Source organism: Chelonia mydas, chromosome 3 (genome assembly GCF_015237465.2).
Source record: "Chelonia mydas isolate rCheMyd1 chromosome 3, rCheMyd1.pri.v2, whole genome shotgun sequence".
NCBI classification, from domain to species: domain Eukaryota; kingdom Metazoa; phylum Chordata; order Testudines; family Cheloniidae; genus Chelonia; species Chelonia mydas.
The window spans coordinates 29,838,903-29,908,599 of NC_057851.1; the positions used below are offsets into that span (position 1 = coordinate 29,838,903).

General features: G+C 43.6%; 1 protein-coding gene across 3 annotated transcripts; it reads left to right on the forward strand.

Annotated features, from left to right (window-relative positions):
* Positions 1-13,796: 13,796 nt before the first annotated feature.
* Positions 13,797-60,077, forward strand: YWHAQ (tyrosine 3-monooxygenase/tryptophan 5-monooxygenase activation protein theta). Of its 3 annotated transcripts, none has more exons than XM_037894087.2 (6): positions 13,797-14,080; positions 15,556-15,934; positions 51,635-51,758; positions 57,265-57,428; positions 57,862-57,957; positions 58,985-60,077. In XM_037894087.2, the coding sequence occupies exons 2-6, from the start codon at positions 15,641-15,643 to the stop codon at positions 59,042-59,044; spliced, it is 738 nt and encodes a 245-aa protein (XP_037750015.1). In that variant the 5' UTR covers positions 13,797-14,080; positions 15,556-15,640; the 3' UTR covers positions 59,045-60,077. The 3 variants fall into 3 exon arrangements, with proteins under 3 accessions (XP_037750015.1, XP_037750016.1, XP_043398208.1); XM_037894088.2 differs by having other exon boundaries at positions 13,838-14,080; positions 15,584-15,934; XM_043542273.1 differs by lacking the exon at positions 13,797-14,080 and adding an exon at positions 14,167-14,875.
* Positions 60,078-69,697: the final 9,620 nt, after the last annotated feature.

Genomic DNA, 69,697 nt, shown 5'->3' on the forward strand with positions numbered 1-69,697 from the left:
AAGTCAAAATAATAAATGAATAGGATTCATAATGACACTGAATGAAATCCAAAGTCCTTACCCAGTCTTTAAAGAATAACAACTTCAAACTTTGGCTCTTTGTCAATTATATTAATGACCTCTGTTAACCTTCCAGTACCTTAAAGTGATTATTTTGTTTGTAATCAACTTTTTTTGTTTTTTAACCACCACCTGGACTCACTTTGTTCTTCTAAAATAGTTTTCTAAAAGTACACAAATTTACATACAATGAGTTTTGTTGGTCTGTGTACATGTCCTTTCCCCCTCCCTCACATCATCCACTCACTTCTAACTTCACAGCCCCTTAAGTGATTGATGCAACAGTTACCTCTGATGTCATAATCTCACCATTTGGCAACAAACTGTTCATAAGGCAGCTGCAAAGAAAGGTTAAGGAGACATGAAGAGAAGGAAGTGCAGAGGCAAAGAGTAGAAGAGGAGGAGCTACCTCAAAAATTACTAATCCACCAACCCATGAAGTCTTCACAGGTACCAACTCATCTCCACATGCATAAGTCTTGTTTCTCTGTGTCCCCGTAAACATGCAAATTATGTGCGGATTTTATGCTGTTTGTCCTGTGCACTTAGTACTTATGTCTCATGCACTTCCATTTCTGCTATCTGGTTTCTAACCTGTTATTACCACTGGCAATGTAGCAAATGAGTTGGAAATTTATAAATGAAAACATCTGTTGTGATACATGCATTGTATGATTCTAACAATCTCCATACTCCACAGTGAACCGTTCAGAAATGACTGAGCTTAATGGTGCAACCCCACAAGGTGGGCAACTTTTCATGGGTAAAAGCTAGTCCTATAATTAGAAAAGAGGCCTAGTAACTTGTAATGAAAAAATAATCAAATCACCATAAGGGAAAATTGGTTGTATTTATCCAAAAATCATGGCCCCTATTGTTGCCACCTGTTGGGAAAGTTACAGGAAGATATAACTTGAAAATCTCACTGACTGTTGCCATCTCAGCTCCTTCTTGCATCTTTATCATCTTTTGAGCAGAGGAAGTTGCATATACAGTAGCTTAGAAAAAGCCATTACAAGGGTATATGTTTCCATTCCATTTAAAGACAAGTTTTTTTGTATAGCTGTTTGGCTCCATGCTCTCCCATTCTCATCTTACTCTTGTTGGGGCCAGGTCGGGGGTGGGGAGTGAGGATCTGCAGAAACCTTGTTTCGAGCCCTATGGATCCTCATGGAGAAATTCTCTTATCGCTGTCCTCTTAGAGCCCTCCTCCCAGCAGTGGCAGCATCACTCAGCAGTGGTGCTTTGGGGTCCCCTCTGCTGGGACTCACAAAGTACAGTACTGAAACACAGCATTAATTTACCTGTGCTTTTTACACCAACAGTGTGGAAAGGGACAGCTCTGTGCCTAGCCAGTGTCCTCTGTGCCTCACATTTCACACAGGCCAGGCAGAGGACAGAGATGGCTACTCCAGATGGGGACGTGGACATCTCACATGGATACTTTATCCCTCTGCCCCCAACTCCCCATGGCATTTATTCACTGTTTTGCTCCATGCTCTACAGAAAATGGAAGCATGATGAGGAGAACTGGATACTTGGAACCAAGAAATAACCATTTCACCCGGGAGCCAGGGGATAGAATTTAACATTGCTGTTATGACAGAGGAAAAAAACAGCTTTAGACTCAAGACTGGCTGGGAGTTTTGTACACAAACACAGTCATCAATATCACCCCACAGCTCCGCCCACCCCAAACAGCAACAATCAATACTCAGCAGCAGCAAAACCTTTCCCTCAGCAGCACAAATCGAACTCTACAAACAGCACCCACTAGCAACATTCAAGCTGTACCAGCACTCTCCCCTATGTCCACCTCCCCCACAGCTCTTTCAAGCTCCTGAGACCCATCTTCCCAGCAACAGGAAACAGTATGCATGAGCAGCAACACTAACCTTCCTGGCACCGGTTTCCTACAGCAGCCCCTTCTCCTAGAAGCACCCACTTTTTTCCAATAATGAAGAAGCTACGCAAGTGTTATCAAAGCAAAAACCGCCCTGTCGTCTTCATCACCAGTAGATACAATACAGGATGGAGTTGCACAGTGGGCTTGATGCAATCATTTGTCACTACCACATGACTGATTTGGTAGCAGATGACTTCTCAGCCATATCTTTCCTTTGCCTCAGGGTTCTACACATGTATAGTTTTTTTTTAAAAATTTAACCCTTTTAATGTATATCTAGAAAAGCGTTTATCTCAAACTCCAGCACCTGTGCCATGAATTAAAAATACAGCATAATGAAACAAGACTAGAAGCTTCTCCTAACCCTAAACAAACAAACTAAAACAGTACTCCATTTTGCCCACAAATGCTAGTCTGCATTACACCCTACCCTCTCCAAAAGCCTGCATAAACAGAGTGGATCTTGCACATGCCATGAACTTAAACAGATTTGTAGTACTGGTGTGGGTTACAAAGTTGAGGGCTCCAAACAGATAATGCTCTGCTGGCAACTCCTTCTCTTTTCTACTTTAAGCCATCGCAATATCTGATGGGGGGAGGCTGCTAGGGGCTCTTATGGTGCCAGAACTGAGGTCATAGAGCCAGTCCCTCCTGTAGTCTGAGTGTTCCCCTGGGTGGAACCCAAGCAGTGTGGAAAAGAAAGAGAGCAACCAGATTCAACTGTAACAGGGTGAGGAACAGGGAGAGGGGAAGAGAAGGGGGGGGTAGGAGCAAGAATCAGGAGAGGGGATGGGGCATGGGCATAAGCAGAGTGGGGTAGGAGAGGATGAGGGAGGTGTAATAGCTGGAATGGAGACAGAGAGGCATTGGGAGGGAGAAGACAGGAGCAGGGGGAGGGGACCATGGACAGAGCAGAGGGAGGGGAAGACAGGAGCAGAAAGGGATAAGGAAAGGCTGGGGAAGCAGGGTTAGAAAGGTCTGTAACCACTACAGCACATTTCCCTATAGAACTTGGAATTAAACGCATGATTCCTAGGCATAACATTCCTTTACTGTGTAGCAAAAGGCTGGGAAACCCATTGGCAATGTGTGTGTCCCCATCCCCCTCTAGATGCAGAGGCGCACAGGAAAAAAGCAGCCTTTTACTGCTACCCATTATTCCGTTAGCTCAAGTGGCAGAGGACTGTGCTGCAGATCTAAATACCCCAACTATGATGAATGTGCACTGGGGGAGGGAGTCAGCATAGTTCCACATGGTGAAATATTTGTTTTTTTAATTTTTAATTTTACAAAAACATAGGAAATTATCATTTAAAAAACTCCTGCACTTTGAATACTACATGCAGTTCTGGTCACTCCCTCTCAAGAAAGGTACAGAGAAGCGCAACAAAAATAATTAGGGGTATGGAACAGTTTCCATCTGTGCAGAGATTAAAAAAACTAGGACTTTTCAGCTTGGAAAAGAAACAGCTAAGAGGGGATACGATAGAGGTCTATAAAAATTATGAATGGCGTGGAAAAAAGTGAATAAGGAAATGTTGTTTACTCCTTCACATAACACAAGAACCCAGGGTCACCCAATAAAATTAATAGGTAGCAGGTTTAAACAAAGAAAAGGAAGTACTTCTTCAGACAAAGCACAGTCAACCTGTGAACTTCATTACGAGGAGATGTTGTGAAGGCCAGAACTATAACAGGGTTCACAATAGAAATTCATGGAGGATAGGTCCATCAATAGCTATTAGCTAAGTTGGTCAGGTATGCAACCACAGGCTCTGAATGTCACTAGCCTCTGTTTGCCAGAAGCTGAGAGAGGACGACAGTGGACAGATAACTCGATAATTGTGTGTTCTCTTCATTCCCTCAGAAGATCTGGCATTGGCCACTGTGGGTTTCAGAGTAGCAGCTGTGTTGGTCTGTATCCGCAAAAAGAAAAGGAGTACTTGTGGCACCTTAGAGACTAACAAATTTATTTGAGCATAAGCTTTCGTGAGCTACAGCTCACTTCATCGGATGCATTCAGTGGAAAATACAGTACAGAGATTTATATACACAGAGAACATGAATCATAGAATATCAGGGTTGGAAGGGACCTCAGGAGGTCATCTAGTCCAACCCCCTGCTCAAAGCAGGACCAATCCGCAACTAAATCATCCCAGCCAGGGCTTTGTCAAGCCTGACCTTAAAAATATCTAAGGAAGCAGATTCCACCACCTCCCTAGGTAACGCATTCCAGTGTTTCACCACCCTCCCAGTGAAAACATTTTTCCTAATGTCCAACCTAAACCTCCCCCACTGCAACTTGAGACCATTACTCCTTGTTCTGTCATCAGCTACCACTGAGAACAGTCTAGAGCCATCCTCTTTGCAACCCCCTTTCAGGTAGTTGAAAGCAGCTATCAAATCCCCCCTCATTCTTCTCTTCTGCAGACTAAACAATCCCAGTTCCCTCAGCCTCTCCTTCTAAGTCATGTGTTCCAGTCCTCTAATCATTTTTGTTGCCCTCCGCTGGACTCTTCCCAATTTTTCCACATCCTTCTTGTAGAGTGGGGCCCAAAACTGGACACAGTACTCCAGATGAGGTCTCGCCAATGTCGAATAGAGGGGAACGATCACGTCCCTCGATCTGCTGGCAATGCTCCTACATATACATCCCAAAATGCCACTGGCCTTCTTGGCAACAAGGGCACACTGTTGACTCATATCCAGCTTCTCGTCCACTGTAACCCCTAGGTCCTTTTCTGCAGAACTGCTGCCGAGCCATTCGGTCCCCAGTCTGTAGCAGTGCATGGGATTCTTCAGTCCTAAGTGCAGGACTCTGCACTTGTCCTTGTTGAACCTCATCAGATTTCTTTTGGCCCAATCCTCTAATTTGTCTAGGGCCCTCTGTATCCTATCCCTACCCTCCAGCGTATCTACCTCTCCTCCCAGTTTAGTGTCATCTGCAAACTTGCTGAGGGTGCAATCCACACCATCCTCCAGATCATTAATGAAGATATTGAACAAAACCGGCCCCAGGACCGACCCTTGGGGCACTCCACTTGATACCGGCTGCCAACTAGACATGGAGCCATTGATCACTACCCGTTGAGCCCGACAATCTAGCCAACTTTCTATCCACCTTATAGTCCATTCATCCAGCCCATACTTCTTTAACTTGCTGGCAAGAATACTGTGGGAGACCGTGTCAAAAGCTTTGCTAAAGTCAAGGAACAACACATCCACTGCTTTCCCCTCATCCACAGAGCCAGTTATCTCGCCATAGAAGGCAATTAGATTAGTCAGGCATGACTTGCCCTTCGTCCATGCTGACTGAATCCATGCTGACTGTTCCTGATCACTTTCCTCTCCTCTAAGTGCTTCAGAATCGATTCCTTGAGGACCTGCTCCATGATTTTTCCAGGGACTGAGGTGAGGCTGACTGGCCTGTAGTTCCCAGGATCCTCCTTCTTCCCTTTTTTAAAGATGGGCACTACATTAGCCTTTTTCCAGTCGTCCGGGACTTCCCCCGATTGCCATGAGTTTTCAAAGAAAATGGCCAATGGCTCTGCAATCACATCCGCCAACTCCTTTAGCACTCTCGGATGCAGCGCATCCGGCCCCATGGACTTGTACTCATCCAGCTTTTCTAAATAGTCCCGAACCACTTCTTTTCCACAGAGGGCTGGTCACCTCCTCCCCATGCTGTGCTGCCCAGTGCAGTAGTCTGGGAGCTGACCTTGTTCGTGAAGACAGAGGCAAAGAAAGCATTGAGTACATTAGCTTTTTCCACATCCTCTGTCACTAGGTTGCCTCCCTCATTCAGTAAGGGGCCCACACCTTCCTTGACTTTCTTCTTGTTGCTAACATACCTGAAGAAACCCTTCTTGTTACTCTTAACATCTCTTGCTAGCTGCAACTCCAGGTGTGATTTGGCCTTCCTGATATCACTCCTGCATGCCCGAGCAATATTTTTATACTCATCCCTGGTCATTTGTCCAATCTTCCACTTCTTGTAAGCCTCTTTTTTGTGTTTAAGATCAGCAAGGATTTCACTGTTAAGCCAAGCTGGTCGCCTGCCATATTTACTATTCTTTCTACACATCGTGATGGTTTGTCCCTGTGACCTCAATAAGGATTCTTTAAAATACAGCCAGCTCTCCTGGACTCCTTTCCCCCCCATGTTATTCTCCCAGGGGATCCTGCCCATCAGTTCCCTGAGGGTGTCAAAGTCTGCTTTTCTGAAGTCCAGGGTCCATATTCTGCTGCTCTCCTTTCTTCCCTGTATCAGGATCCTGAACTCGACCATCTCATGGTCACTGCTTCCCAGGTTCCCATCCACTTTAGCTTTCCCTACTAATTCTTCCCGGTTTGTGAGCAGCAGGTCAAGAAGAGCTCTGCCCCTAGTTGGTTCCTCCAGCACTTGCACCAGGAAATTGTCCCCTACACTTTCCAAGAACTTCCTGGATTGTCTGTGCACCGTATTGCTCTCTCAGCAGATATCAGGGTGATTGAAGTCTCCCATGAGAACCAGGGCCTGCGATCTAGTAATTTCCGTGAGTTGCCGGAAGAAAGCCTCGTCCACCTCATCCCCCTGGTCCGGTGGTCTATAGCAGACTCCCACCACGACATCACCCTTGTTGCTCACACTTCTAAACTTAATCCAGAGACACTCAGGTTTTCCTGCAGTTTCATACTTGAGCTCTGAGCAGTCATACTGCTCCCTTACATACAGTGCAACTCCCCCACCTTTTCTGCCCTGCCTGTCCTTCCTGAACAGTTTATATCCATCCATGACAGTACTCCAGTCATGTGAGTTATCCCACCAAGTCTCTGTTATTCCAATCACATCATAATTCCTTGACTGTGCCAGGACTTCCAGTTCTCCCTGCTTGTTTCCCAGGCTTCTTGCATTTGTGTATAGGCACTTGAGATAACTCAATGATCATCCCTCTTTCTCAGTATGAGGCAGGACCCCTGCCCTCTCTCGCGCTCCTGCTCATGCTTCCTCCCCGTAGCCCACTTCCCCACGTACCTCAGGGCTTTGGTCTCCTTCCCCTGGTGAACCTAGTTTAAAGCCCTCCTCACTAGGTTAACCAGCCTGCTTGCGAAGATGCTCTTCCCTCTCTTTGTTAAGTGGAGCCCGTCTCTGCCTAGCACTCCTCCTTCTTGGAACACATCCCATGGTCAAAGAATCCAAAGCCTTCTCTCCGACACCACCTGAGTAGCCATTCGTTGACTTCCACGATTTGATGGTCTCTACCCAGGCCTTTTCCTTCCACAGGGAGGATGGACAAGAAGACCACCTGTGCCGCAAACTCCTTTATCCTTCTTCCCAGAGCCATGTAGTCTGCAGTGATTCACTCAAGATTACCATACACACTGTAACGAGAGTGATCAGGTAAGGTGATTGCATTTGGAAAGGAAGATGATGTCTGTCTGTATCTGTACGAGTTTTTTCATGAAGTTGATAGATTTCCACTCCATACGGCTAAATTCAGTGCCTTGCATAATGACAGGTTTCAGAGTAGCAGCCGTGTTAGTCTGTATCCGCAAAAAGAAAAGGAGTACTTGTGGCACCTTAGAGACTAACAAATTTATTTGCGCATAAGCTTTCGTGAGCTACAGCTCACTTCATCGGATGCATTCAGTGGAAAATACAGTGGGGAGATTTATATACACAGAGAACATGAAACAATGGGTGTACCATACACACTGTAATGATAGAGATCAGGTAAGATGAGCTATTACCAGCAGGAGAGCGGGGGCGGAGGGGACCTTTTGTAGTGATAATCAAGGTGGGCCATTTCCAGCAGTTGACAAGAACATCTGAGGTACACGGGGCGGGGGGGGGAATAAACATGGGGAAATACTTTTACTTTGTGTAATGACCCATGCACTCCCAGTCTTTATTCAAGCCTAAGTTAATTGTATCCAGTTTGCAAATTAATTCCAATTCAGCAGTCTCTGGTTGGAGTCTGTTTTTGAAACAGAAACAGATTGACAGAGCCAGAAGAGTACCCAGAAGTTACCTACTACACGACAGACCCAACAAAGAAAATAACAGAACGCCACTAGCCATTACCTTCAGCCCCCAACTAAAACCTCTCCAACGCATCATCAAGGATCTACAACCCCTATCCTGAAGGATGACCCATCACTCTCACAGATCTTGGGAGACAGGCCAGTCCTTGCTTACAGACAGCCCCCCAACCTGAAGCAAATACTCACCAGCAACCACACACCACACAACAAAACCACTAACCCAGGAACCTACCCTTGCAACAAAGCCCATTGCCAACTGTGTCCACATCTATTCAGGGGACACCATCATAGGGCCTAATCACATCAGCCACACTATCAGATGCTCGTTCACCTGCACATCTACCAATGTTATATATGCCATCATGTGCCAGAAATGCCGCTCTGCCATGTACATTGTCCAAACTGGACAGTCTCTACGTAAAAGAATAAATGGACACAAATCAGAGGTCAAGAATTATAACATTCAAAAACCAGTTGGAGAACACTTCAATCTCCTTGGGCACTCAATTACAGACCTAAAAGTGTCAATTCTTCAACCAAAAAACTACAAAAACAGACTCCAACGAGTGACGGCTGAATTGGAATTAATTTGCAAACTGGATACAATTAACTTAGGCTTGAATAAAGACTGGGAGTGGATGAGTCATTACACAAAATAAAACTATTTCCCCATGTTTATTCCCCCTCTTCCCCCCCCATTCCTCAGAGGTTCTTCTAAACTGCTGGAAATGGCCCACCTTGATTATCACTACAAAAGGTTCTCCCCAGCTCCCCCGCTGGTAATAGCTCACCTTACCTGATCACTCTCATTACAGTGTGTATGGTAACACCCATTGTTTCATGTTCTCTGTGTATATAAATCTCCCCACTGTATTTTCCACTGAATGCATCCGATGAAGTGAGCTGTAGCTCACGAAAACTTATGCGCAAATAAATTTGTTCATCTCTAAGGTGCCACAAGTACTCCTTTTCTTTTTGTGGGAAGACAGGATTCTGGGATAGATGGACCATTGGTCTGACCCAGTATGGCGGTTCTTACGCTCTTAAAAAAGCATTATTAAGGTTGCAAAGTTAGGAAATGCCAGAATTAACGTTGCTCATGTGACTTTAATTTAACCCCCTCGCGCATATGCACTGTGAGACAGTTCTTAATTATATGATCACGTACTATTTTTTCTACAAGACTCTTCTTTCATTCACTGCAAACGCTGGATCTGCTCTGGGAATTAATCATGGTTGTGTAGTGAATGAGGCTACTGACTTCACATAGGACTCTTGTTTCATTTGTTTCAGAAATTGGAACGAGTGTGCCTGTTGTGGAACTGGGGGGGATGGTGGGCCTAAGCCTGCACATAGCTAAAGGCCTTCCCCCTCATCTGAGGGGAAAGGACCAGTGGACCTGGGCCACAAATGAACACTGGTGACAACAAATAAAAAAACAGGGGCGGGAGTACCTTATAGGATAAAAGTCTGGTAACCAGAAGGGGATACTGAGTAGAGAGCCACCGACAGCACCCTCTGCTTCTCAAAGGCATTGAGGAATTCAGTGAACACTGCCCGGGGAAAATCTGCTTGGAGGAGTGACTGTACAAGGAAACGGAAATAGGCCCTACAGTTGCAGAGCACCCCCATCCCACCTCGTCCAACTTCCTTTGGAAGATGTGTGGTGAATGAGGCAGAGAACTTCAGGAAGAGAAAGGAGGGTCTCAATGCCATCCTGAGAACTAGATCTCTGCTTCTGCCAGAGAGTTCTTATGTGATACTGAGAAATGACATGAACCAGAATGTTCATGGGTGGCCACTGTGCATTCTTCATTTTCTGGATGTTAATTCTGAGACAGCTGAGGTCTGATTTGCAGAAGTGTTGACCATTCACAATTGCAACTGAGAACAACGGGAGCTCTGCTCTGAACACAAAGTGCTATTTAATGCTAAGTACTCTGAAAAATTAGGACCTGCGTGTCTCAAATTGGGCACCCAAAATTGTTAACTTTTTTTTACTTTTATCTCCATGTCTCGTTTCCTCATCTGTAAAATGGGGACAAACAGTAAGAGCTCATGTCAGAAGAGTGTTGTGAAGATAAATTCGTTAAAGTTTGTTAAGAACTAAGCTATGACAATGACAGCATCGCAGAAAAGCCCATGAGGAAATTAACAATTCTTGTATTCAGTGCAGAGTTTGGGTGGCATACATTAAACAATGCATGGGACCACACACTGAATGATGGGGATAAAAAGAAATATTGAATAGCTACCCATTCTCTGAACACTGTCCTCCCAGTGCACCAAATAAGGTCAGGGTCCTGTGGAAAAACAGTATGTGATCATGTAATTAAGAAATGTACCATAATACATACACAGAAGAGGACCAAATTAAAGTTGCATGGGCAACCTTAATTTGGGCATTTCCTAACCTTTTTGAGTTGGGCCATTGAATAAAGATAGCTTGGATTAACCCAACTGTCATCATTCAAAATCCACTGAACTGCACTTTGCAGACACCATGGTTCAGGCATTTGTCTGTCTCCTCCAGAGCCATGACACAAGAATTCAAAAAGCTTTTGTAGTGCACTTGGTCAGTTTCAGCCCATGACTTCTGTCACTGGTGTTCTAACAGTCTTCACTCTCACTTCATCTGTAAATCAAGGTGATCAGTGAGGACACAGCTGAAGATGAGGGCCCTAGGGCCACCCCATCAATGACTGAAAATAGTAGATTAACGTAAATCCTACCAAGTCCCCAAGTCTGTTGATTTCAGAGTAGCAGCCGAGTTAAGTCTGTGTTCGCAAAAAGAAAAGGAGTACTTGTGGCACCTTAGAGACTAACAAATTTATCGATGAAGTGAGCTGTAGCTCACGAAAGCTTATGCTCAAATAAATTCGTTAGTCTCTAAGGTGCCACAAGTACGCCTTCTCTTTTTGCAAGTCTATTGAATGTGTCATATCTTCCCTTTGGGCCTTCTGGAAGTTCCCATTCCATTAACTTTATAGAGTGTATTATCAACCAGTCCCTTGTGGAGAACAGATGCGTCCCAAACTCAAACCACAAGAGGTAGGTAATGATTAGTCAATGACAGAGATATTTGGATAATAAATATCCAAATGCCTAATCTCCAGTCCTAGCTACACACTAAATCAAGAATCTGAGCCAATAATTCCTTCATCTCCATGGTACCCATGAAATCCTGAGCTAATATAGAGAACTCATCATCTGAGATGGATGTTTAAGTTCATAGGTGCCGACATCTTCTGGCGCCGGTGGGTACTCAGCTCCCCAACCCCTTCCCCAAAGTCTCCACCCCAACTCCACCTCCTCCCTACCCCTATTCGACTCCTACCCCAAATCCCCACCCCGGCCCCGCCTCCTCCCAGCGTGCTACGTTCCCGCTCCTCCCCCCTCCCAGCACTTGCTACAGCTGTTTGGTGGCGGCAAGCGCTGGGAGGGAAGGAGGGAGGGAGGAGCGGGGACGCAGCGTGCTGGGTGGAGGAGACGGTAGGGGCAGGGAGCTTGGCTGCCAGTGGGTGCAGAGCACCCACTAATTTTTCCCCATGGGTGCTCCTACAGAGTCGGTGCCTATGTTTAAGTTACTGAGTGTTGTCATCCTTGATGATTCCAAAACCACTGTGGTGAGAAACTGTATTAGCTCATGCAGGGACTTTGCAATGCAGCAGGATGATTTGCCCATTAGAGTAAGTCCCAGGACTCACACAAGAATGCATTTAATTCAGCTTTGAGGTTGGAGACCTCGTGTATTTCAGATTGGCTGCAAAGAACACAACCACAGCATCTCTTCATCACTTCCTCTTAGGCTCATGCTGTACCCAATGCTTGTCTTGAATCAACTATGCCAAAACTTGTCCAGCAGAATCATTCAATCAGCATTTAAGAAATGCATGCAAGACTGGTGCGGCAGGGGTCATCTTTAATTAAATCATGGACAGATGACAGTTTATTAACCACCAATCTTTATATATAACAGCATGTATGAGCATAAGATTGGAATATTTGTCCACTGATACCCCCAACCTCTAGATTAAACCAACGGAATAGAAACTAAACAATTTCTTGTTTAAACTAGGATTTTTTCCTGCCTTGTCTCCCCAACCCACTACCACAGGGATCAAAGAACCACAAGTTTTACAACCAAGCCCCTCATTCCAAGCCTTTGTATCCAAAGTGCATAGCACAGTTGTTCCACTTTCTTGGACACTCTGAAGGGACATAGCTGCCAAAGCTGGCTGTCAGAATAAGGATCTCTAAGGCTGGCTGCAAAACCAATTTCTATTAATCCCCTATCTCCAGTCAGCAGAGAGAAAAAAATCCATACCTCCTTCCCTTTTTCTGCGGCTCTTTCCTTTACATTAAAGATTACCAAACATCTTCAAAATGCCATAATTAGATTAAGAAAGTGGGGAGGAATTTATCCCAACCCTTTTCCTACCTTTTTTCTCCCTGGCCCCTCCTACCCCAGACCAACCCCTCCAAAAGGACACCATTATGAGTATCTAACTGTTGGCAAGAGAGGAGTTCTTGTCTGCATCATCAACCCCATGCTCCCGCCCCATGAGAGGTCAAAGATTGGTGACAAGGCCTAAAAATCAAGGAAAACTCAATCCACTATTTTTTATTTGTCCTATGGATCTTTCACTTCCACCTAAGGAAAAAGATAAACTTAACCACTCAAGTCTACACCCTTCTTGAAATACCCCCTCATCAACTATCCCCACCAAATCCACAAGAGAAAAAAAAAAGCCTAAAAACCTTGCTCAGTCACTTCTCCTGCTGAACATCATCAAAAACCAGGTCAGAAACAGACTATTGTTGAGGTGGAGGAGAGAATAATTTTTGAATTTTTAAAGCTCCTTTCATTCCCTCACATCTCCCACCCATCTCCCAAACACATTCCAACCCCCATCTACCAACCAGCAGCACACACTCATTCTGCACACCTCCCAACAGCCATCTATTATTTCCCCAAGCACAACATCCCCACCAAATCTGTCCAGCATCACCCACCCATTTCCCTCACACTTACCTGTAGGGTAGACCCTATTGTCTAGCAATAACATCCACCACCCCATGCATCCCAGAAGCCACCAATGCCTACAACAACTCTTGTCTACCCCAGAACCCACCTCCAGCTGCTCACTGGCCCTTCAGTACCCATTGCCATATCCTCAGTAGCATTCTGAACCCCAGTACCTACTTCCACAGCACCCTAAACTTCCAACAGCACTGACACTTAACTAGCCTTCACATCCACCTCCCTACCCTCCAGTTCTCAGCACATTCCATCACTTCTACCGCCCACACCACCCACCCCAGCTCCCCCTCTATCCGTGCATGCTTCCCCCTCAGCACCCACCCCAGCTCCCCCTCTATCCGTGCATGCTTCCCCCCAGCTCCCTTCAATCCGTGCATGCTTCCCCCTCAGCATCTACCCCCCAGCTCTCTTCAATCCGTGCACGCTTCCCCATGTAGCACCCACCCCCAGTTCCCCTCTATCAGTGCTCCCTCCCCCCTCAGCAACCACCTAGTTCTCCTCTATGGGTGCACGCTCCCCAGTGCAACACCCACCTCCACGTGTCTCCGGCCTCCGAGTCTCCCTCTCCCCCTCCCAGCCGCAGCAGCACGAGCCGCCCCAGCCCCGCCTCCGCGCTGTCTCGTGCCGCGCCCAGACTTGGCTCCCAGTCCCAAGGCAAGGCGTGGAGGGGGGTGGGGGGGTTGTAGCAGCATCACCATGGTGACAGTGACGTTAGCTCACCCTGGATCTAATTGGAGGAAACCCCGTGGCCCCAGCCGCAGCCCACGGGCCAACCGAGCTTGCGCCCTGTCTGTGCCCGCCCCCGCGGCGGCGCGCTACTTCTGGATTGGCTAATTGCACGCGGTGGGTGGGCCCCGGTTTCGAGCAGGAGTTCGGATTGGCCGTGTGAGCGCGGGTCTGGCAGCGGGTAGGGTTGCCTGTGCCAACGCCCTTTAGCGCTGGCTCTCACTTGAGACGGGAGCGGCTCTTTCTCCTCGCCCCAACCCCGAGCGGAGCGCACCCGATCCAGCGGCGCCAGCCGGCCCGGCCTAGCGGAGCGGACCCAGGTGAGCGGGGCCGAGGTCGGCCACGGCGATGAGAGCGGTCGCCGCGTCCTCCATTTTGTGAGAGCGGCGCGGAGTCCCCAGCCGCGTCGGGGCGCGGGAGATCCCGCCAGCGCCGCCGCCATTTCACGCCCGGCGGGACCGCGGGGACACCACGTTTTCCCCTTCGCCCGGGTCCCCCTGGGTGGCAGCTCTTCCCGCCTACCCGGGCAGGGGTCGCGCCCTGCCCCGGAAAGAGCTGCCGAGCCCCGTCCTCCCCGGGAGACCGCCGGGCCGGGCCTAAGGCGTGGACGGAGTTGCCGCTCCCCCGCCCGCTTCGGCCTGAGCCTGCAGACCCCACCCACCCTGCCTGAGCGAGTCCTGCTCGCCGCGCCCCCTGGGGGATGGGACTCCCCCGTCCCCGCCCTCTCCCGAGGGACAGAGTGTCGGTGCCCCCCCGGGGAGACTCGGGTCGGGGCTTCCCCGCACGGGACGTGAAGCCGCCTGCTTCCCTTGCCTCGCGCTGGGGACGCGGATCCGCTTGCCGCTGTTCCGGCGCCTCATCCCCTTTCTTTGCTCTAGGGAAAGGCTCCCCGTGGTCTCCCGGCCTCGTCCCGCGCCCCCTCCTTCGCCAAGGGACAAAGGTTCCCTTATTCTGTGTTCTCATCTCAGGGGCACCCCTCCCCCCCGTGTCTCCCCGATCCGCCCGCGACGGGCGCCCCTCCCAATGCTCCTGCTTGGCCTGTGGGAGCACGGATCGCTACCCCTGTCCTCGGATTCTCTCTTTTCGGGGCTGTTGAGTCCCCAGGCATGCACTAGGTAACCGCCTTCTCCTCACCGTGTCCTCTGGGCCTGTTCGTCCTCCTGTGTCTGCCCTGGGGCTGGTGGTTCTTTTACTGCCCCTCCCCATGGCTCCCACCTTCAAGGCAAACCACTCTGACCCCCACGCCTAGAGGGAAGGGTTTGGGCAAGGTTCCTGGGGATGGCCCCGTTGGGTTAATGGCTTCCAGCCGTCTGTTTCTTCCCCTCCCTGCCTCTAATTTCTTGACTAACCACAGGCTGCAAGCCCTGCTAGTGCACACAGGGGTGAGAGGGAGGAAAGTGGAGGTGGAGCCAAAAGCCATGCTGAGGAGGCTGGAGTGCCTCTTTCCACCATCTGGTCTCTAGATTGATCTCCTGTGGGGAGAGATTGGGTTATCTTTTCTCCTGTCCTGGTGGTCTGGGTTATTAACCTTCCTTAGAGGCCTTGGAGATGGGTGCACTTCCCCTCTCCTGTAACCAATTCCCTGTGAAATGGGCTGGTTGTATAGGCCTAGGGTTCTTCATTCCAGGATAGCTCTTGGGGTGGTGTAGTGGAGGAGACCCCTTCTGGCCTGTGATTCTTGGTTCCTGGGGAGATGGTTGGTTTGGTGTCTTCTGAGTTTTGGGAAGGGGCAGAGTGTGGTGTCTTGCAGCTCTTGGCTCCCAGAGACATGGCTAATCTGTTTCCTCCCTGGCAGGTTTTGAGGTGCCTTTTCCTCTTGACAGTGTGACAGCCACAGCCTCTCCTTCTGCCTTGCTGCACTTTCCCCACTGCCAGCCACCATGGAGAAGACCGAGATGATCCAGAAAGCCAAGCTGGCTGAGCAGGCTGAGCGCTATGATGATATGGCCACCTGCATGAAGGCCGTAACCGAACAGGGTGCTGAGTTATCCAACGAGGAGCGCAACCTTCTCTCTGTGGCCTACAAGAACGTAGTGGGGGGGCGGCGCTCTGCCTGGAGGGTCATCTCTAGCATTGAGCAGAAAACAGACACCAACGACAAGAAGATGCAGCTTGTCAAGGACTATCGGGAGAAGGTGGAGTCTGAGCTCAGGTCCATCTGTACCACTGTGCTGGTGAGTCGGGGAACTGGGGATACATCTCACAACTCTCTGGAAGTGATGCACAAGATATCTATACATACCTCTGTGCTTGGGAGTGAGATCATAGGTTTGGGTGTGAGAGATCTGTGTGTGACAGTATGCTGGGGTGTGGGGTAAGCCATTGCACCACTCGATTGAAGGATGCAGCGGTGTCATGGTGATGTGTGGGAAAGGAGGATGAGGGCAAGATCAATATGCAGCACTGTCTTGTAGTTATGGGGTTATCAGAGGATTTGAGCTCAAGTCCATCTGTACCATTATGCAAGTATGCTTATCTGTCTGCAGTAACTGGGTTGGAAGGGAAAACAAGAAAGCTTCTTCCTTTTGTGGTTCTTGATTAATAAAACAGTTGTAAGCATCCAGATTAACTGAGTGATATCTAAGAAGAAAAGGAGTACTTGTGGCACCTTAGAGACTAGCAAATTTATTTGAGCATAAGCTTTTGTGAGCTACAGCTCACTTCACTGGATGAAGCTGTAGCTTACAAAAGCTTATGCTCAAATAAATTTGTTAGTCTCTAAGGTGCCACAAGTACTCCTTTTCTTTTTGCAAATACAGACTAACTCGGCTGCTACTCTGAAACCTGAGTGATATCTGAATTATCTGCTTTGATGTCCTCAATTGGGTGTTGGTCACAAACTTCTGTGTTACCTCAGATCAAGAGGAGACTTGTAAGAAGTTGAATAGCTTTAGAGGTGGTCTTGAATAAAATGTATATTTTATATTGTATAAAATATAAAGCCTTTTTCAGTGAAGGTATAAATATTAAATCTGTAGAAAATTAGGCTTCCTGCACTTGCAGATGTACTCTTCAGACTGCCTTGCATGGTAGAGATGCAGCCATTGTGGAATAATGCAAAACTACAAAGATTTAAGCTTGTAAGAGGTGCTGCAGATGAATACAAGAGTACAGAAATGCTGCTTTTTTTTTTTTTTAAGCCAGTGCCCTAGTCTTCTAGATGTTCGCAGTGGTGCAAATATGCTGCATTACAGTGGGGGCTGAATCTGCATCAGCAGTGCAGAAGGTGTAGCACCCTATTCCACATGATCAATGAAAGTTCTGGCTGCAGAAAGTTAGATGTGTAATGCAGTTAGAAACATGTAGCAAATCTTGAATACTTTATTACCAGTGTAATGATAAAATAACGTTTCAAGTGGTATCTAATATTTCAGGCATCTTAGGACAAGAAGAGGTGATAGCAAGTTCTTACAAATAAACTAGTATTTCTAGTTTAACCAGGAGGTAAACTTGTACTCACTTGGATTAGGAGACTTGTGTTTATTGCTGTCTCTTTCAGTAGTCGTTTAGAAGCAAAATCAAGCCAAGAATTCTAGCTTATCTGACAAGGGAGAACATTTTCCTGGGTTTTGTGGAAATACTTACACATTCCAATGTTTGCTGCCACCTAGAATTTTTTTTCTGAATTAAAAATATGGTCTAATAATTCTATGCAGTTTTCTTGTAAAGATTTATTTGAAGCTACTTGGTAAATCAGTCAAAACAATTACTACTTTTTCCTTAATATGCTTAAAGGGTATTTACTTTCTTTAAAAAAGTCTACTGTTTCAGGCATGGTTAAAACTTGCTAAAGCTTCATTTTTTTAAAAAAATAGTATGACTCATAAACCGCAGGTTTAGACTGATTCTTGTTTCCTGTGACAGAATTCTAATTAGACTTACTGGTGTGTTGCCATCATTTTACAATGGGGCTCCCTCAGATCATCTCTCCTCTTCTGTGATCCACTCTAGCCACCAGTGTGTTGGGATTCATACACCCAACCAGCCCTCCAGACTTTGAGACTTTTACCTCCTTGTCAAATTGAATTCTCAAGAGGTTTTGTGATTAAACCATCTCATCCTGTTTGTTACTTCATCTTAATAGATGCTTCTCTAAGTGGTCTAGTGCAGTGCTACTCAAAGTGGTGGTCTGCCGACCGGTGCCGGTCCGTGAGCCATCGGCTGCCAGTCTGCACGCACGCTGGGGGGAAAAAAAAAATTCCAGTCCCCCACATCAGATAGCTTGAGATGCACTGGTCTAGTGGCTCTGGAACTGAATGAGATGTGAGCATTGAGCCCTTTTGGGTCTTGTCTATGCTGAAGTTACCCTAGTTTAGTCAGTTGGTCAGTAACTGGTGTAGTGGCACTAGTGCAAATGTGTAATGTTCACAAAGATGATACATGTGCGTATCCCAGTAAACTTATCCTAGTTTCACTGAACATGCTCCCTCTGCTCTCATCTGGGGCCTCACTGGCAACTGCCTGTTTTCATTTGCCCCTAAAGTCTGCAGGAAGTAGTGAAGACAGAAACCTACAAAGCCACATGCTTTTCCTGTTCCCTGGCATCAGCAGAAACAAAGATGCACATCTTCCTGTAGTGGGGGGCGGGAGGGAGGGGGGGAGAAAGGGGTTTATTATCAGTTTTCACTGCTAGCTGTGATACTGCTGCTTTCCCTCCCAGCACCATCTGCAGTTTTATACCATTTTCCTTTTCGTTACCTTCATTCTGCCACTACTCTGTACCATGAGTCAGCAACTGAAAGATTGAAACTGCCACTATAAAGAACAAATTTCCCAGTGATTGTATATGAATTAGAGAAGGAACAAAAAGTGCTCTAGTGAGCCCCCTTCAGCACATCATAGCTTTTAATCAAATTTCAAAGTAACTTGAAGTTATTCCTGGTTTCCGGGAATATTAAGTTCCGACTCTGGTAAGCTACCTGTCAAAGGTTATCACTTTAGTACAAAACTTCTCTGTAGTCTAGTCTGTGGTAAATGCACTAACTGTTTGCAAACAATATGGAAGGGATCCTTGTCAGTCACTAAACTGTTGCAATCTAAAAAGGGTGGATATTTTGGGTGCAGAAGGTGGCTGCTATTACTCAGTTATGTTACTAACAAAAAATTTTGTCACTGTCTATACAGCTCAGCTTTCACAAATTTATATATGCTGTTCTAGAAATCTGCATATATAAATCTGCAGCATGTGAAATACTGCTAAGTAGAACTTCAGAGTTATGAAGTGACCAGTCAAACTGCACACGTCATTTGGAATTGGAAGTATGCAGCCAGACAGCAGCAATGCCCCCCCCCCCCGCCCCCTCCCCAAAAAGGCAAATACAACACCATACTACAGTAACTCTTCACTTAAAGTTGTCCTGGTTAACTTTGTTATGTTGCTGATCAATTAGGGAAGATGCTCGTTTAAAGTTGTGCAATGCTCCCTTATAATGTCGTTTGGCAGCTGCCTGCTTTGTCCACTGCTTGCAGGAAGAGCAGCCCATTGCAGCTAGCTGGTGGGGACTTAGAACCAGGGTGGACCGGCAGCCCCCCTGTCAGCTCCCCATTCCCCTAAGTTCCCCATGCGGCAGCTGCCCAGGAGGCTATCAATTGCGAGCAGTTCAGCTGTCCCTTCTCCCACTGCCATGTGCTGCTCCTACCCTCTGCCTTGGAGCTGCTCTCCAGAGCATCCTGGTTGCTGGGGGTGTGTGGGGGAGAAGGGGGGGGGGGCTAATGTCAGGATGTCCCCCTGCTCCTGCACCCCACTTACCCCATCTTCCATGGAGCAGGGGGGATACATGACAGGGCTCAGGACAGAGGGAGCTTCCTGGCAGCAGCTGCGTCTCAGCTTGCTGATTAGCTTAAAAAGGCAGTGTACTTAAGAGTGGAGTCAGTGTACTTAAAGGAGCAATGCACATCTCTCTCTCTTACACACAGGGTGTGTCTGTCTCTCTCTGTTTGCCATGCTGTCTCCCCTCCCTTCATTGGTGCTGCCTTGTAGAGTGTGAGGCTGCATTAACAATGAGTTAACCCTTGAGGGTTCAGCCAATTGCTAGTTCATCATTTAGCAGTAAGGCATCACCTGGGAAATATCCCACCCTCTGACTTCACCACTTCAGCCAAGCTTCACAGTCATCATTTCTGTGTACCAGTATTAAATTGTTTGTTTAAAACTTATTGTGTGTGTATGTGTATATATATTAGTCTTTAGTCTGGTGAAAAAAAATTCCTTGGAACCTAACCCCCCCGTTTACATTAATTCTTATGGGGAAATTGAATTCGCTTAACATCTTTTCGCTTAAAGTCACATTTTTCAGGAACATAACTACAACCTTAAGCAAAGAGTTACTGTATGTTAGCCATAAACTACTTTTAAAAAAAAAAAAGGGAAAGTTTAAAAAAGATTTGACATGGTAAGCAAACTGTTTCTCTGCTTATTTCATTTAAATTAAGATGGTTAAAAGCAGAATTTTTCTTCTGCATAGTAAAGTTTCAAAGCTGTATTTAGTCATTGTTCAGTAGTAGACATCTGAAAACAACAACAGCATTTTGTTCAGAGTGACAAACAACCTCCATTCTTGAGGTGTTCATAACTGTGAGGTTCTACTGTGGTTAAATAACAAAAATGCTGTAACATTGAGTCTGACATTCCTTTTTTCCCTAAAGAGTGCTCCAGCTCTCCTGGTTTAATAATAATTTTTTTAAAAAAATTTACTATTCTTATCTCCACTGAAATACTTGTACTGCAGGCCTTTTTAAATTCTTAATTTGATTTTAAGTTACCTGCTCTCTTGCAAGCCATTCACATACAGCTCTCATCAGTGGACACAGTTGGTCACAACTGTGTGATAAGACGTTAGTGGTGCTAATTGTGTCCCAAAAGCAGAAGATGGAACTTAAGATAATCTTGATGAAGTTTCACAGGTGACGGGGGATTTAAACCTTCAGGCAAGAGAACGGTCATTGAAACAAAAGCATAGCACGGTTACGGTATGGCTTTGGCAGAAAACTTGCAGTTTGAATGTCATTTGTTGCCCATATGCTGAGAAGCTTTCAGTAAAGCTGGTTTAATTCCTGGACTGTTCTACTGGATACTATTGAATGACTAAAACTGTGGGATTTTCAAAAGTGCGTAAGTGATTTAGGAGCACAAGTCCCAAGTCATTGTGCTTTTGAAGATCTCACAATTCCCCACACTTAGTTATATAGAAATCAAATTCCATGCCACCGATTATAAATAACTGATTCTATATAACTGATGAATAAAGAATTTTAGAAAGATAAAGTAAACAATCCATAACTTCTACTTTTATGAGTATGGTTAAATGTAGTGTTAAACTTGCCTGGCATGCTCAAAGCTCGAGCACATTAACATTGCTGCATTCGCAATCATCCAGTGCATCTTAATGGCTACAGCTTTCAGGTTTTTAAAAGATGGAATAGTTCCAAATGCACCATACTATCAAAAGCTGTGGTGCACCCTTCCTTTGAGAAGCAATTAAAGTGTGGTGTAGCAGAGTGTAAACAGTACAGTGGTGGCTGAGAACCTTTTGATTGCTACTTGTATGCTACTGATACCAGTCTTGATTCCTAGCTTTGCTGCCTTTTGTGTGGAGAGAAGGGAATGGAGATTTTTCACAATATGGCAGGCTTCTGTGATACCGTGTACCAACTTCAAGGTCCTTAGTACTTCACCCTTCAAGGGACGTATCAGATTGCAAATGTTTCTCAAAGTTCATTATTTCATGTTTTAATTTGTGTACTTTCTGTGTTAGATAACACTTTGTATATCAGTTTCTATGTCCCTAGTTTGTTGGGGCTTTTAATACAACAAAGGGAAGAGATTTTTTAAATTGAAAATAAATTGGTACGGTAATGTGTGGACAGTACTGAAACTAAATCTTAAAATTTAAGAATGGCTAACTTTCGAGATGCTGATGTTCCTTGTTTCATGCCTTTTCTATTTTAAAAAAAAAAAAAATCCCTCAAATTGTAGCCGCTTTGAGTCAATCATGCGGGTCAGGTACTTAATCAGGAAACAGCATAAAAAACATCCCACCTCTCAAAGCTTGTTGTGTGTTGGCTGATCAGACTTTCTTACCAGGCTAACATGGTGGCTACTAGTTTTTTAAAATGTATCAGAAATCAGTCATTTGATCAGTAAAATGATTCAAGAAGGGTGTTGTTAAACTGGAGAGGGCTCTGAGGAGAGCCATGAGAGTGAGGAAAGGATTAGGGAAAACATGCTGTATGTGATTTAGAGAGAGCTCCTTTTTAGCTTAAAGAGACGGTTTAAGGGGTGACTTGATCAGATTCTGTAAGTACATATATGGGGAACAAACTTGTTCTCTTCAATCTAGTATGCAAAGTTTTAACAGGATCCAATGGCTGGAAATTGAAGCTAGACAAATTCAAACTGGAAATGAGGCATACATTTTTAACAGTGAGTGTGATTTAACTATTGGAACAATTTACCAACGTTCGTGGTAGATTCTTCATCACTGGCAGTTTTTTAAATCAACATAGGATGATTTTCTAAAAGATACTCTAGTTCATAAGAAATTATTGTGGGGAAATTCTATGGCCTGTGTTAAACAGGAGGGCAGATTAGATCAGTGGTGGGCAACCCACGGGCGGCAAACAGCCCATCAGGGTAATCCGCTGGCGGGCTGCCAGACAGGTTGTTTACATTTGCACGGCCCCCCACTGCTCCCAGTGGCCGCAGTTTGCCGTTCCTGGCCAATGGGAGCTGCAGGCAGTGGCGGCCAGCACGTCCCTGTGGCCCATGCCGCTTCCCGCAGCTACCGTTGGCCGGGAACAGCAAACCGCAGCTGCTGGGAGATGCGGGCGGCCGTGCAAATGTAAACAACCTGTCTGGCGGCCCGCCAGCGGGTTACCCTGACGGGCCACAGGTTGCCCATCACTGGACTAGATGATCACAGTGTAGTCCCTTTTGGCCTTGGAATCTATTAATTTAGAAAGGCTATTGGTAACCTCACTTGAGTTGCTAACAGTAAATGCGCTGTGGCTGTTTTATTTTAGGGAAGTTTTATTTCACATTGAATAAAATGGCGTACACTACCTACTTTAGGGTTGGATCTATAGAACTACACTTTCTCCTGATGAGAGAATGCTTAGACATAATGGAACGCTAATATCAGATGACAGCTTTAATATCTGAAAGAAACTGTGTGCATTAGGACATCTTGTGTTTCCCTAAGCTGCCCAAAACATCTTTAGCAAAGGCTAATGTAATAAGGAGTGCGAAGAAGCCTGTTTGCAGCCTCTGCCAAGTATAGTTTACATAGGCATTGGAACTTGTGTTCACTTGATTTTTTTTTTTTTTTTAATGTGAATGTTTCTTGTGGATACAAAACTGAACTGGTGGTTGCAGTGCTGATTAGCTCTTTAAATCCTGTTTCTCTATATTTTCCATTCTTTCCATGGATGGGTTTTTGTAACAGTAGACTTCAAAAGTCAGATATGAAAATAGGATTATTGTATAAACTCAATCTTGTATATTAAAACACTGAGGTATTTGAATATACTTACATTTTCAAAAGAAGGTAATTAGCACTGTTTAATAAAACTTGAGATGATTGATTGCTCTCTCAGATCCTGAGACATCTGCTGGAGCAGTTACATGGTTATCACAGACACAGAATAGGCTTTCAACCTAAATCTCTTAGATTATGATGAAGTAAAAAAAACCAACTCCCAAATTGGCATTTTTTTTATCTGAATTCTGCTGGAGAGAACCTTGTCTCTTACAGTGGCTTCAGAAATAAACTAAGGCTTTTATATTACTCATTTCACTAATTCAACAAACAGTGTTCATGTGTGATATTAACCTTGTTTTATGTTGCCCCTGGATCTTCAGTGAACTGTAAAATTTTGTATTGAAATGCATACAATTGTAAATGTAATCCATAGGGTGTGGCAGCTGAATAGGAGACAGTATGGTCTATTGACAGCTGGGATGATGTCAAAATCAGTTTGGTTGGAAAGAATAATCACATTAGCTGATTGTTGCCACTAATTTCATTGTTTATTTCGGTCATGTTGATACTGAGTTTGAGTTAATTGCCTCAAAGACAACTGGGGCATATCTGAGGCAACCACTGCATGAGTTTACCCTTTGTTCACAATTTGAACCATAAAGAGTAGAAATTATGATAATTCAAAATTTTAGATTCTACAATGTGATTCTGTAGATGAAGAATCATGGTGTGCACATAATTCAGAGTATTCCTATTCTCTGCTTTCAGTAAGAGGTTACTATTTTGGAAAGTAGTATGAGTGGGGTGGAAAGGATAGGCAATGCACCTTTAATATATATATGCATGTGTACAGTAGGAATCATGAAACTTCATCTTGAGAAATCTTTCCTACTTCAAATTGTACATACAGGTTTCTTACAGGGTGGATTGATTGATTTAAATCATGATTTTAAATCAGCAAGCAGGAAACCTTGATTTAAATCTATTTACTTGTGTTTTGCACTTGTACTATTTATTAAAGAGGCTGATTCTCATTGGTAACCATTAAAACATGTCACTTTGCAACTACATTTGGTGCTTCTCTTTGCTAACCAGGAGCATACACTATATGTATTCCCATTTATTTAAGCAGGTATATAGAATAACTTTTTAACTAGATTAATTTTTGGCTTGCAATTTGTGTCAAGCTCTATTTGGATGGAAATTCATAATCAATTAGAAATGCACAAAAACAGCATTTTTATTATTTAATAGAACTACCTTTAGTGTCCTGGGTACACAGTCTTTTCAATTTTTGCATTCAATGTTTTGCATATAAACCTTTTTTTAGTAAACACAGGCAGTATTATCTGTAGTTATTTAATTGAATTGATTGTATCTGATCACTATGTCCTTCAAGACTTTAGAACTAGTAGATCTCATCCTCTCTGTTCTTCTGATTTGTAGAAAAAAACAAGCTTTCCTGTTTTTTCAACTCAGTTGGTTTCTTGACTGGTATGAGCTAGTAATTGAACTAAACTAGATGAGTAGACTGTAACTAAGAAGGAGTCTCCATCTGCAGAAGGAGGCTACTGCTGTCAAAAGCTGGTTTAGCACTTCAGCAAATTCAGATTCCAGTTGATTAGCCAGTGACTTTTTTAAAACTCAGCAAGAACTGTGTACTTCTGAATAGTAATTATTTTTGTATTTAATTTAAATGACTTTAATAGACATCAGCTTAGTCCTCAACATAAGTTTTAAATTTCAAATTTAATTGTAATAAAAAAATTCAACAACTTTAGAATACTTTTAAAAAACGCCTGTAATTTAATATCAATTTAAAAACATCTGACACTTTTTAAAAAAGTCATTGATTTTAATCCACCTGATTTCTTATGGAATTCATTGAAATTTGAATCAGGAAGAACTGACTCTGGTGTTGCTCAAGATTTTTTTTTTTTTTTTTTTTTCTCTTTCAATCTGACCTAATTGACATCTTATTGGTGTGATCCAATTTCAGAGCATTTGAGTTCTGTGATGTCTGTTATATTAATATCTAGAGAATGTTGCCCGCTTCTTGTTTACAATACCACCTGAAAGTGAGAACAGGTGTTCACATGGCTCTGCTGTAGCTGGTGTCGCAAGATATTTACGTGCCAGATGCACTAAAGATTAATATGTCCCTTCATGCTTCAGCCATCATTCCAGAGCATGTGTGTCCATGCTGATGACAGGTTCTGCTCGATAACTATCCAAAGCAGTGCAGACCAACATATGTTCATTTTCATCATCTGAGTTAGATGCCACCAGCAGAAGGTTGATTTTTCTTTTTTGGTGATTCGGGTTTTGTAGTTTCCATACCAGTGCGTTGCTCTTTTAAGACTTCTGAAAGCACGCACCACAACTCGTCCCTCTCAGGTTTTGAAAGCCACTTCAAATTCTTAAACCTTGGGTCAAGCAGTGTAGCTATCTTTAGAAATCTCACATTGGTACCTTCTTTGCATTTTGTCAAATCTGCGGTGAAATTGTTCTTAAAAATGAACAAAGTGCTGGGTCATCATCCAAGACTGCTCTAACATGAAATATAGGGCAGAATGCAGGTAAAACAGAGCAGAAGATGTATAGTGTCTCCCCCCTGCCCTCCCCCTCCGCCCCCCAGGAGTTCAGTCACAAAGGTAATTAACACATTATTTTATAACGAGCGTCATCAGCGTGGAAGCATGTCCTCTGGAACGGTGGCTGGAATGTAAGTAGGAAGCAGGCAGCATTATCTCCTTTAAATGTAAACAAACTTGTTTGTCTTAGCAATTGGCTGAACAAGTAGTAGGACTGAATGGATTTGTGGACTCTAGAGTTTTACATTTTGTTTTTGAGTGCAGTTGTGTAACAAAAATTATATTTGTAAGTTGCATTTTCACAATACATATTGCACTACAGTACTTGTATGAGGTGAATTGAAATACTATTTTTACAGTGCAAATATTTGTAATACAAAGTGTACAGTGCTCACATTTTTTATTTTGTTGTAATTGATATCAATATATTTGAAAATGTAGAAAACATCCAAAATATTTAATAAATTTCAACTGGTATTCTTTTTAACAGTGCTATTAAAACTGTGATTAATTTTTTTAATTGCATGAGTTAACTGCGATTAATCAACAGCCCTAAAAAAAACCCTCTCTAATTCTTGTGGAAATTTCTTGTTAAATTTCTGGTATAAGTATATGATTTTGGAAAGGCTACATTTAAAAAGTTAAAAGGATAAAATTTAATCCAACAAGCTATATAAAACTGTGAGACTTATGAATGTTGTTACCACTCCATAGTTGAGCTTGAGACTTCTTTGAAGTCTGCCTGTAATCCCTGACTCTAGAATCCTCTGTGGTTTTTTCCATTTCCGATTTTGTCACTAGATAATTTTGCCAGGATTATGATGCATTCAGCAGGCTGTCAGATACTGGATTCAGGGGAAAAGGAGGAACTGTGGTCCCATATGTAAATGTGCCTCCCAAATGTAAATTTCTTCTTGGGGGAGAGAAGAAAGTAGGAGAGGTGTTTTAAAAAATCTGGATAGTGGGTTGCTGCTGTTTCGTTGAATTGAATATCTTCAGAGTATCTTCACCAATTGGCTGATAGACTTGGTGCTTTTTTTCTACAGTTGGCAACCATTCAGAAATCAGTCAAATTTAGCAGAGTTGATAATGCCAGAACCATAATTTAAAACTATATACAAATTAGGATTCTGGGTGAGATTCCAAATTGTTGAACACCAGAGCAGAAATGCAATTTACAGATGGAAGAAACTCCCCTAGTAGGGGCTTCCAGAATGTGGAAGCAGTTCTGTCTAGCAGTTCTCAAACTAGATGGCCAAATTGAACAAGAGAAATCTTGGACTACAACATTCAGGACCCTAGAACTGAATGCTGTTTTGGAGGAGGTTGCAAAATCCACCCAGTGACATTATGTATCATGTCATCTGGCAATTCAGCAGAGGTCCTACACTGGGGCAGATTCTTTCTGCACCCAGGAGGTGGCTATGTTATGAGAGGAATTAAGCTTAAGTACCTGTGGAATGTGTTAGGCGCTCACTCCATATGCGTTCTAAATCTTAATGCTGAAACATAACCTGAAACTCATGATAAATATAAGTTGAGATCCTGAATTTATCAACTGTATGTAGGTAAAACATTGTGATCTTAGCAATGGCTAAGAAATGCAAAAACAGCCGTTCCTTTTTCAGAGGCTATTTGAGAAAGGTAAACTAATGTCCTGACTCCTGTGGAAATCTGAATTAATTTGGGGGTAAAGTTGGGAACAGAGCAAAGGGTTACTTGGTCATTGTGAAAAATAAGAAAGGAAACTGACAGAGGGCAATTGGCTCATCAACTCTTTGTGTTTAGGTAATAGCAACTAAAAGGACTACTTTTATTGTCTGGGTGACTCTTCATAGCTTCTATAGTCTTAAGGCTATTATGAACTGGTAAAACTAATTTATGAAGACTGTTGATGGGGAAAACAAGGTTCCAGCAACCAAAGTCTTGTGTACAACCATATTAAGTCAATGTTTAACTAATCACTTTTTTGAATCATGCTCGTTTAAATCAGCATGTTGATAGACAAGGGTCTTGCTGCTTAGCTATGACTCCTACCAGGTTAAACATCCTTGCATCTAACACCCTTTTGGGGGGGAACTTCCTCTTATAATGTATGCATGCATAAAAATATAAGCTGCTTAGAACAACCTAAGGGAAGCAGTTTCTAGAAAGAGGGAAAACCTGAACCTTGCAATAATTGAAAAAATACATTTTATTAGGATTTCAGTGGGTCATTTCTTCTGCTTGCCTGACAATCATTTTATACAAGCATAAACCTCCTAAAGGAGCTGTTGGTAGACCAGATAGACTGGAGAGCTTAAGGGGACTGTCTGTGACTCTATAGTAATATTGTTACTATACAGTGATCTAGGAGTTGACATTTGTTACTGGCTTGGTGAAATGTAATTGTAGAACATACCACCAGTTTAGGTGTCTGCCCAGAGGTTGGCACTCATGGTCAAGAAACACTCCAGACAGTGCTGACTAATATTAGTGAGAGTCATTCAAAAAAATGGAAATGAAAAAAGGTAACACTGTACAACAGTGTTTCCTAAACTGGGTTGCGACCCCCCCCCCCCAACCCCCCATGGATATTGTGAAAGGGTAAGTGGGAGTTGGGAGGGTTTGAGATGTCAAGCCAGGAGGGAGGAAGGTAAGGAGTAGGGTGTGGGAGGCAGGGGCCTTGGAGGGAGCACAGCTCACATCTGGATTCTGCTCTGCCTGCTTGGTGGTCCTGCTGGAACCCACAGCAGCTCCTCTCAGTGCAATAGGAAGTCCCAAGCCAGCAGGGAGGCATGAGGGGGAAGAGGTGCAGCATGGGCCAGGAATGCCATTTAGGAGTGCGGCTGTTCATGATTTCATCCCAGGGAAGGCATTGGAGGCACAGAGAGTTGGTTCTCAAGCGGCTGGTCCCTGGTAGCAGATTCCAAGGGTTGATGGTGCTGAGCCCCCCCAGCCTGGCAGGGAGGGGGAACCTGTGCTGCTGACACTGCTGAAGTAGGGATGCCCAGTCTGGATTGCAATGGCAACTCCCTCCTGCAGAAGGGGTTAGCAAGGCTGGATGTGGATTGGGGGATGTAGGGCTGGAAAACTTGTTCTCTTCCCTGAAATATGTGAATTGGCATCATTGCTGGCCCTGGAGGAGTCGCATTAAGAGGTGAGCCCAAAGGAGGACATGGGATGAAATGTTCGGGAACCTAACCACTGCTCTAGAAGCTATGAAAACTGAAGATAATTAATTTGGAGTTCTGCACCAAGGCACTCATTTGGATCAATGTAAATCTTAAAATAGCATTGGTGAAACAGCAAAATGCTCCAGTTTCATACTAGATCGGAAGCTCACCTGGTCAGGTATCCTTTAATAGTCTATGGGAACAATTCCTTCATGATCCCATGAGTGGTTAGCACATGCCCTGAAACATGAGGGTTTTATATATTTTAAACTCTATCCTGTCTACTGTAACTGCATGTTATCCATTTGCGTTTCCTCCTTTTTGAATGTCCGCTAGGCTTTTTTCCATATACCTTTTGCTATTGCATGCATCCATCTCTGCTGAATTGTATCCAATATTTTTGTCTTTCCTAATATTGAAGTTGTTCCATGTTTCTGAACATGTTCGTTCGTTCGTTCGTTCTTTCTTTCTTTCTTTCTTTTTTTTCACCTTGAAGGCATGATCAGAGTAAAATGTTCCATTTTGGAGTATACTAATAACCTGAAATTATAATTTCAGTGAATCCTAATCCATTCTTTAGACATTTTAATGTTTGCTTTTCTGACTACCATATTCAGTGAGCAGGGGCTTTCATTAAGCTGTCAATAATGACATCAAATGGTCTACCTGAATTATTACTTGTTTACTAACAATATCTGAGTTGTAAAAATTACTACTTTCTTTTTTCAATACTGAATTTCATATACCATGGTGCTCTCCATTCACCTGTCTGTTAGGGCTCTTGAGTGCCTCGGGGCTTGTCTACATCTGAAATGCTACAGAGGTGCAGCTGTAATGCTTCATCTCCTTCAGAGGCGGTAGCTAGGTCAACGGAAGAATTCTTTCATCAACATAGCACTGTGTATGCCGGGGGTTAGGTCAGCTTAACCTTGCCACTCAGAAGTGTGGAGTTTTCACACCCCTGACGATGTAGCTGGGCTACCTTAACTTTGAGTGTAAACCAGGTCTCAGTCTTTAGTTTTGACTTAAATTTTGCCATCTCATTCCCCCCATTTGTCCTTTCTAGGTCACTAGTGAATATTTCCAACCCTGATAATAAGGGACCACAGGTAAAGTATCATGTCAAACTTACCATTTATTCTTATTTTGTCTCTTTGCCAGTTTCTGATCAATGACAGAAGTTTACCTCTGATCTAGTGATTATGTGGTTTCCTGAAGACTTTTGTGTTGGCCTTTAGGGTTCTAAGTGCCTTAAAACAATTCTGTCCATTTATGAATTGCCTATAATAATAAATCTCCATTTCAAGAATATTGTGCGTCTGTGACCATTGACTTCTGTAACTTTTTGCTACTTAATTCAGATGCCTATACTTAAACACAGTGACTGGCACAAGCTTTTTTCCCTGCTAAGGGGCAGGCTATCCACTTGGTGAAGTGAAGAGCGGCTGTTTTGAGGTAACAGAAGTTCCATGGATTTAGGAAAAACTTTAACTATAAGGATAGTTAAGGAGCCTGGAATAGGCTTCCAAAGAAGGTTGTGGAATCCCTGTCATTGGTAGGGCCCTACCAAATTCACGGCCATGAAAAACTCATCACAGACTCTGAAATCTGTGTGGCTTTTTTTTTTTAACCCTGTACTATACAGATTTCACTGGGAAGACCAGCATTTCAAATTGGGGGTCCTGACCCGAAAGGGAGTTGCAGGAGAGTCAAAAGGTTATTTTCATGGAGGTCATGATATTGCCACCCTTACTTCTGTGCTGCCTTCAGAGCTGGGTGGCTGTTGGCCAGGCGCCTATCTCTGACAGCAGCGCCCTGGAAGCAGCAGTGCAGAAGTAAGAGTAGCAATACCATACCATGCCATCCTTACCTCTGTGCTGCTGCTAGAGGTAGCTCTGCCTTCAGAGCTGGGATCCCAGCCAGCAGCTGCTGTTCTCCAGCTGCCCAGCTCTGAAGGCAGCACCGCCGGCAGCACAGAGGTAAGGGTAGCAGTACCGCAACCCCCTCTACAATAACCTTGTGGGAAACCGCCCCCCCCCCCCCCCAAGAAACCCTCCTTTTTTGATCAGGACCCGTGCCATTACAACACTGTGAAATTTCAGATTTAGCTGACATCATGAAACTTATGATTTTTAAAATCCTATGACCCTGAAATTGACCAAAATGGATCATGAATTTGGTAGGGCCATAGTCATTGGGGGGTCTTTAAGAACAGTTAGACTAGGGGTGGCCAACCTATGGCTCCGGAGCCACATGCGGCTCTTGAGAAGTTAATATGCAGCTCTATGTATAGGCACCAACTCCAGGGCTGGAGCTACAGGCGCCAACTTTCCAATGTGTCGGGGGGTGTTCACTGCTCCACCCCTGGCGCTGCCACAGGCCATGCCTCCACTCCACCCCTTCCCACCCCCTCCTCTGAGCCTTCCATGCCCTTGCTCCTTCCCCCTTCCCGAGCCTCCTGCATGCCACGAAACAGCTGATCTGGAGGTGCAGGGAGGTGCTGATTGGTGGGACTTGCCGGTGGGTGGGAGGTGGCGGGGGGCTGCTGATGTATTACTGTGACTCTTTGGCAATGTACATTGGTAAATTCTGGCTCCTTCTCAGGCTCGGGTTGGCCACCTCTGGTTTAGACAAACACGTATCAGAGATGATCTTGGTATACAGTTGTCCCAGTTAACATTTTTTCGTTGTTACATCACTGATCTATTAGAGAACATACACATTTTAGAGTTGCGCAATGTTTGGCCTTGGGGGCTTGGAACCAGGGTGGGCCATCAGCCCCCGATCAGGTCCCTTCCACCACCCCCAGCGCCTCCTGCTTGCCGTCAGCCCCACGGATCAGCAACTCCTTCCCCCCACCCCATTCCTCCCCATGCCTCCTGTCTGCAGCAATCAGCTATTTAGCAGGGTTCAGGAGTTGGTGGGGGGAGGAGCGAGAACACAGCATGTAGCTTGTCCCCTCTCCCCTCGGAGCCTCCTGAATGCCCTGAAACAGCTGATTGCTGCAGATGGGAGGAGGTGGGAGGCTGCATGCTTCCTGAGCGCTGCAAAACAGCTGATTGCTGCGGGCGGGCGGGAAGCCGGGGGGGGGGGGGGGGGAGTGACAAGGCTGCTCGCCTCCTGCCTGCAGCAGTCAGCTGTTTTGCAGTGTTCAGGAGGCTGGGGGTGGGAGGAGCCTGGATGAAGCCTCTGCCCTCCCTCCACATGCCTCCTGTCCGCAGCAATCAGCTGCCCTCCGGCACTTTGGAAAGAACAGCAGCCAGATGCTCCATCCTCTTTCACCCTCTGACTTCACCACTTCAACAAAGCTTCACAATCATCATTGCTGAGTACAGTATTACATTGTCTAAAATATATGCTGTATATGTATATAATGTCTCTTGTCGGGAGAAAAAAATTTCCCTGGAAACTAATCCTCCCCCCCCCCCCCCCTTACATTAATTCTTATGGGAAATTTGATTCACTTAACATCATTTCACTTAAAGTCGCGTTTTTCAAGAACATAACTACAGTGTTAAGTGAGGAGTTATTGCACTTGGTTCCAGGGTGGATAAAAATCAATGATTTTTTTGACAATCTAAAAGTACCTTTTTTAAAATTTAAAGCAGATTTTTTTAATTTAAATATTTCTTCTTTTAAAAAATCTGTTTGAAATCTGAATGTAATACAAAATGTGCAAAGGCCTAAATTTATAATCTCTTAAAACATCTAAATATAAATATGCTGAATCCTCAATCAAATCTTTGTTAGTCTGCTTTTCTATATATAGAGAGAATCGAGGGTGGAGGGGAAGGCCATCTCACTTTTTTGAGCTTATGTTTTATAAATATGGCACAATAGATCTGAGTAAGTAATTCAAGAGACTCTTATTTTGCAGGAGACTTAGGCAAGTAGGAATTTAAGGTCACTTTCACTTAGACATATTTGAAACTTTTCCCAGGCTGACCTGAACTAATTAGTTTAATTCACTAACTCTGCAGTTCATCCCTCTGTTTAATAAATCATTTAGTTATAAATGTGAAACACGTCTTGATAAGAGAAGTTTGTGTATGCAAAATATTTTATTTAAATTACCAAGTGGAAAGCCTGGATTTAAATAAATTTAATCAATAAATTATTTAAATTAATCTACCCTGCTTGTTCCTCAGTGCATGGGCTGGACTAGATGACTTCCCTGAGGTCCCTTCCAGCTCTACATTTCTATGATTCCGTGACTTAGAACTATGCCATTAGCTATTAACACCATTTTAATCTACTTATTAAAAAACCTAACATCCTGCCTGATGTCACTGTATCTCCACTGCGATTAATTTTTATAAACTAAGATCATAGAATCATAGAATATCAGGGTTGGAAGGGACCTCAGAAGGTCATCTAGTCCAACCCCCCTGCTCAAAGCAGGACCAATCCCCAATCAAATCAGCCCAGCCAAGGCTTTGTCAAGCCTGACCTTAAAGACGTCCAAGGAAGGAGATTCTACCACCTCCCTAGGTAACGCATTCCAGTGTTTCACCACCCTCTTAGTGAAAGTTTTTCCTAATATCCAGCCTAAACCTCCCCCACTGCAACTTGATGGTGTCTTCCTGTGGACCTTTCCTATTAAGGAAAAAAACACTGTTTCCTCAGGAGTTTCAGTTGAATCACCACTTCTGCAAATGTCAGTGAGACCCTATTGTAGGATTCTTGTATACATAAAGAAACTTCCTTAGTACTGGAGAAGTTAATATTGAAATGTGTGGAGGGGAGTCCAGTTAAGCGAACGCATGGCAACTCCTAGTAATTATGTAAATACAAATCATTGTTTCGGGTAGTTTGCAGACTGAAGTCATGACAAAATTATTTATAATTTCGTAGATAACACCAAAAGTCTATCTACCAAAACCAAGAGTTCCTGACACATTTATTTTTATAAAATACTGACTCAGTAATGTGCCAGTTTTTGAAAGACAGTTCAACAATATATTAGCATAATACCAAAATGACTCCTTCAAAACTATACCCAGCTCTACCCACTGCTCAAAGACAAAGGAAACAGGCCTTTGACTGTCCAGACGCTGCACTGTAGTGCTAATAGCAAGTCTCCTGCCATAACTTTCTTTTGATTTTAAACCAGGGGGCTCCCAGTGCTTGCTTTTATGTAAGATGCTTGTGAAAAATTGTAGGCCATAAAGTTGCCTGTTGGGACAGTAGTCTTTTGAGCTATAAACTTTCATCGTAATGTCAGAAGGCCGTTTCTACAATTTCCTTTTGTCCTTATTTTGGTTAGTTACTAGCTGGCTCTTCTGTGTATTTGTTCCTGTATCTAATACTAGATTGCTCACTATGCTAGTCCAGCCATTATTTTAGTGCTTACTGATGCAGGAGTTGTGTGGAAATCATCACACAAATAAAAATGCCGCATCAGAAATGCTGCACTCAACAAAATAATGAAAATGGGAGGCAGAGTTGGAAAGATTGCTTAGGTCTTGTGTAGACCAATTCAGTTTAAATTAGCTTTTAAACTGGTGCAAACCTTTGTGTAGACAGTTATTTTTTGCTTGAGTGTCTTAATTTGGTTTAATTTAAATTGATTGGGAATTGGCTTCAGTGGAAGTCTTCACATAATCTTTTGCACTAGTTTAACTAAATTGGCTTTAAACAACACCTTTAGTTAAACTGGTGCAACTTTCATGTTAATGGCTCATGTCCTTGCAAGACCCCAGGAGTTTAGGCCCCAGACATATGTCTATGGCTTAAACGTGCCTTGGGATCACATCACAAAAGATATTAAATGGAAGGAGTTTTAAATGGCCAATATCTGAAGGGGGTTATTTACAACTTAATATGTAAATTGACTTTGATTACTGAAAAGGAACATGACACTTCAAGTATTTGAAGAATAGAAATACCATGAAGGGTGTGGCAAACGGTGATATAGGTAGGAGTGCTGGAATGAAGAGCAAGCTATGCTCAACATCAGGAAAACTTTCCTGGAAGATCTTCTTAACTACATGTCATAGCCTTTCAGTTGAAGTGGTGGAAGCCCGATCACTTAAGTTATCTAAAACTGGTATGAATATGTTTTAAGGAATCATTTCTGTATTTTACTGTTTAACTCGAGGCCTTTTCCATATAATTTTTATGGTTTGGTGCCTGCCAGTGCATGTTCAGTTTTTTTTCTGTGATAAATTTTGTTAGGGAGAGCTCCTACAGTAGAACCTCAGTTACAAACTGATCAGTCAACCACACACCTCATTTGGAACCAGAAGTATGCAATCAGCAGCAGCAGAGACAAAAAATAAATAATAAAAATATAGTACTGTGTTAAATGTAATCTACTAAAAAAAAAAAGCAAAAGTTTAAAAAATATTTGAAAAGGTAAGGAAACTGTTTTTCTATGCTTATTTCCTTGAAATGTTTAAAAGCAGCATTTTTCTTCTGCATAGTAAAGTTTCAAAGCTGTATTAAGTTAGTATTCAGTCTGTGAACTTTTGAAAGAGCAACCATAACATTTTTGTTCAGTTATGAACATTTCAGAGGTACAAACAACCTTCATTCCCGAGGTATTCATAACTCTGAGGTTCTACGATATAACCAAGCAACACTAGTTTCTGGTTTACATGGATGTTCTGGAACCATAGAATTCTAATTTTTCTTGTACTTGTAAGAGAAATGTAACCAGTAAATATTTAGCCTCATTCAGAATCATCTTGGCTGGTAGGAATAGTGTGGGCAGACACATTGCAACCAAAGCTTCTAGTGCATTTGCTTAAGTGCAGTTCCATATATTTAGTCCTTAGCCAATCCTAAGCATTGGCTGCCAGTTCTTAAAACTATGTAAGCAAGCATTCAGAATCAAAATGGAAAGGGCAGACTAGGTCATCTTATCCATTTCCATCCATATAGGAGTGTCCCTGTGTGTTCTGCAGAACTTTGTCAGGTCATTTTAAACTATTCTAATAAAGGCCATTCCACTATTATTGGAAAGGAATTAAATGGAAAATCACTTCACTTGATCCCTAAATTGCTTATGGAATCTGGTGATAAAAGCCTAGTGTCTTAAATAGCTTGTCATCCAGCCCCCTCTTAATGTCTAAAAACGGTAAACTGATACACAAAGATTGGATCTGGAAGGATGGTCTTGCCTCTTTTGGAATTCTGTTATGAAAGATAAAATACCCTTACTGACTAGGGCCGGGGAATTCTTTCTGCTTTACTGGAAAAGTCAGTGACCATTGAAATGCATCTGCCTGAAATAGGCAGTTGGTGTTCAGACATTTGGCAGGGGCACAGGAAAATGCAATCATCCATGAATACAAGCATAACTACAAGTGTTCTAAAGCCACACTGATCAGTGTGCTATGAAACTAAAGCAATTTAGCACCTTTTTAACTACTGTTGATAGTCAATTGAAGCTAATTTTGAGTGGGTGAGTTGGTCTAAGGCAGGGGTGGGTAAACTTTTTGGCCTGAGGGCCACATCGGGGTACAGAAATTGTATGGCCCACTGTCCATGCTCACAAAATTGGGGTTGGGGTGTGGGAGGGGCTGAGGGTTCTGGTTGAGGGTGCGGGCTCTGGGGTGGGGCTTGGAATGAGGAGTTTGGGGTGTGGGAGAGTGCTCTGGGCTGGGACCGAGGGTGCGGAAGGGGGATCAGCACTGGAGCAGGGGTTAGGGCATGGGGAGAGGTTCTGGGGTGCAGGTTCCAAGCAGCGCTTACCTCAAGAGGCTCCCAGAAGCAGTGGCATGTCCCTTCTCCAGCTCCTATGCATGGAGTGGACCCCGACCTTGGAGTGGGGCCATGCAGCTGCTTCTGGGAGCTGCATGGTGCGGTCCCCGACCCTGCGCCCCGTCTGGAGCGGGGCTGAGCCATGTGGTGCAGCCCCTGATGCAGTGCCCCAGCTGGAGTGCCGGAGCGGGGATTGGGAAACCTGCATCGTGTGACCTTGTGCTTGCCCCATGAGGTATTGCAAACCGTTCCCAAAGCACCCTGTGGCCAGTTCCACAGTGGGATAGCTACCTCAATGCACTGCTGTCTTTGCCATTTCAAGAGCTGCTAATGTGGATGCGCTCCAGCATCACAAGGAGCACAGTGTGGACACGCAACAGCGGTTTAATTCCAGCATTTTAATAAAAGTGGTATAACTTGTGCTGCAGAAACTTGCCAGTGTCGACATACCCTAAGTAAACTACTTCAACAGCCCCTGTAGCTTCACTTGGTACTGCACCGTTCTCTGGCGTATATTTGTATATATTGTTGCTAACTACTGTTAAATACTTTCTCAGCACTATTTGTTCTGCCATAAGTGGCATTTTTTGATGACTGAATGGCAATGTTCTTAGGAACCTAGACATATTGAAATGTTCTGTATTTTTAAGTAGTTAGGAGAACATGCTGAAGAAAACAGTATTAAAACTGAAGCTACTATTTTAAGATCTGTGGGTGAAGCTGTAGAAATTAAGTTCATTTCTCCCACATACTGCAGAAAGATTAGCTTTCCTTCAAGAGTTGAATGTTGGCTCTTGTTCAGACATCTAAGAACTTGGTTAAGTGAATGCTCGCTGGGGTTTGCAGCTAAATTTGTCTTGGTTTTAACATAAGATCACTAAAATCTGTTACTTCTACTCAGGCTGGAAAAGATTGCAGAAATTGAGCTCTTGCCTTTGAGCAGTATCAGCATTGACAACTTTGATCATTATCCTAATATTCTCTTGCTGACTAGGCTGATCCTATTGAACTCTTTTTCTGAAGCTCAAATGGTAAAAGACCTATCTTGTCTGCCTTGGTATAAAAAGTAGTGTTTGGGATTTACCCGTATCATACTTACTGGATTTCAAGCTTTAGTAGCCTTGAAGTGCTTTCTACAAAATTTAATTGATACTGTTAAAATGCTTAAGATGCTGTTCCTTACAAGTCAGAGTCAAACTTTGAGGCATTGGTGGTAATGTCTGAGTCAGTGCAAGTAACTTAAATGGCACTTCAACTCAAGTGCTTAAGCAGTTTGACCTAAGAATCGAGTTTTAATATAACCTGAACTTCATTCAGTGAGTAACTTTTATTACAGCAGGAATTCTGAACACTAACACACTTATTGCTTGAAACGAAATACTGACTCAACCAGCTCATTTTTCCAAGTAGCTTTTTTTTTTTAACATGATGTTGCTTAACCATCTGTCCCTAGTTATAAAAGCAAGATTACTCAACATATTTTGGGTGGTGCAAAAATAACTTTCAGCCATTCTCAGTTGAGGAGGTAAATGCAAAATTTTAGTGTGTATCACCTAGCTTTTAACTACCTTGAAACCAAATAACTCAAGTGTTGGTAGTAGAATCCCTGTTTGGTTCTACTATGTGCAATCTTCTGAAAGTTGCTGTAGCATCCCGAACTTTTCAAAATGAAACTACACTATGTGAAATTGAGATCTTCAAAGGGGCCTAAGGGAGTTAGGCACCTAATTCCCTTAGGCTGACTTGAAAATTGGAGGCTTAATGTTCTTGGATTAATGTGGTCAGCAAATAGCAAAGTTGACTTAGTTCATATTATTCCTCTTGTGGGACTCCTTGAATTAAAATAGTTTTGTTCTCAAACACTCAAAATTAGTGGCCAAGGTGAAAAGAGGGTAGACATAGAAGATGACATAGGTATACATTGAATTACTATTATAGTTGAACTGCGCTTTCAGGTACAAGAATTTTGGTAGCAGAAAGCTTTACTAGACAGTTTGAGGGAGGGAAAATAAATTGCCAGAGTTTCACTATCATATTTCTCCCTTTTGCTTACAGTCTGTTTACCTAAACTCAATGTGGAGTATGAATGTGTAGATAGTTCGTGCAGTGGTTCTCAACCAGGGGTACCTGTACTCCTGAAATACACAGAGGTGTTCCAGGGGATACGTCAGTTCATCTAGATATTTGCCTAGTTTTACAGCAGGCTACATAAAATGCACTAGCGAAGTCAGTACAAACTAAAATTTCATACAGACAAAATGAGAAAGTAAGCAATTTTTCAGTAATAGTGTGCTGTCACACTTCTGTATTTTTATGTCTGATTTTGTAAGCAAGTAGTTTTTAAGTGAGGTGAAACTTGGGGTACGCAAGACAAATCAGACTGCTGAAGGGGTTACAGTAGTCTGCAAAGGTTAAAAACTACTTAGTTAGCGTATGATCTGACAAAGGAGTAAAATTCAAGCATGCAGCTGTGTAGCCTTAAAATGAACTTGAGTAGTGAATGTTTTGTACAAAAAACTTTAGAAGAGGGGGCTGATTTGATCACAGTTGCTCTTCCCACAGGTCCCTTAAAGGACAGATAAGTTCTTCTGCAATGACAGGGAAAGAATCCTAGAGGATATGTCCCCAGACACACTTGGGCATGTGCAGAAACAATGAGGACAAGTAGACTTTTCAGTGGGGATGTGCTCTTTCACAGTTGTGCTGTATGAACATAGCGTAGGTCCTCTCATCTAGGCTCGACGATATTTTCTGCGTAACACTTCTAAAATGCAACTCATCCCATCTATCCACACAGCTGAAACTCTTGTCCTGTCTCTCATATTGCATCTCGATCAACTGCAGCATCCTCTGTGACCTTGACAAATGCAACCTTGCTGTACTCATATACATTCAAAATGCTACTGCTTAAAGTCATTTCCCTAGCCCGTTACTTTGACCACGTCACCCCTCTGTTTTCCCCTTATGTCTCTTCAAACATAAGCTACTTGTCTTCACTTTGAAGACCCTTCAGAGCAGGGCTGGGCAAACTTCTTGGCCTGAGGGCCACATCGTGGTTGCAAAACTGTATGGAGGGCTGGGTAGGGAAAGCTGTGCCTCCCCAAACAGCCTGGCCACTGCCGCCCTCAGAAACCCTGACTCATCCAACCCCTCAATCCCCCCCTCCTCCCCCCCCGGGACCACACCCCCTATCCGGCACCCCATCTCCTGTCCCATAACTGCCCTGATCCCTATCCTATGAAAAACTTGACAACTGTTAGGCTGCTGGTGTGCTGAGACCACTACCAATCATGCAAACCAGCATTCTCATTGTTTCCTTGTATACTGCCTGTCACAGCTTCCAGCTGATTGCCCCTTTGTGACCACTCACTAGACTGCTATGAGGGAACCTAATGACTGGGTCCCTGGGTATTTTAAAGCTTCCGGCGCCTGAGGGCATATCTACACTTATTATGCTGTAGCGGCGCAGTGGCTTGCTATAGTGCTTCAGTGAAGATGCCAGCTATTCTGACTGGAGAGATTCTCCTATCAGAGTAGGTAATCTACCTCTCTGAAAGGCAGTAGCTAGGTCAACAGGAGAATTCTCCCATCAACCTACCACTGTCTACACCAGGAGTTAGGTTGGTTTAACTGCATTGCTCAGGGTAGTGGATTTTTTCACATCTCTACGTGACGTAGTTATACCGGCCTAATTTCTTAGTGTAGACCAGCCCTGAATGAAGGCTAACCACTGCCTCAGTCATGGGATCTCTGGACACACTCTAGGCACGCATCCTCTTCTCTGTCTGCAACTGCCTCCTGAAAGCTGGAACCTGGAACCTACTGTCCAGTTGCCTAGCCCATCAGCTCAGTGCTCATCCTTCAGATTTCCCCCAGAGCTTAAATACCCCCTCTCTCAGAACTCCACTTAAAGTTGTGAGCTTTCTGGATTACCTCTTCAAGGGATGAAGTGGTAGGTGTAGACAATTAACACATACAGACCCTTCACAAATATTCTGACAACATTGTTCTTTGCTTTAATCATGTAAGGCACAAGAGAGTATGGATCCTCTAGAACACAACATCCTAACTGCAGTGCCCCTCACTAGCTCACCCTTCCCTTGAAAATCCCTGGAAATCACCTATATTCAGGAAGGTAGGCAGCACAGTATGATCCTGGCCCATAATTAGGGATCCTAGGCATTACAGTTGTCCTAATAAATCCGCATTCTGTGGAGTGGAACAAAGCTGTGCTGGGGTAACGACAGATACATGAAATGCTTTCCTATCTCCATGGGAGTTTGGCACGGATGCGTTATATCCCCGTCATTCATAGGCTTTAAGGTCAAAAGGGACTATCGTGACCATCTATTCAATTCAGTATTTACATTGATTAGTTAATGGATAAGCTTGAGGAGGCAGTTGTCAGTGGCCTTGAGCTGAACAACATTCTGCTTTAAGATCTTGAATACATTGATATTGTCTTGTTGTCTCAGCTTGGTGAATTGCACTCACTGATCTTTTGAGCAAGAAGCAGTGCACATTGGTTTGATTAGTCCAGATAAAACTAACTCCTTGGCCATTGCCATCAATTTGCATGCATCTCCAGATTACTACTGTCCCAGTATTACCGTGTCGGGATGGGACGTTGAACAGATGTCATCTGCCAAATATTTGGGAAGCACTGTAAATGGTTCTGGAGGATACTCAAAAGATGTGGACACTTGTGTAGCAGCAGCAACTGCTGCTACACTTTTTTGGGCCCTTTGGTGACCTCTATGAGGATGTTGTGACATGAAGCTCGCCACAACACTGTGGCTCTGTAGAACCATAGTTGTACCAACCCTGTTGTATGGAAGTGAAATATGGGTGCTTAGAGAGGCTGAAACACACCAGGATTGATGTTTTCAATTCTCGTCTTCATCAGCTGCTCGTTATAAAGTGGCAGGATGAAATCAGAAATGAGGATATTTAAAGCTGAACCCAGCAATTGTCTCCATCAGCACTGGTTCAGTTTTGTTGGCTTTCTTGGCATGGACATATTGAAGGCCGCAAATTCTAAAGTGTGTTTACCAAGGAATGCCGCTACACACTCAGCAATTACGTGGGTGCCAAAAGCTTCAGAGGCACAATACAATTGCCAGTGATGGACCTGATGTGAATATCCAGCCAGGCTACCTTAAGGACCTAGCCAGAAATTTGATCCTGGTGGCACTTGATCTGCAAGGAGGCCACATCCCTTTGGAATTTGTCGTCATGACCATGATTCAATACAGTAAGGACCTATCTAAAGGGGAAGTAGGAAGTTCTTGGTTTGGAACGGAATATTTTTGCACTTGAAGTTGACTCATTTTGGTGCCTTTATTGTTCTAGCACACTTGCTCCTATGTTGTTTGAGTATAGGTTTAGAAGTTGGAGAATCTAAATTCTGTTCTTTCTTCTGACGGACTTCCTTGGTGATCTTGGCAAACTTCTCACTTTATAAAAATGAGACGTGTATCATGGAAGGGTATTAAAGTTTTGATTAAAACTTGTAAAGTGTGGAGGTCCTTGATAGAGCATTTGTTTTATGATTACATATTGGTGGTGATGGTAAATGTGCTTTCCCACTCTTTAACTTAGTGTGTAAACTATTTCTCCTTGGCCACTGTGTAGTCATGAATGGCATCAAATGTGTGTTTACATAAAATATTTTAACATAACACATTATACACACTGCATATAAGTTTCCTGAACCTTTTGTCTTCATTACATAAAAGTTAATTATAAATGTCACAAGTTGTGATGGGAAGAGAAGGAATCTTTCATGCCACCTGTACTCTAGATTACTGCTCACTTCACAAGTGACAGTGTACATAAAATGAGTTATTTGTAAGACATTAAAGTTTTATGGAAAAGTAAGTATGTCCAAGTGGATGGAAAAGAATAGATGTCAGACTTTTTCTGCTCTTGGCTCTCATACTGTCTTACTGTGGTTTGTGGAGCAAGTCACTGAACTCTCCACTTCTGTATCACCATCTCCACGTCTGTGATCACTTCTGTATCACCATTGTGGATGGGGAGGGGAGAGATGACACCCTTTTCTGTGAGCTCTATGGATGAAAAGTAACTATAACACCTCATATATCTTAATTTATTTCAAATCTACAAGTCTTTCTATATTGTGCATAGTATTTTAATACTAGCTAAGACCCACCATTTGTTCAACAGACCTATCTAAATTATTAGCATCAGTCCATCTTCTGAGCATGCTTTAGAAAGATGCAATAAATTAATACCTTACCATACGTATTTAGTTTTGGAATGTGCCAAGAATGGTGGGGCGGGGAAATGACTTGTTGTTTGTGTAGTATTTTTAGACTAGCTAAATTCCCTAGAGGCTTCATTTACTTCATACAGTTTCAGTAGCTTCAGTGTTGCTGCTTTCTTGACACTCTTCAGTTTGCAAGTAGAACAATAGGTAAACTTCTGTCAGTGTTACGTGGTTTATCTTTCTCTTTTTGTAGATAGCTGTTCAAGTATTTCTGTAAGATTCTGTGGTACTAAAAGTTTCCAATAAATCTTCAGTTTACAGAAAGCATAAACCAATTTAACTGATGAAATGAGGTCCTTCCCTAAACCCCTTCTACAAATATAGCTTTACTTGCTGAAATAACTAACACTTCCTAAAGTTGACATCAATGATTTTGGAGGGGAGGGGGAATGGAAAGGCTGCTATTGTTACAAACCAAAAAATGACATGCTTTGACAAATCTTTGGTTTTAAAGAACCTTCTGTGCGGGATTTTCACTTCTGGAGTGTTAGGTGGGATTAGACTGGCAGATCCCACCTACTTTTAAGGCTTTTTGGCAGAGGAGGGTATACCATGCAGGCCACATCCTCCCAAGCAAAATTTTGTCCTCTGATTGTTCTGATCAGTTCCTCCCTGACAGTTTGAAGGAGCTTGGCAAAAGTTTGCATGTCAGTTGTTGGGATTCAGGAGAACTTAAGCTTCAATAGCTCATCTTGACACTACCTTCCAATCCAGTCGGTAGCTGTACTATATATACATTTCTGTAGTGTTCTGACTGCTGGTTTCCAGAGTGCTAATGGCTTTTATGCCTAGCATTGATCTGTCCTTGTCTCTTGATTTTTCTCTGCATCTTGATTCTCAGATGTTTATCTTACTACCATGTTTTGCTTTATAACCCAGTAGTATGTGTGAATAGTTCATATTCATTCCTGTGTGCATTATTTGGCACTTCTCAGGCTGTCTACACTGCACTTTCATCGGTAACACTTTTGTCGCTCAGGGGTGTGAAAAAACACTCCCCTGACAGACAAAAGTTTTACTGATAAGAAGTGCTGTTGTGGAAAGCGCTTTTTCGGCAGGAGATGCTCTCCCACCAACAAAGCTACCACTCCTCGTTGGGGGGAGGGAGAGTGTTTTGTCGGCAGGAAAGCTCTTTCCTGCTGACAAAAAACCACTATATTGCGTGCCTTATAGCAGCAAGACTTTAGCAGCATGGCTGTGCCACTATAAGCTGCACAGTGTAGACATAGCCTCAATACAGAACTCAGTCTTCCATCATGCTATGCATTTGGCTACTGTGGCCTGGTCCCTGACCCTCTGAATTCCTCAGTCTGTAAATTTGAGGGTGAATCTTGTTACATTGAAACTTTGCTGCATCGCTCTGTTCTGCCTCTTTTAGATCAGGAACTGAATACAATCAATGTAGTCCTAATATGGAACCTTGAGGTACTCCACTGATAAGATTTTACTATGCTGAAAATTTAACATTTTATTCCAGCTTGTTCTTGCCTCTTAGCCAGTTTCTAGTCCATTGCGGTATTTCCCTTTTTGGTGAGAGGAAGTCCTAAGAGCTCCTGCTTTGTGGCATGTAGTAGTTTAGATTAGTGTCCTTTTTCTTTTGTAGAGAAGCAGAGTGTGTGTTTTTTGTAAAGTCCAGCCATGAGGAAGTTTGTGTGGAAGGTTTTTTTTTTTTTTATGAGAGTATCCAGTTTTGAGAGCTCATTCTTAATCTTTCCCTGTTTGCTGTAGAGGATGTTGATCAGGTGGTTCCGCAGTTGCTTTGAGAGCGTGTGGCACAAGCTGTCAGCATAGTCTGTGTGGTATGTAGATTGTAATGGACATAATCAAAAAGGCTGACAAAGGAGGTGCTGTCGTCATCATGAATAGGTCGGAATATGAAAAAGGCTGCTCGGCAGCTCTCCAACACCACTTTCTACAAGCCATTACCCTCTGATCCCACTGAGAGTTACCAAAAGAAACTACACCATTTGCTCAAGAAACTCCCTGAAAAAGCACAAGAACAAATCCGCACAGACACACCCCTGGAACCCTGACCTGGGGTATATTTTCTGCTACCCAAGATCCATAAACCTTGAAATCCTGGACACCCCATCATATCAGGCATTGGCACCCTGACAGCATGATTGTCGGGCTGTGTAGACTCCCTCCTCAGGCCCTACGCTACCAGCACTCCCAGCTATCTTCGAGACACCACTGACTTCCTGAGGAAACTACAATCCATCGGTGATCTTCTGAAAACACCATCCTGGCCACTATGGATGTAGAAGCCCTCTACACCAACATTCCACACACAGATGGACTACAAGCCGTCAGGAACAGTATCCCCCATAATGTCATGGCAAACCTGGTGCCTGAACTTTGTGACTTTGTCCTCACCAATAACTATTTCACATTTGGGGACAATGTATACCTTCAAATCAACGGCACTGCTATGGGTACCCGCATGGCCCCACAGTATGCCAAAATTTTTATGGCTGACTTAGAACAACGCTTCCTCAGCTCTCGTCCCCTAATGCCCCTACTCTACTTGCGCTATATTGATGACATCTTCATCATCTGGACCCATGGAAAAGAAGCCCTTGAGGAATTCCACCATGATTTCAACAATTTCCATCCCACCATCAACCTTAGCCTGGACCAATCCACGCAAGAGATTCACTTCCTGGACACTACGGTGCTAATAAACAATGGTCACATAAACACCACCCTATACCGGAAACCTACTGACCACTATGCCTACCTACATGCCTCCAGCTTTCATCCAGACCACACCACATGATCCATTGTCTACAGCCAAGCTCTATGATACAACCGCCTTTGCTCCAACCCCTCAGACAGAGACAAACACCTACAAGATCTCTATCAAGCGTTCTTACAATTACAATACCCACCTGCTGAAGTGAAGAAACAGATTGACAGAGCCAGAAGAGTACCCAGAAGTCACCTGCTACAGGACAGGCCCAACAAAGAAAATAACAGAACACCACTAGCCATCACCTTCAGCCCCCAACTAAAACCTCTCCAACGCATCATCAAGGATCTACAACCTATCCTGAAGGACAACCCATCACTCACAGATCTTGGGAGACAGGCCAGTCCTTGCTTACAGACAGACAGCCCCCCAACCTGAAGCAAATACTCACCAGCAACCACACACCACACAACAGAACCACTAACCCAGGAACCTATCCTTGCAACAAAGCCTGTTGCCAACTGTGTCCACATATCTATTCAGGGGACACCATCAGAGGGCTTAATCACATCAGCCACACTGTCAGAGGCTCGTACACCTGCACATTTACCAATGTGATATATGCTATCATGTGCCAGTAATGCCCCTCTGCCATGTACATTGGTCAGACTGGACAGTCTCTACGTAAAAGAATAAATGGACACAAATCAGAGGTCAAGAATTATAACATTCAAAAACCAGTCGGAGAGCACTTCAGTCTCTTTGGTCACTCGATTACAGACCTAAAAGTGGCAATTCTTCAACAAAAAAACTTCAAAAACAGACTCCAACGAGAGGCTGCTGAATTGGAATTAATTTGCAAACTGGATACAATTAACTAAGGCTTGAATACAGACACGGAGTGGATGGGTCGTTACACAACTATTTCCCCATGTTTAATTCCCCCCCCACACACACACACACACACACACACACCACACACTGTTCCTCAGACGTTCTTGTCAACTGCTGGAAATGGCCCACCTTGATTATTGCTACTAAAGGTTCCTCCCCCCTCCCCTCCGCCGCTCTCCTGCTGGTAATCGCTCACCTTAAGTGATCACTCTCGTTACAGTGTGTATGGTAACACCCATTGTTTCATGTTCTCTATGTATATAAATCTCCCCACTGTGTTTTCCACTGAATGCATCTGATGAAGTGAGCTGTAGCTCACAAAAGCTTATGCTCAAAAAAATTTGTTGGTCTCTAAGGTGCCCCAAGTACTCCTTTTCTTTTTGCAAATACATACTAACACGGCTGCTACTCTGAAAACTGCTAAATCAGTAGTATCATTTGGGGAAGAATAACCGTATTTAATTCCACCACCATTTCTGCCCTTTAGCCATTACCTTTGCCAGTTACTTAAGTTTAAATATTGCAATGAAGCATGTAAATTATTTCAGAAATAATTGAAAACTCTGTCTCTGATCTGAGTTTGTAGAGAAGGATGAAATAAAGCCACCTATGATCCAGCTGCTTTGGGTGTGGTTCACAGAAAAATTCAGTGTTCATCACTGGAGTGCTGTGCTGCTGTCATGTTGCTGGGGATGCTGGAATGGTGAGCCAATAGCATGGGTCTCTCTGGGGGTGGAAGGACTTTTCCAGAGTGGATTATGTATGAGGGGTCTGTATGCTGCTGTGACTGGCCATAGATTCTGTGGTAAGGTCCCTAGTTTCTGCAGCCTCCAAAACAGCAGTGTCAGATCATGTAATATGTGTCAAGATAAATTATTTCAGGGGTCTTGAGTTTGGGGAACGTATGGTGGTGGTCTCGTGCAGCTAGCAGTAAAGCATCAATTTTTAGAAATTCAAGTTTTTTCTAACACACAAGGTGCTGCACCCAATACAAGGTAAGAATATTGGAAAGGATAGTGGATCAGACCAATGGTCCATCTAGCCCAGTTTCCGATCTTCCAATAGTGGGCAATGCCAGATGCCTCAGAGGGAATAAACAGAACTGGATAATTATTGAGTGATCCATCCTCTGTTGTTCAGTAACATCTGGCCGTCAGAGGCTTAGGGAAACTCAGAGCATGGGGTTGCATCCCTGACCATTTTGGCTAATAGTTATTGTTGGACCTATCCTCCATTAATTTATCTAATACTCAGTTATACTTTTGGCCTTTACAACATCCCTTAGCAATGAGGTCCACAGATTGACTGACTGTATACTGTGTGAAGAAGTACCTCCTTCTGATGGTTTTTAAACCTGCTGCCTATTAATTTCATTGGATGATCCCTGGTTCTTGTATTGTGAATGGGTAAATAACACTTCCTTATTCGCTTTCTCCACGCCATTCATGATTTTATAGATCTCTATCATATTCCCCTCTATCATATTTCAAATCACCATCACCATCCTAGTCAGGTGGTTGGTAACATATTCCTTCTGTTATGCTCTTATTATTCAAACATGAAATTTCTGTCCATTGAGATTTGATTCATTTGAGATTTTTACTATATTTGACTTTCTTTCATATATATAACAGGTAATAATTTTGGACAGTTTAAAGATTGATTAATCACTGGACTGGAAGTTTGTGGTTGTCTAGGGACTAGTGATTGTGAGGAAAATTATGAGCAAAACGTACCGCAAGCAAAAATTTGGAAAGAAAACTGAATGAAAATTGGGAGTACTTAAAGTTTAGTGTATGTCCAAAATGCCACAATCAAGAGAGGACAACTTGGCTTAAGTCCATCTGGGTTCAGTGGTAAAATGAAGGAAGCAATTAAAAATAAAAAAGCAATACCTAACACATGGAAACAGAACAGGTAACTATCGATTTATATCTCTTACTGTGAAGTGCAGAAAATTGCTTTAGCTTCCCTTATCAATCAAGGAAAATCCATGGCTGGCAGCCGTCAGGACAATAAAAAGAGTTTATGTATAGGACAAAAGACAATGGTATTGGCCAGATATTAGATCGGGGTTGGCAAACTTTTTGGCCCGAGGTCCACATCTGGGTATGGAAATTGGCGGGCCATGAATGCTCATGAAATTGGGATTGGGGTGGGGGGTTAGGGCTCCTGATGGGGATGGAGGGGTTTAGGGTGTAGGAGGGTGCTCCGGGCTGGGGCTGAGGGGTTCGGAGGGCGGTAGAGGGATCAGGGCAGGGGCGGGTGTGAGGGCTCCAGCTGGGAGTCTGGGCTGGGGATGACGGATTTGGGGTACAGGAGGGTTCTCCGGGTTGGGACTGAGCGGTTCAGTGGGGGGTGGGAGGGTGGCTCGGGCGCTGCTCCGGGCAGCGCTTACCTCAAGCGGCTCCCAGAAGCAGTGGCATGTCCCCCCTCCAGCTCCTGCATGGCCAGGCGGCTCTGCTGCATGCTGCCCCATCCACAGATGCTGCCCCTGCAGCTCCCATTGGCCGTGGTTCCCAGCCAATGGGAGCTGCGGTGGCAGCGTGCAGAGTGGAGACCGCTACAACTGCCCCTACGTGTATGAGCTGGAAGGGGGACATGCTGCTGCTTTCGGGAGCCGCACGGAGTGGTCCCCAGCTGGAGCTCGACGGTCGGATGCCCCCCATGAGCCATAGTTTGCCCACCCCTGTACCAGATGGCAATAGTAAAATTATTAATAGTGATGCAGAAAAACAAGAGTTCAGTAAATAATTCTGTTCTGTATTTGGAAAGAATCAGGATGATGTATTCATATCAAGAGAATGAAGTAGTATCCAGCCTATTTGTAACAAAGGACGCTGTTTAGACATCTACTAGGGATAAACATTTTAAAATCGGCAGGCTTGAGTAACATGCACCCACAAGACCCAAAGGAGTTGGCTGAGGGGAATGAACAGCTTACTTTTTAATAAATCTTGGAATACCAGGGAAGTTCTAGAAGACTGGAAGAGTGCTAACGTTTCACTAATATTAAGAGGTTAAGCCAGATTACCTAGGAAGTATAAACTGGTTAACATGACATCAGTCCTGGGCAAAATAATGGGAAAGCTAATCAAGAGTTCAGATGATGGAGAATAGGAATATAATTCCAGTCAACAGAGTTTTATGGAAAATTGATTTTGTCAGACCTGATTTCATTCTTTGGAATTACAAGTTTGGTTGATTAGGCAAGTATGTAAATGTAATAAACTTAGGTTTTTTTGGTAAAGCATAACATTCTGATTTTAAAAATTAGCACTATACAATGTCAACAGAGCACATCTTAAATGAATTAAGAGCTGGTAGCTGACAGACTTTAAAAATAATGAATAGGGAAATCATCAGATCAGTGAGGTTCAACAGTGCTATTCAAAATTTTCATTAGTGATCGGGAAGTAAATATGAAATCACTGTTGATCAAATTTGAGGATGACATGCAGATTTGAGTAGTAAGTGACAGCGCAAACACAGAGATCTGGATCACTTTGTAAACTGGCCTCCTACAAACTAAATGTTTTAATACAACTAAATGTATTGGACAGACCACTCAACATGAACTCCCAATATAATGCTCTGGAAAAAAGGGCTAATATGGCCCTTGGATGTAGACAGGAGTAGTAAATAGGACTAGGGAAATGATTTTTACTTTTGTCTATGGCACTAGAGGGGCAGATATTGGAATACTATGTACAGTGCTAGTGTCCACTTTTTTTTGTAAAAGGATTTTGGGAGCAGAAAGCCAGAAAAGGGGGTTTTGAGGGCTGGAGAAAATGCTTTCAGTTATCAAAAAGATTGAGGTGGCTTGATTATAGTGTATCTGGGGAGTGGGAAGGAGATGGGATATGGGTACTAAGGGGATCTTCAGTCTACCAGGGAAAGGTATAACAAGAACGAATGGCTGGAAGTTGAAGCTAGACCTAATGTGTGCATTGCTTTTAATTTTGAATTTAACAATGAAGGTGATTAGCCATTGGGATAGTAGTGGGTTCTCCATCTCTTAGTCTTCAGATCAAGACTGGATGCGCTTTCTGGAAGATATGCTTTAGCCAACCATATGTTGTGTTCAGTATGGGATAGCTGGATGAAATTTATTGGCCCTTGCGTACAAGAGGTCAGACAACCTTATGGTCCCTTCTGGCCTTAAATTATATGAATCAGTAAATAATGTCATCTACAAATGAAGTGTGCATGATGCACATGTACACTTGAACGTTTGGCCTGTAAATTGCCCCACTGTTTCCGTTAATCTCCTGTTAAGATTGCTTGGGTGGTTCATGTGTCTGAGCTGCTTCAGGTTTATACAGCATTCTCCAGGTTCAGACATATGTTCATATTTTAAGGTTATATTTATACCAATGAGGCCTAGAAACTGTTTTCTGTGGGATGCAAGCTTTCATTTGAATCTGGATGTCATGCTTGCTGGATAGCTACAACAAACTGGCAGACAAGTTTATATTCCACACCTAAATGTTTAGTCATAATTGACTAATGAATATCACTTAAGAAAACAGTAAATAAAATCCTGCTCACATGTCTTAGCCGTAAAGTGGAAAATAAAAATTCCCTCTTTTTAAAGAGACTTGAATTTCTGATAAAATTGTGTTGTTTTTTTTTCCAGTGAAATGGACTAGTCTCAGACTAATCTTCAGTTGAAATTATTTTCTATTGGAATACATGGATTCTTCCTTCGTGCATAAGCATATATTCAGGCTTGCCATTTGCTACTAGATTTTTGCCCTTTTCTAACTTACTATCACTCTTTCTTTCCACAATGTTTTAGACAGCTTACCGAACTGGAGACTTTAAAATGTTCTAGGCTTTAGTGTTTGTTACTATGCAAGTAGTCTGATTCGGTAAGTGAATATACATTTGTCTAAAAGACGTTAAAAAATTTCTAAATACTTTGCAGATTTTACTCTGAGCTTCTTCTTTGCATATGCACAACGTGCTATGACCAGGATTACTTTATCTAGACCAGTATTTGGAGGGTCTTCCATTGCAGTGCATGCAACATGCTAATGTCTCCTATTCCTGCTTTAGGAGCTGCTGGACAAATTTTTAATAGCTAATGCAACTAATCCAGAGAGCAAGGTATTCTACCTGAAGATGAAGGGAGACTACTTCCGATACCTTGCTGAAGTTGCATGTGGAGATGACAGAAAACGTAAGCATACTGTGTTCAATCATGCTCAAATAGTTAACGCTTACTTCTGTTTTGAGGTGGTGGGGAGAGGGAAGAGGAGCTAGAATGCACTGCATGTGTCACTAACTTTCATAACTCCTATGCCACCCAATAAAATGGAGAGGAACTGCGTTTAGATCTGATCTCATTGCCAATTTTCAAAATTTAGGTTGACTTTTATTGGACCTGAAGTGTTCTCTACTGAAAAACTTCAGTGTATGGTGGAATGGAATTTCGTGTAGTAGTCCCTTCCCCTACCTCCTCCTATGTGAATGGCTATTGAAGAAATGCTTATTTGAAACTTTCAAAATACTATTTAGGTGAAAGGTCGCCTAATGGCTTAAGAGATACTTAATACTATACTTGTATTCTCTCCTCTCTCCCCCCCACCCCCCCAGGGTAAGTAGGCTAGAGGTATTAGGGAAAGAGGAAGCTGCCTACAACTTTCTATCTGCATTGACCCTATCAACCCATAGTTTTAATTGGGCAAAACTTAACTGTCAAGCCATGACTCCTTGAGTCAGATGAGGCATGATGTACACTAGGAATTTACTTCAGTACAGCTATGTTTCCCAAGGGTGTAAAAATCCTTCTGTCAACGTAGCTACTCCCTCTCGGGGAGGTGGATTACGTATGCCAACGGGAGAATCCCTCCTGTCAGCGTAGGTAATGTCTACACTGAAGCGCTACAGCGGTGCAGATGTGCTGCTGTAGTGCTTTAAGTGTACACATACCCTGAATAAGATGACAAATGTAAATTAAATTACTAACTAGATGGACAAAGTGATACTAAAGTAATAGTAATCCGGTACCCTATCAAGAAACCATTTATGGTGAGCTCCAGTCTTAAGCTGTCTGATGCTGGTAGAGATAGTACACTCCTTTTGTGATTCTAGTCTGCTTACTGCTGCTGATCCTGAAGGACTGTAGTCCCTCAGAAACCTCAGCAGCCATTAGGACTTACTGCGGGGAGGGGGGAGAAACAGCCTGTTACTTGATACGGGGCCTTCTGACACTGCTAGCAGTCAACACCTGTTCTGTGGACCATAGAAAATTGTTCACCATAACAATTAAACTAGATGTTCAGAAGACACATTAGAACAAGTAAGAGAACTATCCTGTAAGGTACCCAGATGTCACAGCAAGGGCAATATAAAAGCTTGGGCAGGTATTAAGAATTAGTGATAACTTCACACAGCTCAAACCAAAAGGTAGTCCTGGAGTTCTGCCCTGATAGAGAAGGGAGTTTGCCAGTCCCTGAGGAGCTGAGCTGTCAATATTTCTGGCTGGCCATTGAACAGAATGGGTTGCTGATAGGGTGTTAACCAGTTGCAGATGAATCCGTTTAAACCAGATGTGAGGGAGGGGCATGGAGCTGATTTTTTCACTTACACAAAGGCCTCATTACACTTTTTCTGGCAGTGTAAAGGGACCTCAAAATGGGTGCAAATGTAAAATGGTGTAAAGAGGCCTTGATGTAAATGAGAACTGAGTCTAAAATTTTTGAATTCCTTGGCCCTAACAGGACTGTAGCAGAGTCTCAAAGCTGGTACCATGGCATCAAGGGAAAAACTTTGTATAAGGCCATCATTGAATGTAATCAAGCTGTCAACACTATCTTTGTTCAGCTTCCATGATGATAGTCTTACCTCCATTTTAATCTCCAGTACCCAATATAACTCTAAGGGCTTGTCTAAGCACAGGTGTTGCAGTAATTAAAACTTGGGTCTTAAAACCCATTTTTGTAAACTGATGCAAATCCCTGTGTGGATACTCTGTGGTATTAACATTCCCTGACATTTTCCGTAATAAGACCCTGTTTTCAGTGGCTTATAACTTTGTCAAACCATTTGGGTTAAAATTTTCTGTCAGGTGTCTGCCTCAGGCTAAATTTGTTTAGAAATTTTCAGCCAAAATGGTTCAGTAGTTTCTGAAAATAACAGAGAAAAGTGCTTTGCCCATGCAACAAAATTCTGATGTCTTTTTCTTTGAAAAGCTTTGGCGCACAGATTTGAAATTTGGCAGGAGGTTGCTTTTGTGTCAGGGGTGTGCCTCTTCCATCCCTGTGAATATCTACCTAAATTTGGCTGTTATAAAGCCTCTGAAGAATTGTACTTCCCACATGTCCAATAGGGACTGCTTAATTTTTAACAGCTAACTTCCTTGAAGGTTCCATCTGCACTGAGTATGCTCCAGCCCAGGGCTGAGCAGGACTTTACCTGTTACCGCAGCTCTGTACTGCTGCAAGCCAGCCTGGATTCACACACCTCAAATGAGAGCATTGAGACTTTGTCTCCTGTCCCCTCAGTGATCCCCCTGATGGGCCCAGGCAGCATGGAGGAGGAATCTGCCTGACTATAATGCAGATGAGACAAAAACCAGACCTTTGAGAGGAAGTAGATTGGGATGAGGAAACTGGGGCTAGAGACTGGTAGGAATTGGGGAGGGAGATTGGGACACAGAACAAGGATATAGACTGAGAGCCAGAGTCGGAGAGCGATGAGAAGCCTGAAGAATGTAGACTGGGACTGGGACAGGAGCCAGGTGTGGGAAAGAGACAGGGACAGGATGAAGGAGGGTATGTGGAAAAAGGAGTTAAGTTTGGTGGGAGGGAGAAGTAGGGGGGTGGGGAGGTGGCAGGCAGGCAGGCAGAAATGCCCATTAAGGCGCACACTTCTCCAAATTCTTGAGGGGACTAACAATATGAGCTATTCCATTAGCTCAAGTGGCAGAGGTGCATGGTGTATCTAACGGTTCCTGCTGATCTATGTGGGTGTCAATATGATGCCACAGGGAGGAATTTGTTTTTAGTTTTTAAAAAAACTAGGAAATACAAATTGTTTAAAATACAGTTTTCAAGGTTGTAAAGTCAAGAACTCGAAAGTTAAATACCAGAATTCAGGTTGCCTGTCCATTTACATTATAGAATCATAGAATGTTGGAAGGGACCTCAAGTGGTCATCAAGTCCATCCCCCTTCACTGGGGTAGGGCCAACTAAACCTAGACCATCCCTAACAGGGGTTTGTCCAACCTGTTCTTAAAAAGCTCCAATGGAAGCCTATTCCAGAGCTTAACTATCCTTAGTTAGTTCCCCCCCCAATATCCCACCTAAATTTCCTATACTGCAGGTTTAGCATATTACTACTTGTCCTACCTTCAATGGACATGGAGAACAATTGATCACTGTCCTCTTTATAAGAGCCCTTAACATACATTTGAAGACTTATCAGGTCCCCTCTGTCGTCTTCTCAAGATTAAACATGCCCAGTTTTCAATCTCTTTTTATAGCTCAGGTTTTCTAAATCTTTTATCACTTTTTATTGCTCTCCTCGACTCTCTCCAATTTGTCCACATCTTTCCTGAAGTGTGGTGCCCAGTTGAGGCCTCACCAATGCAAGACAACTACCTTCCATGTCTTACATACAACATTCCTCTTAATGCACCTCAGAATATTAGCCTTTTTTGCAGCTGCATGTTTGTTGACTCATATTCAATTTGTGATCCACTATAGTCCCCAGATCCTTCAGCAGTACACCTGCATAGCCAGTTATTCCCCAATTTGTAGTCTTTTTTTTTTTTTTTTTCCTCCCTTCCTAAGTAAAGTCCTTTGCGCTGGTCTTTATTGATTTTCATGTTGGGGGTTTTTAGACTAATTTTCCAGTTTAAGGTCATTTTGAATGCTAATCCTGTCCTGTAAAGTTCTTGTAACCCCTCCCAGCTTAGTTCATCCACAGATTCTATTGGCATACTCTCTACTTCATTATCTAATTTGTTGATGAAAATATTGAATAGTACCAGACCCCGTGCAGAATCTCAATAGATATGCCCCTCCCAGTTTGACAACTACTCCTGCCCATCACAGGCCACAGAACCTCACCAGCCCACTCCTGCAGTAGGTCCATAACCTCTTGCTAAGTTACTGAAGTCCTCATATCTTGATTTAAAGACTTTCAAGTCAGAGAATTCACCATTACTTGAATTCAAATCTGTAAGTGACCTGTGCCCCATGCTCCAAGGGAAGGTATACTTTTTGAGTATGGCCTTTCAACCAGTTATGTATCCACCTTAGAGCAAATTTATCTAGACCACATTTCCCTAGTTTGCTTATGAGCATGTCATGTAGGACTGTCAAAAGCCTCATTAAAATCAAGATATATCAGATCTCCCCCACATCCCCAACATTCACTAGGCCAGTAACCCTATCAAAAAACATGGTTTGTTTGGCATGATTTGTGTTTGATATATCTATGCTGGCTATTCCTTACTACCCTATTATCCTGTAGGAGGTGCTTACAGATTGTCTAATAAATTGTACCAGTATGATAGTCCTTATTTACATGATCACATTATTTTTGCAGTAGGACCTCTGCCTCATCAGTGCATAGAATGAACTGTGCTCATTTAATGAGAAGTTGTTTAGTTTTCTCGTTGTTGCTCAGTGCATGGCCCCCTGTCTTTACTGCTCATAATTCAAGTGCTGCTCTATAGACAGTTATTTCCTCGTAAGCTTTTCTGTGGCAATCATCACAATAGTATATAGTAGAGTGCTTTACAAGTGTTACTGAATTTATTTTCACAGTACACCTGTGAGATGGGAAGAGTGGGCAAGTATTATCCCAATTTTAGAGATGAGGAACAGTCACAACGATATGGTCAAAAGTATTCACTAATTTCGTTGCCCAGTTAGATACGTCTAATACCCAATTGAGTTCTTTGTATTATATCCCACTTCATATGTTGAAAGCACAGCTCCCACTGATGTGAGTGCTCAGCAGTTTTTCAGATCAGATGCCAAGATCTCAATTTGGGCACCCAGAAAATGAGGAACACACAATTAGTGACTACCTGTGAAAAGTTTGGGCGTTTTTTTTGTTTTTGTTTTTTTTAAAGTGACCTACCTACCATCATAGAAACTCTGTGGCAGGGATAGAATCCAAATTTCCAGGGCAGTATTAAATAGACATGTTTATGGTCAAGGCTTTTTTTTTTTTTTCTCCTTATTTGCCTCATTTACTATGTACACCTTCCAGCTTCTGCAACAAACAAAGCAGGAGTGCTATAGACACCAACCTCCTTTACTACATAACCCTGATGCATCCCCAGAGCAGCTCCACCCTGTCTATTAGGGTCCTGTGGAAAATTGTATGTGATCATGTAATTAAAGATTCATACACGTAAGAGGGCTAAACAAAGGTTACATGGGCAACCATAGTTCTGGGATTTCCTGGGTCCTTCACTTTGCAATCTTAACATGGTTTTTTGTGTGTAATATTGGTTTAGTTTGAGCCTATAAATGTCAGTACACAGTTGTACCAATTTAAAAGTCCCACCCTTAATTAAGCCAGTGCAACTGTTTATTTCAGCCTAAATAATGAGAGGCTAAGCATTTCTCTGAGGAGGTATTTGAAGCTAGGGTGAGGGCCTCGGCTTTCACTCTTCTGTGTATCATCCCCCTTTTTATGTTGAAATGTTCCTGTTTCTCAACAGAAACAATAGAAAATTCACAAGCAGCTTATCAGGAGGCGTTTGACATCAGCAAGAAAGAGATGCAACCTACACATCCAATTCGTTTGGGCCTAGCTCTTAACTTTTCTGTATTTTACTATGAGATCCTCAACAACCCTGAGCTTGCCTGCACGCTGGCTAAGACAGTAAGTTTTGTATCTTTTTTGGAAGGAGGGTAATTCTAATTAATGGAAGCTAATCTGAATAATGTGAATTGATCAGTCTGTCTTGTACAATAAAATCCTATTTCATTTAATATATTTGATTTGCAAGTGCCTACTGTCACCTGACTTAAAGGGACACTGTCAACTTTAGTTTACAATATTTGTTACTGAAAGAATTTTAAACATACAAGATTTGTGCTGTTTTAAGCTATCTTTCCAATTTGGACAATGCAAATCAATGAAATTCTTTTCACTTTCTTCAATGCTGCATGCTTGTTTAATAAAGCTGTCTTCATGGAAAAAGGTTAAACTTAATTTTGAATTGTCCCTTTAATATCCACCCATAGTAACACTAATAGGAATATTCATAATCAATACCTCAATGTAAATATGAAAAACAACTTAATTATTGCAGGCTTTTGATGAGGCTATCGCAGAACTTGATACGCTGAACGAAGACTCATACAAAGACAGTACTCTCATCATGCAGTTGCTTAGAGACAACCTAACAGTAAGTTGCCCTTTTGTGCTAATTGGTCCAATAGCTGTAATTGTATAATAGCTATATTTAGACCTCATTTGTGTGATAAAACCAAAACATGATCTTTATCTAGCACTGAGCATCTTGATATTTAGGCCTATTATGTATGTACTGTATTGAAGATTTACTTTCATAAGTAGGTTGATGTCTAATTTAAACTTTAGTGTGAAAAATTAATTGCATTAAACTAATCTGTGGCAGATTCAAACTTGGTTTGGACTAAAAAAATAGCATGAGTTAGTCCAGTTTCCATTTCGCTAAATACAACTTCACTTTCATCATAAGACTAGCAGGCTGACTTGACTTAGCAGATAGTACTATAAATCTGGTGGAAAAAATGATAGGCCAGTCATTAAGACAAGAATGAAAAAAAGTTAACTGTCTTAAAGGTATTACTGGTTCCAGCAATATTCCCCGTACTTAAATGGGGAATATAGCTGGAACTTTTAATACTTCTAAAACTGGAATGAATTTAAGGTGCACCAACTGTATACCATGTTAACTGTCTAAGGGACAGCTAGCTACATACACCCAGCAATATTCCTCACTGTAGGTTTCCATAACAACAAGAATTGTGACTTTGACTTGTGAGGTGAAAGTGCAACCAGAGAGGTTGACATTCCGGAGAACAATGTTCTTTTATGGGGAGGGGGGTGCCAGTCAAACAGACTTACGTATTTCTTAAGTGCCAATAGTATAATTGGGTACCATATATTAAACAGATCTGTATTTGTTTAGCATTATGTCCACTTTGGCTGGTTAAATCTTAAACAGTTATGTATATGGCTGTGCCCTATGGATGAAAAGGTGCTCACAGTAAGCCAGTGGAAACTCTGCAAATTAAAGCAACAGAGCTTTACACTTCCAAACCATAGCACTTAACAAATGTAGAACTCCTCCCGTCTAGTCCTTGACTTTAGGAATAGGACAGTTGGTGCTAACCTGGAGGGTAGATGAGTAAGTTTTCAGGCTGATGTGGCTTTTTTCTTATTTCTAGTTATGGACATCAGACAATGCAGGAGAAGAATGTGATGCTGCAGAAGGTGCAGAAAACTAAACTGCACATGGGGTGTGTCATTCTCTCTTCCCTTCTCAAGAAACCTTTTTACACGTCTCCATTCCTTATAGCTCCACTTGGATTTCCTATAGCAAAGAGAACCCATCCATGTGTATGGAAATCAGTTTATAGTCTTTTCACACTGCAGCTTTGGGAAAACTCCATTCCTTGATTTGTGTTTGTCCTGGCCTTCCCTGTGTGCGGTTACTGCTGTAGAAAAGTATTAATAGCTTCATTTCATATAAACATAAGTAATTTCCAAACACTTATGTAGCGGACTAAAGTGTACCTGGTATTTAAAAACAAAAATCTGAACCAGTTCCTGCAAGTTGACTGTGTTTTGTATTACAGTAAAGATATTAAAATGTAGTTAATTGCAACTAAAGAGTGTTCAACATAGCTTTCTAATTCTCCACATTCCCTCTTATTCTGCAGGGTTTTCTTTCAGTAACTGATTTTCACATGCTACTGTGTATTCTTTTCATGAGGGTTATGAAAGTATTGGGCCAGATGGAAAGTTTTTGGCATTTTTAGATTGAGAATTACAAATTGAGTTGCCTTCTGTGTAATATACTGCAGGGGCTACTATATGTCTGTGTGAAAATGAGGGTCTCTTCTTACTCAGTCTTCAGTTGCTGCTGTTTATAAGTTGATATCCCTTCCCAATAAAAGTCACTTACACTCCTGCCTTTGTAGTTTTGGTATTCACTTTACTATGTGCTAGAAGCAGCATGGAACTGCTGGAATACAGACAGTGCTTTTTGGCAGATTAAAGTGCATGTCATTTCTTAATACACTGGAATGGGAAAACCAATTCAAGTTCACATGTTCAAGTATAACATTTAGTACTTTTCCATGCAGATTTGTGCACATGTGAGAAGGTGTCAAGTTTGTCCAGTGATTGTTATTTAGAGAGTTGGACCACTATTGTGTGTTGCTAATCATTGATTGTAGTCCCAAAAAAGCCTTGTGAAAATGTTATGCCCTATGTAACAGCAAAGTAACATTAAATAAAATTACATTTTATAAACCACTTACTGTTTTTGTAACAATTCCATGCAATTACTTTAAGGGCTGAACTATAGCAAATCATGCTAGGAGAAATTCTCAAACCTGTTACTCATTCTTAAAGTCAGTTGTTCAGGTGAATTCACTTTGTATTTACATATTAATGAATTGTATGAAAATACCTGAAAGTTATTCATATGAATAATTCATAGGCACAGATAATCCTCAAAGTTTAACCTGTGGCATGTGTCCTCCTTATTTAAGCTATTTGTACTGATAGAAATTGTTGTAAAAGACAGAAGCTAAGCAGTTAAATATCAAGTAGTACTCCTTGCTCCTAAGAGTTGAAACAGCCTGATGTGTGTTCCATTGCTGCAAATCTGTTATCTCCTAATTCTTCAAGTGGCATCCCTATGGATGCTCCAGTTTAGGTGTGCTTGCATCCCTGTGCTGCTAATCGGGGAACTTCTGTGGCTGTGTCCGTTAGGTCCTACACATTCACTGCCCCTCCTCATGCTACACCATGAGGCTAGCACGTGCAAGCTAACTCCCCTCAGTTTTTTTTCTCATCCACCCCAGCTAGTGACAGAGCTATTCGCAGTACGTTAAGACTACATTACTTCAATTTGATTTCTATAGTTCTTAGTTCCCAGTTATAGTTATATTTTTTTTCTTCTGAATTCATTTTTATTGAATGGATGCTGGAGTCTCATAATGACCAATTTAAGGCCATTGTCCAGGAGGGCCAGTTAGTGGTGAAGACATTGCTGCAATCTTTCCTCAGTGCAGCCGAAATGGTGACTAGGTCCATCTCCATGGCGGTGGTGATGTGACAGGTATCTTGGCTCCATCTCTCAAGCTTTCCCAGAGGAGGTACAGTCTACAGCTGAAGACCTCCCTTTTGAGGTCATGAAGCTCTTTGCGGAGAAGACTGATGCCTCCTTTCATATCCTGAAGGACTCTAGGGCCACTTGCCAGTTGCTGGGCATCAACACGCCAGGACAAAGACTGTTCAGTTCCCAATCCCAGCGTAGACCACACACGCCTCAATATATGGCTCAACACCACTATGAGCTGCAGAAAAAGGGCAAATTTCCCAAGAGCAAATCTGGCCTACAGTCTTCTTTATCCCAGCCCTCTACGTCCAAATACCAGTTTTGACAGATGGATGAGCCATGTTGTGCCATTCTCCTCCTTTCCCCTCCCCCCCTCACTGATATAGCTGACCATTGCTTTACACCCATTTGACCACCGATTAGCAGTGTTCCGCAGTGCTTGGGAATGCATAACATCGGACCAAAGAATCCTAGAGATTGTTCAAACTCTGTACTTGATCCACTGTACCTTCTTACCCCCTCCACAACACCCTTCCCCATCCTTCAGGGACCCTTCTCTCGAGAGTTTATTATGACAAAAGGTAGGTAGTCTCCTCCAGTTAGGAGCCATAGAACCAGTACCTCAAAATCTGAGGCAAAGGATTCTGCTCTTATTTCCTAATATCCAAAAGAAAGGGTGTTTGGAGACCCATAGTGGACCTCGGAGCTCAAGTTTTTCATGGCTCAAAAGTTCAAGATGGTCATGTTATAAACAATCGTTCCAGCACTGGAACAGGGAGACTGGTTTTGGCCCTTGACCGTCAGGACCCCTACTTTAATATCTCAGTCCTACCAACTCAGACAATTTCTCAGATTCACTCTGGGACAAGACCAATACAGGGTGCTCCCCTTTGGGCTATCATTGGCCCAGAGAGTGTTTTCCAAGATTCTCTCAATGGTGGCCACTCACGATCCCTTGGGAGTGTGATTTACCCGTATGTTGACAATTGGCTCCTCAGAGCCTGATCTCTCCAGGAGGCTCAAAAAGTCACCAAAGCTGCAGTGCACTTATTTACAGAACGGGACCTACAGATCAATACCCAGAAGTCAACCCTTGTCCCAGTGCAAAACTTAGAATTCATAGGAGCTGATCTTGATTCATTACAGTCCAGAGCTCTCTTGCCTCAACACAGGTTCCTCTCCTTGGTCATGCTCGTGGAGTCTGTTCAGAGCAGCCCACAAATATCAGCCACACTTGGCCTTCAACTCTTGGGGCATATGGCAACGGGCACAGCGGTAAGCCCACATGCCAGGCTTCGCATGTGATCCTTTCAGAAGTGGTTTAGCTCAGTTTACAGACCAAGCAGCGACAGACTGGATAAACTTCTGTCACCAGCCACCACAAATTCCTTAGACTAATGGAAGGACCCAGCCAACATTTGGAAAGGAATCCCCTTCTCACAAAACCCTCCGTCACATTTATAGGGTGGGGCACACATCTGCATGGCCTCACAACACAAGGCAAATAGTCATCCATGAAGATATCCCTTCAAATCAATCTCCTTGAGCTAAGAGTGGTCAAGAACACCTGTGCTCATTTCCTCCTGCTGATCAAAGAGCCTAACAGGCAACATAGCCAGTATGTACAAAATCAGTCATCATACAGGAGACAGGTCTCCCTCTCTCTGCATGGTGGTGACGAAGCTATGCAGTTGGTGCACACCATTGATAGGGGACAGTCTAAATCACAAATTCCTGCATGACCATGAGTGGGAGATAGACCCGACAGTACTCCATGACCTACCCAGACATTGGGGAACACCGTCCACAGACCTGTTTGCCACTGTCCTGACCAAGATATGTCCCCACCACTGCTCCAGAGCAGAGATGGGACAACACTCCTTGGGCAATGCTGCTGCTCCTCTAGGACAGGGACTTTCTCTATGCCTTTCCTCCATTTCCCCTACTGTCAAAGGTCCTACTGAAAATAAAAAGGGACGGAGGTCATGTCATTCTGATTGCTCCTACTTGGCTGAGACAGATCTGGTAGCCTTACTTGTCACACCTTGTGACGTGCCCGTCGAACCCTTTCCTGCCCCATTCCACACAGTCTCTCGCAGAACGGAGGACCTCTCCTGCATCCCAACTTGGGGATTCTCTACCTCAAGGCATGGTTCCTACTTGGTTCCAACATCTAAAAAAGCTACTGTTCAAGGGAGGTTCAAGAAGTTCTATTAAACAGTAGAAAATCCTTTACAAGATGTACTGGAGTGTAAAAATGGTCCAGGTTCCATATTTGGTGCATGTACCAACAGCTCTCCCCAACAGCCATGATTCTTCACATATCCTAGACTATGCATAGTACAGATCTCTTTAGGGATCCATCTCTAAGCTCTCTCAGGGTCCACCTAATGCTATAACAGCTTTCCACTGACCTGTTGAGGGATACACACCCAACTACTAACAGGTTCATCAAAGGTATAGTAAACTTCCCACAACCTCGACTTCCTACCCCCATGTGGGACCTAAATCTGGTACTGAAAAGACTGACACGGCCTCCTTTCGAACCTATGGCCACCTGTTCGCTGACTTACCTATTAGTGAAAACAGCCTTCCTGGTAGCAATTACCTCAGCCAGGAGAATAGGTGAGATAGCAGCTCTGATGACTCATCCTCCCCTCACCCCGCTCCACAATAGTTTCCCCAGACAAGGTTACACTCAGGTTGCATCCAAAATTCATCCCTAAGGTAACCTGTTTCACATGAATTTAATTTATTTACCCCAAGCCTCACCAGGATAACAGGGAGGCTCTATTGAATACTCTAGGAGAGCCCTGGCCTTTTATCTGCTCAGGACAAAGGCCTTCAGGAAGTCCCCCAGACTTTTCCTTTCTGTTGCAGACAGGTTGAAGGGCTCAGCAATATCAGTCCAAAGGCTCTCCAAGTGGGTCTCAACTTGCATCAGTGTTACCAATCTTGCAACATGACCCCTCCAGACTCTATTTGTACACACTCCACTAGGTCACTTTTTTCAAGAATGTCCCTATCTCAGATCTGTAGAGCGGCAACATGGACATCCATCCACGCTTTTGCAGAACACAGTACTGCTTGGGAGTCACCTACAGTGAGGCACCCGTAGGGACACTACTCGAAGTTACTCACCTTTGTGCAAGAACAATGATTCTTCAACATGAGTGCCCCTTTGGGTGCTCTACAACCCACCCTCCTCCCCTCTCCTTCAGAGTTTTTGTCAATGACTGCAGTAGAGAAGGAACTGAGGGGGATTAGCCCACACGCACTGACTAGCTTCGTGGCGGGGCATGAGGAGGAACAGCAAATGTACGGGCCTAACAGACATTGCTACCGAAGTTCCCCAATCAGCAGCACAGGGACGCAAGCACCCCTACAGTGGAGCACCTAGAGAGGGATACATCTCAAAGAACCATTGTTACTGCACAAGGTGAGTAACTTCATCTCAAACTATGCATGTATAATTTAAAAAAAAAAAAATCCCTAAAAAAAATCCTTTAAATCCCTTGGATTCCTCTGATATCCCACCACAGTCTTTCAACTATGAGCACCATTTTATTGCAGTATTCCAGATGCACTCTGACCTGAGCCTCAGAGGAGTAATTATTTTCCTGCTCTGGTTCACACAGACTGCAGCCTACAATTGTATTTGTCTTTTTGCTTTTCATGCTAAACTCGTCTAATTAGCTCTCTGCTATTTGACTTTTACCACTACTGCTTTACAGATTTCTTCATCCAATCTGTCTCTAGATTTTTCTCCTAATGCATTAGCTTGCATATTTTTCAAATACAGTCAAAGTTTTTTCTGTCCGTTTCTGAACTCTCTCTATTTCTCTCCTCAGTTTCTCTACTTCCCCATGTAGGTTAACTTTTGAAATTCTTCAACTCCCTCTGCTAGATCACTGATCACAAACTGGACCTAACACCAATCCAGTGGTTATCCCATTGTCAGGTCCTTCCACACCCACTTACTTACATTGCTGATAACCATTACTGTTTTGTCTGAGCTTTCAACAGGTGTATTTGCAACTGTTTCTACCTTATCTGAACAGTCTTAATGAGCAAGAATTAATCATATTTAGTGCTTTACTAAAATCAAAGCTAACTACGTCCACTGTGTTTCCTTAATCCGGTAACATTGTGATGCTGTCAAAAACCAAAAACAAACCCTGCAACTCACTAAATATTAAAAACAGTAAGGCATTGATTCAAACAGAGCCAACGATCCACTGTAATAAGAGCAAGAACAAAAGTGCTGTTGTGGTCAATGCTTATAATTAAATGTGCACACCACATCAGAGCAAACGGATTAACATGCAGATGGCGGCAACTTTGTATAATGCTGTGCAAACTGAACAGAAATCTCAAAATGCAAAGCACCATCTGAAGACCAGATATGTCTGGAAGAATCAGTTTTGCTAGTTGTTACTTCCTGTGGGTAAAATGTGTGCAGTAACCTATTTTCCTAAAGTGTCTCACGCCCTCAGAGTACATTTTCTGCCCCCCAGTTGAGAACTCCGTACTAGAGGTAGAAGTTAAACTTACATGATGGTAGCTGAGGCCATGTTTATGCTACAGCGACACAGCTACAACGCTGCAGCTGTGCCACTGTAGCACCATAGTATAGAGACTTCCTGCATCAACAGAAGGGGTTTTTGTCAATGTAGTTAATCCACCTATCTGAGAGACGGCAGCAGCTAGGTCAGCGGAGTAATTCTATTGACCTAGCCGCATCTACACCAGGGGCTAGGTCAACATAACCACTGTACTCAGGGCACACAGTTTTTCACAGCCCTGTGCAATGTAGCTGGATTGATCTAATTTTTAATTTCTTATTCTAATGCCCCTGTCCCCAGGCTTCAAACCTTGTGGCAAGCCTATGCCAGTGAGCGACCCACACTCCAGTTGTCTGAAGTGTCTGGGAGAGGCTCACGTAAGAGCACTGTCAGATTTGTCAGGACTTTAAGCCTCGTACGAAGAAAGATGGAGAGGCTTGACTGAGGGTTATCCTAATGGTAGCCACTCTTAGACCAGCGCTGGAGCCAAGTTGCTCAGATTCAGCACCAACCACTTTGGCCTTGGTGCAAAGTGCCCCTCCAGCACCGCACATTTCCCAGCACCATTCTCCATCTCCAGTGCCAAGGAAGAAACATAAAAACCAGCTGTCTGAGAGGGCGCTATCCAGTGCAGCAGAAAGGCAAAGAAGGGGAAGGGTAGTGGAGTGCGACCTGCATCAGGCCACTCCACCTCCAGTCTCATAGTGGCACCCTTGACTCTACACAGAGGGATGTTGAGTGCAGGACCTGCCCTGACACCAGAAAGTCATTGCAGCATCAGTGGAATCACAGTGCCTTCTCCCCCGGAGGCCTTTGCAGTTGCCAGGGGCTTATCCATCCCGGTACCATTGACCACAATGGGACAACCACCGGCTCTGATGAGCATGAGCAGGAGAGAGCATGGTGCCCCAAACTCCTTCCTGGCACTGGGACTTTCAGTACCTTAAAGGGGTAAGCCAACCCTGCTTTTTTTTCTGCAAGGTCATCCCCAGTTCAGAACCAGTCCCCGGATCTTTGGCACCCAACAGCAGAAGTGAGGGGTGCTGCTCCCCCATGATCACCTCAGGAGGACTCTTCTTTGGAGTCTGAGGTGAGCCCTATGCCCATCCCAAGAACTGCCACCGGTATCCATCTCTCCCACTGGTATCTGGCCAGGTGGACAGTGGCTCATGCAATGGCCGTTCTGGAACACATTGGGGTTTTCCCCAATACTGGGTCTGTCATCCCACTGGTCATACTGGGTTGCTTCTGATAGGCAGGCTCCCACACCACTCTGTGCAGCACCAGACCCTGATTTCCAGTACGAGACTTCTATGGGACTTCTGCATAACACCCTGAATCCACCTTGAGACTTTCCATCTTCCAGGAGTCCAGAATGCCCTGGCAGATCACCTCTGCAGATCTTTCTCCTCTCACCCTGAGTGGTCCCTTCACCCAGAGGTCACCAGGTTCATCTCCCAAAGGTGGGGATCTCCCCAGGTAAACCTGTTGACAACGAGGCAGAACAGGAAATGCCATCAGTTTTGCTCGCTGCACAGACACAGCCCAGTCTGAAAATCAAACGGGACAAGGCAAGAGTTATTTTTATAGCTCTGGTATGGCGTGCCAACACTGTTTGGGACACTGCTAGACTTATCAGTAGTACCCCCACCCCCACTACCACTACAACTCCACCCAGACCTGATCTCATAATATCACGGGTGTTTACTCCACCTGAATCTTGGGGCCCTTCACCTGGCTGCGTGGAAGCTCCATGGGTGAACCCGGAGGAGCAAGCCTGTTAGGAACAAGTTTGCCAGGTCTTGCTGCGTAGTAGGATGCAGTCTACTCGGGCTACCTACCTTGCCAAATGGAAGCATTTCTTGATAGGGCCTTCCCAACAAGGTCTCTCTCCGACTCCGTCTTCAGTTTATACTGGATTACTTGCTCAGCCCAAAACAGCAAGGTCTGGCCCTCACATCTATCAAGGTACATCTAGCAGCAATTCTGGGTTTCTACCCGCCAGCGGGCAGTAGGTCAGTTTTCTCTCACGAGATGTCCATCTGCTTTCTTAAAGGATTGGAGAGGCTTTACCTTGAGGTTCATGAACCGATTTCTCCATGGGATTTAAACCTGATCCTATCAAAACTTAGAGGCCCTCCTTTTGAGCCATTAGCATTGTACCATCTGCTGTTTCTCTCTTGCGATGTCTCCTTCCTGATAGCTGTTACCTCAGCCAGAAGGGTCTGTGAAATCCTGGCCCTTATGTCAGAACCACTGTACACAGTGTTCTTCAAGGAACAGGGTTCAACTGTGCTCCCATCCGGCCTTCCTGCCAGAGGTGGTCTCGCAGTTCCATAGCAACCAAGCCATTTTCCTGACCGTTTTCTTCTGGTAGCCACACAAGAATTCAGAAGAGCAGCGGCTTCACTCATTGGATGTTAGGCGTGTCATTACCTTCTACACTCAGAGGACTAAATTGTTTTGCAGATATATGCAACTCTTTGTGGCAGTAGCAGAGAGGATGAAAGGCCTGCTGGTTTCAACCAAGAGAATCTCCTCCTGGATAACCTCTTGTATTGAGGCATGCTATGAGCAGGTGAACATTCCATCTCCGGCCATCTTGATCACTCATTCCACGAGAGCTCAGACCTCTTCAGAAGCATTTCTGGCCCAGGTCCCGATCCAAGACATCTGTGGGGCTGCACCCTGGTCGTCAGTGCATACCTTCTGGTCCCACTACACCATTACCCAATAGGCTCGAGATGACACCAGGTTCAGGAGAGCAGTGTTGCAATTTGCATGTCCATGAACTCAGAGCCCACCTCCTTGGCTACTGCTTAAGAGTCACCTAACATGGAATGGACATGAGCAAGCACTTGAAAAGAAAAGTTACTAGCCTTTCCATAACTGTTGTTCTTCAGGATGTATTCATAGACTCATAGGACTGGAAGGAACCTCGAGAGGTCATCTAGTCCAGTCCCCTGCATTCATGGCAGAACTAAGTATTATCTAGACCATTCCTGATAAGTGTTTGTCTAACCCACTCTTAATCTCCAATGATGGAGATTCCACAACAAGGCAATTTCTCCCAGTGCTTAACCACCCTCACAGGAAGCTTTTTCCTAATACTCAGCCTAAACCTCCCTTGCTGCAACTTAGGCCCATTGTTTCTTTTATCCTCAGAGGTTTAAAAGAACAATTCCTCCTCCTTGTAACAACCTTTTATGTAGCCTATACCCCGATATAATGCGGTCCGATATAATGTGAATTCGGATATAATGCGGTAAAGCAGCACTGTGGGGAGCGGGGCTGCTTTACCTCATTATATCTGAATTAGTGTTACCACAAGCAGTTCCTCTGTGCACCTCACCTTACTTGCTGCGGCCCCCCCACCCCACCCCAGCTCACCTCCGCCTCCTCCCACGAGCATGCCGCCACTCCGCTTCACCCCCCTCCCTCCCAGGCTTGCTGCGCCAAACAGCTGATTCATGGCAAGCCTGGGAGGGAGGGGGGAGAAGCGGAGCGGCAGCGGCGTGCTCAGGGGAGGAGGCGGAGTGGAGGTGAGCTGGGGCGGGGGGTGCAAGGAGGGCCGCAGCAAGTAACCGGGGAGGGGGAGGGTGCAGAGGGAACACCTCCGCTTCACCTACCCCCTCCCCCCCTCCTGCCTTTCTTCATTTCTTCCTTCACGTGCCAAACAGCTGATTAGCGCAGCAAGCCTGGAAGGAGGCGGGGGGAGAAGCGGAGCGGCAGCAGTGCGCTCAGGGGAGGAGGAGGAGGCAGAGCGGAGGTGAGCTGGGGCAGGGAGCGGTTCCTCTCCCTACCCCAATATAATGCAGTCTCACCTATAAGACGGTAAGATTTTTTGGTTCCTGAGGACTGTGTTAAATCGGGGTAGAGGTGTACTTGAAAACTGTTATCATGTCCCCTCTGTCTTCTCTTTTCCAGACTAAACAAACCCAGTTTTTTCAATCTTCCTTCATAGGTCATGTTTTCTAGTCCTTTAATCATTTTTATTGCTCTTCTCTGGACTTTCTCCAATTTGTCCATATCTTTCCTGAAATGTGGCGCCCAGAATACTCCAATTGAGGCCTAATTAGCACAGAGTAGAGCGGAAGAATTATTTCTCGTGTCTTGCTTATAACACTCCTGCTAATACATCTCAGAATGATGTTCACTTCTTTTGCAACCGTGTTACACTGTTGGCTCATATTTAACTTGTGGTCCACTATGAACCCCCCTCTCCCTCCAATCTTTTTCCGTAG

What these genes read in the sequence shown, in the direction of transcription:
- YWHAQ (XM_037894087.2), top strand. Translation starts at nt 15,641, where the DNA reads ATGGAGAAGACCGAGATGATCCAGAAAGCCAAGCTGGCTGAGCAGGCT. An exon ending in ATGTGGAGATGACAGAAAAC is followed by an intron (nt 51,759 to 57,264) that starts GTAAGCATACTG and finishes GTTTCTCAACAG; the next exon opens with AAACAATAGAAAATTCACAA. An exon ending in CCTGCACGCTGGCTAAGACA is followed by an intron (nt 57,429 to 57,861) that starts GTAAGTTTTGTA and finishes TAATTATTGCAG; the next exon opens with GCTTTTGATGAGGCTATCGC.